Raw genomic sequence first — 72089 nt, 5'->3', positions numbered from 1 at the left:
GAGGAATCTCTATACTGCTTTCCAGAGTGGTTGCACCAATTTGCAGTCCTACCAGAAATAAATGTTTGTATCTTTTTCCCCACATCCTCACCAACATTTATTTTTACTTGTATTCTTAGTAATTGCCATTCTGACTGGAATGAGATGGAATCTCAGTGTAGTTTCAATTTGCATTTCATAGAGAATTACTTCTAAAGCAGGTATAATTTTTTTCTGTAAAGGGCCAAATATCTTGTAATTTATAGGCCACATGATTTCCGACAATACTCAACACTGCCTTTGGATCATGAAAGAAGCCATAGACAATATGTAAGTGAATGAGTTTGGTTGCATTAAAATAAAGCTTTATTTATAAAACAGGTAACAAGTAGTATACAGTCTGAAGGTCCCAGCTCTAGGTAAGATCACCCCCCTATTGAGTGGAATACGTCAACATTTTATTAATTCTGGCCATGAGAAGGTATCAATCAGTCTTCTATGCCACATCAAAAGCTTAAGTATTAATGTCTCTAAGAAAGCTAGCTCTTGTTCAAGTCATCTTACACTTAAAGGACTTTTTGATGTTTACACACACATTTTATCTGTTTTCCTAAGCTTTGAAATTATAATATCAGGAACTTAGAATGAATTGAAATATAAAGCATTGACACAAAATATAAATCTTGGGGGAAAAAAATCTAGTCTATGTGACTGATTCAAACATGAGTCATTCTACTAATGCAATAAGACATCCAAAATATATAGACAAAAACATTGTTTCTCCTTTCAATTGTACCATAAAAAAAAAAAGATGCCCAATGCAGACTCCATTTTCAACCAAATTGGTATCTTAAATGACCATATATGAGAGAGGGCTGCCACATTCAGTGGAGGTCAAAGAATGGTGTGGGAGGGTGCCAAGAGGATGCCTTTGGCCATGGATCTCAGACAAAGCTGGCAGCAACCATTTTTTTTCAAGAGGTGGCAAACTATGAGAGGGAAGACTGATGATTCCCCTTTTTTTGTAACAAGCAGAATGAAGTCGGCATGCTGATGTTTGGCACAGAAAAAGGCAAGACTCAGAAATCAAGAGACTATCTGTTAGTGAGTAGACCGGGGTGGTGATAGGACATTTGCATTGATCACTGACCTGCAGCATCAGTCTCTGCTGGCTAGGGAGATATAAGGCTAAAGTGTCTTTTACACACACACACACACACACACACACACACACACACAGTATGATCTGGAACTTCACCAAATCAAACATAAATCCACTAGACGGGACCAGGCTCTGGCCCTGAGGACCAACGGAGAATTGGTCTAAGGGAAAAAGAGCAGAAGAAAGGCAACTCACAAATCCAGAATATTCCTCCTCCCAGAAAATTTCCATGGAGATTTAAAAGTTTTACCAAACATATGACATGAATGTAAAGACCTTAATAAATCTCTTTTGTAAACAAGAACTTCAAGTAGTGACTAACTCTCAAGTAATCTCAAATAAGATTAGCAGGGACATCAGGAGATATAACAGGAGCTGGCCCTAGAAGAAAAGAAAAAGCAAAGAAATGTAGGCCACATTGGAAGCAGAAAACAGACACTGCTAAAACACAGTAAGAGACAAAGGCAGCCGGCTTGGGAAAAGTGAATAAAGGCAAGATAACATACTCATAATTGGCATCTCTAAGAAAATCCAAATAAAAAATTTAAAATTAAGAAAATTTACATTCATGATTATCATGTAAGAAATAAATTAAAAAAGGAAAAAAATTAAGAAAATTTGAGAGACAGTCAAGAAGAATTTAATCTACAGATGGAAAGACATTCAATGTTTCAGGAAAAACAGACACAGAATAATAGTCATATATGTAAACATACATGTACATGTATTTATAAATATATAAATGTAAGTATATAGATATGTGGGAGCATATAGATATACGTAAGTATATCTAGGAGCATATAGATATATGTGTGGAAGTATATATATATATATATACATATGGAAGTATATGTATATATGTGTGTATACATACACACACACACACACACATTTATATTCTGATAAACTAAACTGAATAGAAAAGGTTAGAACAAATTAACAAAAGGAGAACTTAGAACATTCAAACATCTTAAGACACCTAAAAAGGGCTGGAGGAATGTCACTATACGCCTACTTCTGAATCCACATTCAACCCCAAAAGTTAGCTGATTCAATATCTGTAGTGACGTGACAATTTTAGACTATTCAAATGTTATTAAAGTATAATATCGGAATGCTTTTTTAAGTTTTTAGCACTCTCTGAATATGGCTCCATGACTTATTTTTGAAGAAACCACTAAAAAACATTCTTTAACCAATCAAGAGCTTACTGGACTTCTACAGCAAAATAGATAGTGGTCAGCATTCATCCCATTAAACTATGAGACTAGAACGAGAAAAGATATAGGGATTGTGATCAAAAAACAGGATTTAGTGTTATCAGCCCTCAAAAGGTTTTAAAATGAAAAACAGAATTTGGGTGGACAAGTAGGAAAGAAAGTTAAATATGATTTTCTTCTTTTATAGCTATTAAAGCTGGTAACTCAAGTAGTTAAAGGTGTACATTAGTTAAGTCAGAAGGCCTGTAAAGACTGATAGTCATGGTTCTGTGCAATCCTGTATGTCAAATTTTCACAGTGCATTAGTAGATGAAATATTTTCTGCAAATATGTATGTTCTAGACTGACTTTTTTTTTTTTCCTTTTTGGTGCTGAGCGTTGAACCCAGGGCCTTGTGCATACAAGACAAGCACTCTACCAACTGAGCTATATGTCCAGCCCTAGACTGACTTCTTATGTAAATGATGTACAGAAAAGCACTTCATCTTTGCAAAGAAATTATCTAGAAAAAAAGTTCTAAAATGCAGTTTTTAAAGCAACACTAATAGAAATGGTAAAAACCAGGAATCTCAAACTGTGCTGTGATTGTATGTGTGGAAACCAGGGCTTTTCTGAGTCAATAAGACAGTGGCTTCTGAAATTATTGCCATGATTTTAGGACTTAGAATATTTCATATGTACGAACTTCTTTTAAGTATCTTCATTAGAATTTAAAGAATCTTGTTTTATAGCCTGACACAAGTTTTATTAGAATAACCATATAGTGGTTTATAAGATAAAATGGTGTTAGAACTGCCAATTTAAAGAACCCTATGATAGGTGTGAGGAAAATACTGAGTAGTAGTTGGTAAGACTCTAAATTAGCATACTATGTTAGAGAGCTATTTGGTGGCACCTTTGAAATTTGGTACTTGAAATGCCAATATTTTATTTAACCTATTTGGAAAAAAGAAAAATTAAATGAATTATAGTATATGCACCCATTGAATTCCATTACCAATCTATATATGTTGAAGTTTCATAAACGCCACATGTAAATCATACATACGCAATAACACAAAAATGCAAATATTCGCATATTAGCAAATAAAATATCTAGAAGGAAATAAAATGTGAAGTTTAGAAAGGAAACCCTTTTACATGGATTGTTTACAATTTTTTTTTACATTTAAGAATGAAATCCCAACCAGATTTAAGATATCAATATTTTCATTTTGTTTAGATTCACAAAATCAAATAACATCAGGATTGGAAGGAACCTAAAGAACACGAATCAATGTCAACTCATTTTGTGAATGAGTCTCCTTTAAATTTTTAAGGGCAGCTGTCCAACCTTTGATTCCTCTGAGGGTTCACAACCTCCAAGGGACAAGGAGGATCTCTAGAAACAACTCACATATTGCAGTCTGGACTTCGGATACAATGGTCACCTCATGAGAATAAAGGAAGAGTCTTACTACCTAACCACTGCAGAGCACCCAGGAACCAGGGCAGCTCCGTGACTGAAGACACACTCTTCCTAAGGGATGGAAAAGGCTTCAACAGAGACACTGTGTGGCAGCAAGAAGAAATGGCAACTGTGGACTGATCAACTCTCTCCCCACAGGAGGTTTGAAGGGACTGACCTAACACTTATCAATTTCAAAAGATATGGAGATAGTAATGGGCTTCAATGTGGGGAGGGATTAAACATCCCGTTTTAAGGGCAGATGGGAACTCGAGTGATTAACTTTTACCAATAAAACTTGTTCATGAGTATCTTTTTTACTCCAAAACTGAAGAGGTCTGCTATTGTTTAGATCCAAGATGCACCCCCAAGGCCTACGCGTTAAAAGCCTGGTCCCCAGTCATGGCGCCATTGATGGAATTTAGTTGGAGGAAGTTAGGTCACTGAGGATATTCCCTTGAAAGGGATATGGGGACCCAGCCCCTTATTCTCTGTTTTATCCTCCATGAGTTTTTCCGACCTCCTCTGTCCCACATTCCTGCCCTGATGTACTGTAGCACTATAGGACCAAGGCAACTTGGCCAAGCAACCACGGATTAAAAACTTGAGCCTAAATGAACCTTTTCTCCTCATCAATTTCTCATCTCAGGTATTTTTTCACAGTAATGGAAAGCAGATTAACACAAGGTATATTGATCTACAACCTTATTCTGAACAGCATAATTGAGCATTTAGATGGAAAATAGGCAGGAAGAGTCATTTTATCTCAATATATAGTGTGCCTTTAGGAGTAACTAAATTGAAGTCCATTTCAGTGACTTTGGGGACTCTATTTATAAAAGGCCTTGAGGGACTTAACTACCTGAAGCATCCACATCAGGTAGAAAATAGAACAGAAAACAATAACTTAGATTTGAAAAGTGGTCTCATGAAGGTGAGAACTTGACTTTTCTGACCTAATGGCATCTTTCCAAGAAGGCAGTACTTTATACTGACTTGTGACTACTGAACCTATTGGAAAACAGAGGAACCCAGGGTGTGGTCTACCACTCATTTCATCCTGTAAGAATTCAAGACTTCCCCTATTCCTCATTGTCATTCTTCACAGAGGAAGTAAGATGCTAATATAGGTCAAGACCAAGGACACAATTAGACCAGAAAAGAAAGAAGCAAAGAGGTTAAAAATCTATCCTTTGAATGATGAACTTTGGTTCTTTTCCTTTTATACCTCCTATTTTCCTCTCATATACTGCCTGGTTTCCTAGTGCTAATTTGATAAAACTGGTCCAAAAATGTTCCTCTTAATTCGGAAGTTACCCTTAGTTAGGGGTAAGCAATAAATTTGTCTCAAATATTCCTTCAGCACATACCACAGACACCTAACAGTTGGTGCCAGAACAAAATTTGGGCTCCTGGCCAAATGTCTTCAAGATTTAACCAATAGACACCTTTGAAATTTTGTGAAACTAGCAAAAAGTATTTTTGCTTCAAATAGTTCTGTACTCTTTTTTTTTTTAATAAGAAATGTTATCATCTTGCTCTATAATTTGAAGCTACGTGATAATATATTCATTTCTCCCAAACCCAGGTCATGCCTGGTAGTAAATTAGATATTTCAGGAAATCCACTTATACTTTTAGGTTACTAACTGACTGGAGTGCTATTTACCTCCAGAGTAATAATGCACCAAATGGCCTCCCTGTGACCTGAAATAAATGTGATGCCTCTTGAAGCACCTAAGGATGAGTCAGGCTCCAGAGCCAATGTGGCCGAATAAAAACACAGCAAAAATAGATAATCTGAGAAGTGCCTTCCGCTAACACAGTGGATCATTTTCCCAGCTCAACCCTGCATTTTTTCCCATTTCCATAAATGATACTATTACCTACCCAGCTGCTCAATCTGAGAAACCCTTAAAGTGATCCTTGATCCATGCCTTGATTCCCTCACCCACCCCACTCATAATAAGCCAGAGTCTGTTTCTAAATTATTTCTGTCCCCTTCTCTCCATCTCCATATGTCAGCATCCTTCACTGGAACAATGTAATTACTATTAACCAATTTCCCTCATTCCATTCTTCCTACCCTCCACCCGTTCTCCACACAGCAACCACAATCCTTTTATAACCTGGGAATCATTTCACTCCCTAAGATCCTAAGTGGCTTCCCACTGTACTTAAAATAGAATCTGGACCATTACCCTGACCCAGAAAGGCTTACGTGACACTCAGCTGAACCTCCTTCCCTGCCTCACTGCCATCAATCCTCCCTCTCTGACCACTGTATAAAAAGCTGTTCCTCAAACTTTCACACTCTTGATCACAGAACCTGTTAATCTCCTTCATAAAACTTCTATAACATGTAAAAATACCTATTTACCATCTCTTTTAACCAGGATACAAATCTCTCAAAGGGTCTGGGCATCGTCTGTTACATCTACCAGCTGTGTGTACCTGTGCACATACCTTCTGCCTTCTCTCTGGCTATGACAGAAAAAACCCTCCACTTGAGTATTTGTACATTTTCATCTACTCAACCTCATTTCAACAATTCTCTTTTGCATTTATTGCACCATTTTTTCCTTCCTTCTCTAGTGGATCATACACAGCAATATATATAATTTATCCAATCTTGAAAAAAAAATCTTTTTGCCTCTTATCCCTTCAACTGACATTCTATTTCTCTGCTGTTTCCCTGTCATCCTCAAAGTCATTGTCCATACTCATCCTCAGTTCTTCTCTTGAACCCACTTATTGAGCTTTAATTCCAGCCATTCCAGTGGAATGGCTACCATTTTGACAAATGTGATGGTCCTCAGTCTTCATTGTATTCTACTCAGTCCCTGTGATAGTCAGCTTATCAGGAACATTTGACCTAACTGTGCGCTCTCTTCCCTTGATAGTACTTCTTTCAACCAACTTCTGAGATACCACGTTCTCTGTGTCCCTCCCTCATTCCCTGGGTGCCCCTTCTCAACCTACATGACTATTTCCTCCAAACCTCCCTGCCCTAAAATCCAGAGCTCAGTACTCAGACCTCGTGCCTTGTCTATCTCTACTCACATGATCTCACCCAGTATCATACTTTAAATGCCAGCAATATGCCATCAACTCCCAAATTTATCTCTATACACACCTGTGCTGTAGCCAATTATTTGAGTGAATTGAATTAAATAAAGCAGGAACCCTATCTACCATCATAGGTATACTCAGCACATAAAATAGTGCTTGACACAATTACCTGTTCAAATAATAAATATTGTTAAACTAAATATCACAGAAAATTTTAAAAATAGATGTCTGTCACTAGCTCATATCAAGTCCTCATTTCTTTTGATGCAAGTCAATGGCATTTCAAGACACTGTATATTCCAGGTACACAGGGTTCCTGAAATCTGTTTTTTTCCATTCCTGAGAATTAGAGCAGTCAAAAGAAGCGATAGATTAAATATCACTCAGAAAAATCCTCTGAATATTTTTTCTTATTCTCAGACCATTGATAAGATCTGGGTAATAAAATCTCAGATATACTTTTAAGAAACAAAATGAGTGGTTGGCGATATAGCTCAGTGGTACAGCACTTGCCTAGCATGGTTGAGGCTCTGGGTTCAATCTCCAGCATATCAAAAAGACAAAAAAATAATAATAAAATGGAATTCTATGCTGCTGGCACCATCTTGAAAAATTAGGCTGTGAAAGACAGAACAAGGATCTGGTCTACATTCCTTTGAACAAGAAAACAAAACACAAAGGGTTGATCCCTAAATGTCCATACCATTTAAAAGTTTCTCAGACTATAATTCTTTAAAAATGAAAAGTACTATGAAGCAAAAGAAATCAAACATAAATGAAAATACATGGTATATTTTTGTCTTAAATGAAAGGCAAAAAAGAGCACGAGGCACACACCTATAATCTCAGCAGCTCAAGAGGCTGAGCCAGGAGGATCATGAGTTCAAAGCCAGCCTCAGCAAAAGTGAGGTGCTAAGCAACTTAGTGAGACCCTGTCTCTAAATAAATAGGGCTGGGGATGTGGTTCAGTGGGTGAGTGCCCCCGAGTTCAATCCCTGGTACCACCCTCACCAAAAAAGGGGGAGGGGAGCACCAGAGAACTTTCAAAAGTGATGGAAATGGTAAATATCTTGACTTAGGTGATGGTTACAAGGGCATATACAGTTGTCAAAAAAATTTTTTTTTAAAAATCACTGGACCACATACTTTAGAATTTAACAGAAGTAAAACAGAACAATTTAAACTAATAAAATTGACCTACAAGGAGTATTCTGGAAGAGGAAAAATAAGACAAATATAAACAGATTTCATTACTGCAGGATCTCTCACAGCCTTTAATATGCTAATGCACACTGTACATTTCCTAAAGGAGGCTATGGGATGCAGTATGTTGCAGATTTATGTGCTCAAAGAACTTTTTTTTTTCCTTCTACACAACATCTATAAGGCACTAATGTTTCAGAAACCCAATAACTTCAGCATAAAAAATTTCAGGACTACAAATACTACTGCAGCCAGTTAGAAAAATAAATCAACATCTAATTTTTAAGCAATCACTTTCTGGTGAACTCTTCAGAATAAACTAATTGTAAAATGCACCCCTATATATAAGGTCCAATTAATTACTGATGGTGTTCTGCCCAGAATAATAAATTTAGTTTTGGAGTTGTTGACCTTAAATTCCTCTGGCTGTATTTCGGAAGTAAAGTCAGTTGTCAATTGAAGAACTCCAAGTTTATGCCTCGGGAGCAGTCCCCCACATATAGACCACACTTATCTTTTTGTTCCCTGAATGACATCCATCTCATCCAGAGGTGCTAGTTTAAAAAGTCTTAGATTGAGACCCCCAGGATGTCAACTCTGAGACAGACTTGAGTGTCAGAAGGTTTGCTGGGAAGAGCTCACAGACCACCTGTAGGTGATGGGGGAGGGCTTGACAGGGTCCAAAAGCATTTTAATTGTGATTTGTTCCCAAGAAAAACCTCAGGGATCCTGTAGAGGGCTCTGGAACCAGGGAGGCCCTGGGGGTTATTCAGCCTAAAGACAAGAGGGTTAGACATTGACAACCTCAGATCAGACTAGTCCTTATACTCAGGCCGTCCTGGGGACAGGGCTTGACCATGGGCAAGAAGTTCTCTTTGGCTGAGGGTAATTTGCAGAGAACTGAGAACCATTTCCAGCAACGGGGAAAGTGAGCGCCTGAGGTGTGAAGGGAGAGCTGGACAGCACGTCAGCATATAAATCAGCAGCCAAGGTACCCCAGTCTCGCCAAACTCAAAAGGAGTCTCAGACCTGCAAAAAAAAAAAAAAAAAAATTTCTACCAAATCTGACACTCATGCTACTAATGGGCAAGCTCTGTTTAAGACTTAGTAGCCAAAGTCCTAGACTGTGTTCATATTGTTTTTTTCTATAACAAGTAATCATAAAACTGCAAATAATCTTAGATGGTTACTAACAACTCTACTTCAGAGTGTAAATCATAGAACAAGAAACTCGCTGACTACTTTTGCCGTGAGGAGAAGCTTAAAGGTTCTTCGTGAGGTATGAGACATCAGACTTCTCTAAGGAAATAAGAAATCCATAAAACAAAATTTAACTTCAAAATGATTTAGAGTGGACAGGCGTGGTGATGCATACCTATAATCGGAGCAGCTTCAGAAGCTAAAACAGGAGGATTGCAAGTTCAAAGCCAGTCTCAGCAACTTAGTGAGGCCCTAAGCAACTCAATGAGACCCTGTCTCTAAATGAAAAATAAAATGATCTGGGGATGTAGCTCAGTGGTTAAGCACCCTTATGTTTGATTTCTGCTACCAAAAAAAAAAAACACACAAAGATTTACAGTAATTGTTTAACAAATATTTTTTTTTAAATTCCTTTGCCCTCTGAGTATCACATTGGACAAAGTAATTTTTTAAAGGATTCTAGACTTCTCCCCAATTGTCCTTTTTAATATTCCTTTTTAATATTGTCAACAATTCAATCTAAGCATATCTGCTGAGTAATATCCTTTTTGAGACACCAGGCTTTATATTAAGGATATAGAGATGAACAGGAAATTCCCTATGGAAGAGAAGATAGACATGTAAACAGGTCATCATAAATCAGCCATATGTTTATTCATTCATTCAAGTATATCTAAGAACCAACCATGAACAGGATAGACAACTCTTGCCTTTATGAACTTATGTGCTACATGTGAGTACTAAAATAGTAGATAGCAGAAGATGCCACAGGCTTTTGAAGATGAGCCATAGCAAACTTGATGAGAATAGGCTTGGTAACAATAGCAACTAACCTTTATTGTATACTTAAACTGTGTCTGGCACATCTAGCAATTGATTTAGCTTTCGAATTAATCCTGAGACATGGATAGTATTAATAACATTCCCTATATACAAATGAAGAAACTAAAATATAGATTAAATAGCTTCATCAAGCTCAAAGGGTAGTTAAAAGCTTAATTAAGGCTAAAAATGTAGTAGGTGGCAGGTCTGTGATTCTCAGAGGAGATAACTTTGGTATTGAGCCTTGAAAACTGAGTAGGAATTTGCCAGATGGACACCGAGAGGGGCAGTGAGAGCATTCCAGCACATGGAACTGCAAGTTCGTAAAAATGTCCAGAAATGCACAAGTCTGCAGGTAGGCTGCCAGGAGAGGAGCAAGAGTTAGAGCCTGAAAAGTAAGGGCAATGGGGAGCTAGCAGACTAAGAAAGGAATCATACAGCCCCCAAGGAAGAGACTGAAAGAATGGAGGCAAGGGGTTGATGCGAATTTTGTAATAATAGCAATACAAATACAAATACAATGGTTAACATGCACCGAGAGCACCCTATACGCCAGACTCAGACTAAATATTTGCAAATTTTATCTCATTCTAGCTTTACTACAATCCGCTGAACAAGGTACTGCTATTATTGCCTCGTATAAAGGGAGAATGCTAAGCTTTAAAGGGAGCCACCAGATTGTTTGGGAGTCTCCTATTTTTGAGTTCGAGAGCTGGAATTCAAACCCAAACAACTGTGATTCCAAAGCTGTGTTCTCAGCTGCATGCTCTGCTGCACAAGTGTTTGATGTGGTGGGCAGGAGGATGGCCACAGGGCAGCCCAGGAGGCCCATGAAGCAGCCCTCAACCAAAGAGCATCCACCTACCTGTGGGTTGGAGACGAGATTGGGGAAACATGCATACAGAGGTAGCCCTGGACCCTTAGTGAGATCTGGCAGTGAGAAGGAAGAGTCATGTAGTATCACCAGCTAGCTGTATGACGAGGTGACTCCATGAACCAGGAGAAGGGGTGGAGATAATCCCGGAGATATAAGTGGGACAAGGGAGAATGACGGACTAGGTTGCAGATGAAAGCATCCAGAAGGCACCCTGATATTTAGGTCTGGAACTGAGGGGAAATTATTACCTTTGAAGGTACAAAATTTGGCCACAAACATTTTGAAGGACTGAGAGTGGTTGCATTGTCTAAGGGGAATGTAAAGAATAAGAAAAGGCCAGAGATGGTCAGAAACCTAGAAAGTCTCAACTATTCAGGAAGGAATCCATTTTCTCATCTGTAAAAATAAGGAGCTACATTTGCCTTCCTTAAAATCTATTTGGAAAATGTGGAAACAAATTAAAACAAACAAATAAAAACTCCTTGGGAAGCAGCTTACATATAAAGCATGTTGTCATTAGTGTTATTTCTGGGGGAAAAAAAAAAACTTATCCTCTATCACATGTGAAGTTTTAAACTACTTCTGGGTGGTACATTTCTGAAGAAAAATAATCTAGCTGAATGGTGTATATATTTAGCCATAAATAAAAATAGCACTATAAGTTTATCAGTGTTATTGCCTTTCCTGCCACCCTGAGCCCATGTTGCGGAAGTCAAGTAATTCCACTTGGCTGTAACACAGTTGGCTTTGGATGGAAGTGATGTATGCTTCCAGCTCTCAGGACATTCCATTTTCTAGTCTTATTTATGTTCTTGCTTCACCCTTCAAGCTAAAAGATTAAGCACTGTGTGGCTTACCTGCCTCATCAAGAATCTGCACAAAAGAGCATTTCTCCAGTTTCTTTTTTAAAGCAAAGAAAAACTTCCCAATGTTAACATGTAGCAAAAAAGAGGAAAAAAAAAATAAGCCTGTTTGGTCCGCCCTCCCCGGCTGTTGCTACCTTGCAGTTTATGACATACACATAGAGGGAGGTCTGATGAAGTGAAGGAGGCAGCCAGAGAGCAGCTCCATCCCCGTGGAAACCAGGAGCCCCTGGGTGCAGACAGCTCTTCCTACTTTCCCGTGCAGTTCTTTTGTGTCACTTTGAGAGGGGCTTGTGGATGATTTATCAATGTGTGCCTGCTCAGGCGAGCCCCACAGGGAGGGAGGACCCAAGCCGAACAGTGGCAGAGGAAGCCAACACGGACCTCACAGTGCGGAAACTGGCTCGACTCTTGTATGCAGTTTTTGAAGTCAGCAAAAGAAAAATCAAATTACTATCATATTATGCTGCTAGAAGCTCAGGAAGAGGGGATTTTACACCGGCTTCATTACTATGCGAGATGCAGCTAGGCACAGAATAGCCAAGTATGTCTACCGTATGGACCCCTGAAGACAAATGTAAGTTCTCATGCTGCTCTCATTTTATTGCTGTGTAATTTTCTTTTCTGGTTTGAAATCATGCTTGGCCAAAATGTAATCATTTCCATAAGAATTTCTGGTGTGGAAAGTTGTCTGCTAATCTTCAGGACTTTTTCTTTTTCCTTTTGTTAACTAAACAACATAATACAAGCTGAAATTCCTGATAGCAGTTGCGGCAATTCAGCCTAAGACAGACTGACAGAACTATAACCCAAAGTATATCCCATTACTATGGGTTTAACTCTGGATGCAATTTTAATGGACTTTCCTAATGTAGACTGTATACATCCTCACTGTTTTGGATTGCATGCTATTTGAACATTACTGTGGCTAAACTAGGTGATTAGCCTATCCAATCAAATGAGATATAACTAAAAGAGATTCTTAGTAGTTACAAAACTTTTCTTCTTTGGCCAGGATCACATTTGACTTCCTGAATTCTCAAAACTCTGCAACCTCTGTGATAAAAGTTCATTCTGCTTATTTTGCCCTTCTTTGGTGGAAAAAAAAAATACAACCCAACAGAGGACGCCACTAAAATTGTGAAGGCAAGCAATCTAAAGAGCATTGCCATTCTTAACTACTATCATAATAATGGGAGAAGGAAAAGACTGCAAAGGAGTCCCACATGTACATCAGCATCGGCACGACAGAGCTCAGGGATAGAAAGATAAACGTTGAGCAGAGGCTATAACTTGTCAGTCTTTCAACACTTCATCTGCTACAAGTTCCGACTCCGACATGGATATTCTCTGTGAAGAAAATTCTTCTTTGAGCTCAACTCCGAACTCCTTAATGCAATTAAACGATGACACAAGGCATTATAATAATGACTTTAACTCTGGAGAAGCAAATATTTCTGATGCATTTAACTGGACAATAGAGTATGAAAACCAAACCAACCTTTCCTGTGAAGGGTGCCTCCCACCAACATGTTTCTCCTTACTTCATCTCCAGGAAAAAAACTGGTCTGCTTTATTGACAGCTGTAGTGATTATTCTAACCATTGCTGGAAACATACTCGTCATCATGGCAGTGTCCCTAGAGAAAAAGCTGCAGAACGCCACCAACTATTTCCTGATGTCACTTGCCATAGCCGATATGCTGCTGGGTTTCCTTGTCATGCCCGTGTCCATGTTAACCATCCTGTATGGTGAGTGGCATTAGTTTCCCAGCTGTACCCACACTCATCACAAAGAGCATGTGCATGCTGTTAAGCAGATGAGCAGGGGCTCAGCGGGTAAACTGTAAATATGAAGGTTTATTTGTAGACCAGGGTCTATCACCATGTTATGCTAGTTACTTAAATTTTAACCCTTAAAATGATGTTTCGCTTGAAAAACAAAAATTAGACAACATTAGCTGATAATTTTGGTGTTTTCTATATACACTGTATGTACGAAGATAATGATACAAGTTTGTGCTTTAAAACATGGGTGTGTATGCAATAATGATTATAAATATCCCAATATCATCATCAAGCAATAACTTACCCAAAATTCTGAATCCATTTGATTCTTAATCCTTTACATTCCCACCCAATTATTCCAGACTTAGGACAGAACAGTTTTATCTTTGTCACACAGTTTTCAGCACTTCTTAATGGAGTGGTAAAACCTTCCCAATTACCTTGGAACATTTGCAGAGAGAACATTAGTGGTGGAGTGGGTTTAATGTTAAAACATTCAAAGTCTCCATTAGAATAAATGAATTACTCCAGTTTTAATTGTTGCCTGCCCAAAGAAGCTAATTTGGAAAAGTGCCTTTGAATTATACCCTCAACTCTTTAAAAATGCATATGCATAAAACTCCTCTAGTCTGGTTTGGAGGAGGGTGGAAAACAAATGGAAAGAGATTAATCTTGCTTTCTTCTCAATAGAGTTGACACAGTCAAACCTCTCAGCAAGTCTGCAAACACTAGGACGGCATCATTGGGGAGAATGATATTCTTTCCAAAATATGAATGGTACAGCCAGTTTCTCCTTAAACAGAGAGCCAAAGAGAGAACACTGAGGCTGCCGACACTGGCACATTGGCAATCAGCTGGACCTTAGAGATTGGCTAATGTGGTGCCTGTGAGAGGAGATTTTCTAGCCAAGTTTAAAGTCTAATTTTTCTTTTAAAATTCATCTATCCCTGAACAGTATGAAGGAGGTAAGCAAGGGAGAGCAGGCATCAGTTTGTACAGGGTCACTAATGATCACTGCAAGGCTAACCCCCGCTTCACCATGCAAATGTCACACCTAAATAATTTCATTAAATTTGCCTGTCATTTCCCAGACATTCTGGAGGACTTCTCACTTCTACAACCCCGCCCCACGCTCAAAGGCAAAATCCAGTGGGGGCGGGAGGTGAGGAGGGGGTGACTGTGCAGGAACCTCGGCAAGAGGGGGGTGACCGCTCCCAGCCCGGTGTGTCCCTCCTTCTCCCGCCCCCGCCGCCCCGCAGGATGGGCGGGAGCGCTCTAGCTAGGCTTGGAAGGCGACCACTGGCACCACGGGCTCAGGGTGCAGGGGCGCCCCCTGGCGGCAGCTGCTGGGCGCATGGCTGGTTCGGCCCAGAGTCCTGCCCCCAACCCCAGACTGGTCCCTATGCCTATGGCAACCTGCAGGGCGCCCAGCAGTCCCACCAAACTAAGGTCCGTGGCTGTGGCTGCCTCCTTCCAGGAAAAAAAAAAAAAAAACACGCTCTGAGAGCCAACATCAGTTGGGAACAGGCAGAGCCTGCTTTCCTAGCTGGGGCTCTTCCAAAGAAGACTTTCTTTTTGCTCAAGCTCTGTCCTGCACCCTTTCCTTTTCTAAATATCCCTTGTGGCATCTTGGTAGACAGTAGGTTCACATATGAGAGTTTGCTCAGCTTTTTGGTCTGTGGTAGCGTAAAGGAAAGCGATCTTTACAATTTTCCTTCTCTCATGAAGGCAGATCTAACACCATTGCTTATATTGTTAGCAAAACTAATTAACACTTTATATAACCACTTGCTCCCTCCAGAACACACAGAAACACAGACACTTTGCTTGTGTTCATAAGACGTCCTCTATCTTCCTAACACAGGAGATAGCCTGCAGTGCTGCCTGGATCGCAATCTTCCAGGGAGATCTGAAGCCCTTAGATATTTGTAGCCCACCTCCGGCCATCCTCCTGAGAGAATTATTTAATTCTACTGTTTGGCCTGGGCATCAGAGCCAGGGCCGTGTCTAATGCTCACCAGCTGACTTTAATGTGACATCCAGGAGTAAGAATGGCAGTCTGAGTTCTCCAAGTGTGGTCTTTGGACCAGCAGCATCACCTGGGAATTGGGTAGACATGCAAATTTTTCAGCCTGCTCCAGAGTTACTGGATCAGAACCTCCAGAGGTGGGTCCAGCAGTCCCTGTTCTAAGAAGCACTTAAAAGAGTCACCTGTTCCCAGAAGTTTGAGAACTACTGCCCTGAAACAAAGCTCAGAGAAAGGACACAAGTTTCCCCATGTTTGAGGTTAACACCAAAAGTATCAGTAGACAATTATTTTTCATTTTTTTACAAATAAAGTCCCCATCTGGATTTTTAACCATTTAGCCACTTATACCAATACCATTTAATGCTATTACTGTGAGACTAGATGATAGTTAGGATAATAATATGAGACTAACCTTAGGACTTAAACCCTGAAGAAAAATATAATGATAGTACAGTGTGAGAGGTACCCAAATAGAGGAACTTAAAACACATCACAACTTTGAACATAATTCATTTGAAAAAGCAGTTTTGCTAGGTGAATAGAGCAGGGGAGAATCCCTAAAGAGTAACCATCAAAGTTAACCATACCACACTGATAATTCTAGACACCAGAAATGTTCAAACCTCATGTTCATCAACCAGTCAGCAGTACTGAAGTTAAACAAAGTTGCTATTCGAGTTTGTTCAGATACTGAAATTTTCTTGTATCATCCCATGCCACCACTTGTGCCTGTCACCAAAATGGAAACTATTGCCTCAGGAGGCATGAGGCTGCTGACTGATGCTAAGCTTCTGTATTGTAGGGTACCGGTGGCCACTGCCTAGCAAGCTCTGTGCGGTCTGGATTTACCTGGATGTGCTCTTCTCCACGGCCTCCATCATGCACCTCTGTGCCATCTCCCTGGACCGCTATGTCGCCATCCAGAATCCCATCCACCACAGCCGCTTTAACTCCAGAACTAAGGCATTTCTGAAAATCATTGCTGTTTGGACCATATCTGTAGGTAAGCAGGAACATCTGCCAGTCTTGTTTGAAATGACAGTTCATGCCTTCTCGGGAGACTTGTTCTGTTTCATTGCATTGAAACCCCACATCGCGCTGAATCTGTTGTTTGGGGTGTTGCAAGATTATGTCCTAACATAATAATTATCAGATTTGCTATAGGAAAAGAAAATCTGTTTATGTCACTGGCTGACAATATTATTTGTATTGCTTTGCCCAGGTAAGAATAAAAATAACAATAGGGACAAAATCAGGAATAGCTGTGCTGTATTCCCCAATTGTCACTTTCAAGTTCACTATTCAGAATTCTGAATCTACCAGAAACCTCTGATTTTATAATAAGTGGACTTATGGTCAATACAAGTGTACAGATGCCCATACCAGAGAACATAAGGCTTCAGGAGAAAGGTACCAGGTTACAACTCAGAGGGAGGTGAGGACAGATAGAAATGGCAGGACTTGCTTAGGAACCATGCATTTCAGCCTGCTCAGTTCCTCTCGGCCCGTCTCCATTTTTATACCACAGACCACAGGACTTCAACCCATTTTAGTTAGGTGTGTGACAGATGATCAATACTGGCAAGAAGTGAATGTATGTAATCAACCTAAGTCAGGAAATCCCAGGTAATAGAAACCGAAGGGACAGTTCCCAGGCAGCAATGTCAAGTGTACCCATCACTTCAGCAAGCTTGATTTGTAACCAACGATTCCCTGAGACTTGTTACAAAGTCTCAAAGCTCCTGAGATGGAAATGCCATATATATTTAAGGTCATATGAGTGCCAGTATCTACTTCCACGAGAGGTCATGGGATTTGATGGCAAGTTGAAATTCAAGAACTTGTGTAAAGATGCAACTTTGTCACAAAATACCAATCAATAACAGCCAGCACACAATACAACCTCATATATTTGGTTCCCATTTTTTTTTTCCTGCAGTGCGAACTAATATGCAATCAGCAGAGTAGATATCTCCATTTCATAGATGAAGAAACTGGGATAGTTTCTGCATAGTCCACAGTTGGTAAGATGTGCAGTGGAATTTTCTTTAATTCTGATGAGAACAGTAACAAGTTACATTTGAGTAATTACCAAATTTTTGAAAAGTTTTATCCGTTTTCCAATTTGAACTACACATTATGGTTTATGGTAGAAAATTCTATCACGCTTACTTGATAAGTTAGGTAACCAGAAGACAGAGGTCTTGTGGGTTTCTGAGTCACACCTTCAACTTGTGCCACAGCTAGGACTCTGAGCTTCTAGCACCAAACCCTGCTCTTTCTGCTATGGGTAACCACATTCCTTAGGAAATAATTTTTGCTCCAGGAAAATGCTATGGTTTCTGGGCCTCTGCAATCTAGGATTTATTCTACTAGGAACAAGAGTGAAAGGGCAATAATTTCCAATCCAAGTTGTACATATAAGCCCCTGTGGAGAACATTCTGATTTAATTGGTCCAGAATGCAGCCAAATGATTCTTATGTACAGCCAGGGTTGAGGACCACAGAGACAGATTGTCAGAGAGGGAGATAGGATGAGCAAGGTGGGTCAGGTATAAGGCAAACGAAACAGTAATTAGTAAAGTTACTCTACTTTTACCCCATACACTATCCCATTGGTGAGACAAACTGGGAGGGTCCACCATCTCTTATCCTTAGCCATACCAACTCCCTCATCTTAGTCAAGCTTCATAGTAGTACTATTAATAAAGCTAACAGTTTTTAACATTGACTATAGACCCAGTAAACATCTGTAAATATCTTACAGAAAATCACCTATTGCTCATATTATTTATAAACAGGAGTCAATTCAGGCCAGTTTGACTCCAAAGCCTATGCTTTATCTATTACCCAAAAAGGAATTCTACTTCTGGCTCTTTCTGGCTATGACCCCAGGAGGCAGGAATGGTTATGGGGGTGCTGGCCAAGGGTCATTCATCCATTTGGTCAACAGAAAATTTATTACATATCTGCTATGTCCTTGGCACTGGGCATACTAAAGCTTTTCTTTTCTAAAGCAAATCTGAGGAATGTAATACACATTCAAAAATCTCTCACAGTGCAGTTGGAGTAGTTAAGGAAATGCATAAAACAAGTTACTCAGCCTTTATTCTAGAAGTCTGTGGCATGTATGGCTGAAGAGGGAGCAGGTAGGGAATGTGAAAATGAAAACATCAGTTCTACCGAGGGGCCCGAAGAGGCTCAGCACAAATATTTTCCTGAATTTTTTCTTCTAGTATTTCTGTTTCTATGGTTATTTTGTTTGTTGCTCAAGGCTTGTCTTTTGGTTTGTTTGCTCTGTTTTCAATTTAGATCCTTAGTCCAGTTGGAAATTTTTAATTTTCTATTACTGAGGGATAACTTACAAATTGACCAAATTTAAGTTTCACAATGTGATTGATACCATTTCACAAAATTTAAGTATATCACAATTCCATCACATTAGCCAGTTACCTTTTCTTCTGTGGTCACAACATTTAAACAAATTGCAAGAACAAGTTCCATATTATTAGCTTAGTCACCATACTTTACATTAGATCTGAAGTTACACAAGTTTATACCCTTTGACCCACATCTCCCCGCTTCTCCTTCATTTGCCCCTGGCAACTACCATTATCCTCTGTTTCTATGAATTTAACATTTTTAGGCTTTGAATTACAAGTGAGATCATGCAGTAGGCATCTTTGATTTATTTCACTTAGCATAATGATCTCAAGGGACATCTGTTATCATAAATGGTAGGATTTCCTTTATGACGCCATAAAAATATAGCATTTCTATTTGTATGTGGTCTCACTTATTTTTTATTACCAACAATTAGAGCTTCTTCATCATCTATTGATATAATCAGTTTTTACCTTCAATTTATCGATACTCAGTTTTATTGATAAATTCTTATTAAGCTAGCTTCTTTATCCAATTTTTTTGGATATATCTTATTTCATCTTATCACCTTCAAGTTGTGGCTTTTTATTTTAAATGTGTTACCTGTACAAAATAAAGCTTGTTTTTTATCCAGTCAAACTTACTTTTAATTGGATTACTTAGCTCTTTTATATTCAACCCAAGTCAGTATTAGATTTAAATCCCCTCTCCTGGTCTCAGTTGTTCTACATTCCAATCTCTCTCCATTCTTGCTTTCTTTTGAACTAATCAGGAATTGTTCATTCATAATCCCCTCCTGTAAACTTGTTAGCTATTCATTCTTTTACATTCCTTTAGTGATTATAACATATCTTTTTGATCTCAGAATCTAAAACAATTCCTTGGACACATCTTGTAAATGCAAAGCCTTTAGAACGTTTTTAACTCCATGTATCCCGTTGCTGTGCTGTTTCCTGGTTTCTGCATGTGCATTTCTAAAACCCATAAGACGGCATCACAGCCGTTCTATTGATACATATTTATTTCCCACATGTTGTCCTGTTATTGCTTTTTCATTTCCGTGATTCTGCCTGGTTTCATATTTCTTATGCCTGAAGAACTTCCTTTAGAACATCATGGTGTTTGTTTTTTTTCTTTTTCCTTCAGTTTTCGTTACTTTAGACATCTTTATTTTGACTTCATTTCAAGCACATTTTTGCTCAGCTTGGAACTCAAAGTTGGCAGTCTTTTTTCAGCACTTTCTAGGTAGTATTCCAAAATTTCTAAATTATATTCCTTTGTTAGAACCCAGGTGTTAGTCTTATTGCTGTTCCCTAACAATCACTACCCCTGGCTGCATTAGAATTTGTATTTTAGCAATTTGACGATGATGTACGTAGGTGTGGGTTAGTTTTGTTTTTAGCCTACACTGGGTTTGTGTGGATTCTTACATTTGTCTTTTGTCTCTTTGGGAAATCCCTTGACCAGTATCTTTTGTTTTTACTTCTGACCTTTCTTTTTCACCCTCACTTTTGGGACTTCAGTTTGTGTGCAACAGAAATTTTACCCAAGTTTCTTGTGACTCAGCTTTCTCCATTTCCCCCCACCTTTTGCCCCTCTCTTCTTGCCTTAGTCTAGATAATTTTGCTGACTTTTCTTCTAGGTTATTAATTCTCTCTTCTACTCTGTTGCTAGACTCATCTATTTTAATTTCAGTCATTTTCTGGGTCTCCCCCTCACTGGATTCTATCAGTGATAGGGATGGTAATTTTTTAAATTAAATATTGGGCCCTGTTGATATTTCTCCAGAGAGGCATCCTGTAGCTTTAACAGACACAGAAAATATAGGTCCCCTTAATCAAATCAGGGATTGAACTTATTTTAAACAGGATTTTTGTAAGAGCTAATCTATTTCTAGTTTATCCTCACCTCTACACTGGACTCCTTCATGATCCTAGATGACAACCCAATGTGTTCTCCATTTCATGAGCTTTGAAATGCAATTTCTATATCCCCAGCCCCATGAACTGCCACAGACTCTCTAGCCCCTGAGCCTCGCTCACCAATTAAAATATGCCTCAAGGAGAAAGAGGGCTCATACCATCATCTTCCAGTTCTGCTCTTCCCTTTCCTTCAAAATCTGACCTCTCAAATCCTGGCCTCCTTAGTAGCCTTGACAAGTCAGGTGTTTATCTCCCTAGCCCCCAACAAAGGGCCCTGAACTCTACTTTGATACTAATATCGTCCTGCCTTTGTGTTTGAATCTCTCCGGTGCATCTTTTCTCGTCACTTCATATTTAATACAGTTTAGTTCCCTTGCTTTGTATGCATTTTCCTAATTTATAGACGAACTTTACTTTTCAAACAAAATCTGACAGTCTGCCTTTTGATATTGAAATTCAGCCTGTCCGTGTGTACTGTGACAATCAACATCAGTTTTATTCCATTTTATATTTGCCGTGGAGTTTTCTTTGTAATAATTCACCTTCCCCCGCCCCAGAGGTCTACTTGCAAATGTTTTCTTCATTTCACATTTCCTTCCAGGGAATGCCCTTTACCCGTCCAAACTACTTTGAATTTCTATTAGACTTTTCTATTTGTCTTCTGATTAAAGTCTCACCCCAAAATTACAACACTAGCATTACTATTAATATATAAAAATTAATAATCACACTAAATTATTTTGTCATATACCCACAAGTCCCAGTTCATTTCACAGGGTTGTTTTTTTTTTTTTTTTTAATAATTTTTAAGTAACCTAGTGGTGGGTCAGATGTTTTCAAACAAGTTAAAAATGCAGAAATTACAAATATAGACCAATTATATGAAAGATATTTAAAATGGCTAAAATCAATATAAGCAAATTCAAAAGAAAAATATTTTTCATGTATTTGATGCAAACACCAAAGTTTGATTTTTTTCATTTTTGTATTTTGTTATCTATGACAGCAGAATGCATTACAATTCATATTATACATGTGGAGCACAATTTTTCATATCTGGTTGTATGAAGTATTCACAGCATTTATGTCTTCATACATGTACTTGGGGTAATGATATCCATCTCATTCCATCATCTTTTTTTTACCCCCATGCCCCGTCCTTTCCCCTCCACCCTATCTAGAGTTCATCTAATCCACCCATGCCCCCACCACCACCACATTATGAATCGGCCTCCTTATATCAGAGAAGACATTCAGCATTTGGTTTTGTGGGATTGGCTAACTTCACTTAGCATTATCTTCTCCAATTCCATCCATTTAGCCGCAAATGCCATGATTTTATTCTTTTAATGCTGAATAATATTCTGCAATTTCTTCATCCATTCATCTGCTGAAGGGCTCTAGGTTGGTTCCACAGTTTAGCTGTTGTAAATTGTGTTGCTATAAACATTGATGTGGCTGTGTCCCTGTAGTATGTTGTTTTGAAGTCCTTTGGGTATAGACCAAGGAGTGGGACAACAGGGTCAAATGGTGGTTTCACTCCCAGCTTGCCAAGGAATTCTCCATACTATTTTCCACATTGGCTGCACCAATTTGCAGTCTCACCAGCAATGTACAAGTGTACCTTTCCCCCCACATCCTTACCAACACTTATTGTTGTTTGTATTCTTAATAGCTGCCAATCTGACTGGAGTGAGATGAACTCTTAGAGAAATGCAAGTCAAAACTACTCTAATTACTAGACATGTTAAGATACAAACAGCACCTACATTTTGATAAGAAAAAAAAAAGATGACAATTCAATAGGTAAATCAAACAAACAGGCAATTCACAGAAATGTAATTTGAAATGGACAATTAGGCTCTTAAAAAATGCTCATCCTCTTTAACAGTCATGAAAACATAATATAAACCAACCAGGTAATAACATTTTTCACCCATCTGATCAGCAAGATAAAGTGAGTGAAAATACCCCATGCTGTTCTGGAGCTGGTACGTACTCATATCCAACTTCTGCAAATTGAATTGTTGGTTCTTGGACAATCTAACAAGTGCTCTTAAAATGTGACCTCCCAAACCCATTTGAGAGAATCTATTCCATTGAAAACCAAAAGTAAATATAGGAATCATTAATACAATTCTGAAGTGTAGAAAAGTAGAAAGGTTGGGTTGTGTTTGGATATATTAGTTTTATATGTTACAGCATAAATTTGGAGATCTTAAAAAATATTGAGTTAGGGCTATTTGATATTGAAATAGAAGGAGTATATGATGTCAATTTTTTTTTAAAAAAAAAAGGAAGTTTGGGGTGGCATGCATGATAGGAGCCGATTCTGATAAAACAGTCATCATAATGTATAGGGATATGTATGTTGTAGCACAGAGAAACTCTCAAAAGACTTCACACTTACCAAGATGAAATTTAAAAGGATGGCAGGATTGTTACTTTCTCCCTTATACATTTCCATATGGCTGTATTTAGCACAAATACTATTTCAAAGTGTTTTGCATGATCAATAATGAAATGCTTACCTCTATCAGGTCAGATTAGGCATCCTCGAGCAGGTGGCTGACCGGCAAGTTTTGCTGGGATCTAGCAAATGGTGACCTTGATAAGCACATCATAGACTACTCTCATTTTATTACACTAGGTATTCCTGATACTTGCTGCGGCTTCTCCCCTGTGTGCTACCAACAGTGTTGTCATGCTATGGCTCACCTAGGCTTCCATCCAATTCTGAGAAAAATGAGCATAATGACAAATTAATTGTGTTTTCCATTTGTGAGCTCCTCCAAGTAAAAAAAGTGATGGCAAAAGAATGAAGTATTACATTAAGAATGATGCTGGGATTCTCTGTGGATTTCGCTTTTCCTTCATCAACCAAATTCCTATAATCATAGGTAACTGGGACTTCAGTACAATCTATGGCTCTATTGGGGGGCAGGGACCTTTCCTCCCAGTGATTGCCTTGCTAATGCCTTATGGAAAAAAAATCAGATGCCAGATTATTTACCGTCTTTAGCAAAGGTATATATTAGATGGAAAAAGTGAAAATGACTATTTTCACATTGTCATTTTCTGACAGGCAAGCAAAGACACCACTTGAAATTCTTTTTCCAGAAGTATTATTTCATTTCAGAAATATATTTGTACTCATGGGGTAATTTTGAAGTGAATCTAAATAAAAATGTTTTCCTCCCTCAAGGCTAAGCATGGCCGTGTATTTTCTGCATTATTACTTTTGTAATAAAAGGCAAGCTGTGTCATCATCACAGCTGTGACACCATATGTAGAATCTTGAACTGGAAGCTTAGGTCCTCAGATGAGCCTCTTGCTTTATCAGTGTGGGTCTATAAGGAAGCTTTGAGGGATAGTAAAAATGTATCTTACTATAGTTTTTTTTTTTACTTTTATATGGAATTTCATCATCTTTGCAGGTTCATGAGCAAACAGACTTTGTTTCCTACAGTTGGATGCTCATGTTTTTACTGTAGAATTTAGTGATTATAAGCAAAAAGTCCAGAATGCCTGGATTTGAATCCTGGCTCTATCCCTTATAAGCTCTTTGACTTTGAGAAAGCTACAAAATATTTTGGAGCTCTTAAAAATATCGAGTTGGAAATATATGCAAAAACATTCAATCTCTCTAGCAAATAGAGAAATTCAAATCAAAACTAAGAGTTCATCTCACTCCAGTCAGAATGGCAGCTATTAAGAATACAAACAACAATAAGTATTGGCAAGGATATGGGGGAAAAGTCGCATTCGTACATTGCTGGTGGGACTGCAAATTGGTGCAGCCAATATGGAAAGCATATTGTGCTTTCCATTTGTGAGCTCCTCCAAGTAAAAAAGTGTCTGATACATATTTGGGTATATTGCTAGATTTTCTTTGCTAGTTGGTCAGTCTATTCCTTCATCTGTAATATAATTTTGAGGATATATAATTTTTATTATCTCAAATCTAGACTTCGTATTTATTCAGACTTCTCTTGACCACTTTCATTTCCTTATTTATGAGTTTTATAAATCAGCTTCCGTCCAGTTCTAGAAAAATTGCCCCTCCCTTTTTTCAGAATTGCATTCAACTTTCTAAATTGACTTTCTCAACCTTTTGGTTGATAGACTTCTGAAGTTTCTTTAATTCTGTTTCCTCATGTCCCTTTTTTGCAATTTTTCACCCTTGATTTTTATGTGGAATGTAGCAAATGTACGTAAACAAATATAACTATGTAAAAATCTTGGCACTTAGGTTGAAAACATGGATCCACTACTTAGGTCAGCGAGGAAAGACAGGAAAATTGTACATATTTCACTGTCATATCTTTTGGGGGAAAAATGCTTGAAAAAATAAATCAACTGAATAAAATGGGCTCAAAACCAGATGGTGTTCTATCAGCCTTGCTGCCTAAATTGAAACATCTAAGGAGCCCACTTGGGACCGTCTCCTCTGGGACCAACTGGTTTATGCCCAATTCCTTCAATGCCTGTGAATCAGCCCGAGAAGTAGATTAGAGAGACCCTTCTGGCAACCAGGACAGGAGGGCTGTGGGCCCCCTTTCTGGCTCCTCCTCCTAGGTCATATGGAAGGTGGACATCTACCAGGATTCAAAAGGAAACGTAAGTCTAACTCTTCTTTCCTGCAGTTTATCTGCTCATTTTCTCTCCTGGAATAAAGAAATGAAATTACCTCCGATTTTTCCTTTGCCTTTGTTTCTGCCCCACCACACCACATTAACATCTAGCTTTAGGCACTGCCCCAGCCTGCAGGTGAGAGGATCAGCATTCAGGAGCAGGGATGCTCACAGCCAGGTTGAGCGAGGATGCAATCCATCCCTAGAGTATTGCAGCATCAATCTTTCACTCTCCAAAACCAAGGTTCCATAGGGCCACCGCCAAGCAGGCTCCTTTTGTCCCTTGAGTACAGTGACCCTTCCCATCTTCTGTCCATGGGTACAGGAGAAGTAGGGACATCTTGCCTGGCCAGCTTTTCTCATGCTTAAGAGCACAGTTGGGTAAGAGATATCACAGAGAGCTTAAGCTCTTGGAGAACATGTCCTTGGTTGTCCTTTAGTATACTAACTTATGAGTGACAAGCAATAATGACCCAGGCAGCTCAGAGCCAGCCAGAGTGACAGCTGACTTCTCTCTGCATGGTAGACTCTAGCCACAGCCATGGAACAATGTGCTCAATAACACAGCACTTGGTAGCTTACACACCCCACAGCCACTGAAAACTAGTGAGAAAAAATAAGAAATGATCAGACAAAGGAAAAATGCTTTCTCCTTTGTCTGTTGGTTTGGCTGGCATTTGGACTATGAATTTCTTTGCTTTTTTGGAAAAAAAGGACTATTGTTGCTTCTAGCTATTTAAAGCAGAAGAATAGCACCCGTATGCCCTTGGGCTGTGGCAGGAACCCATAGGTTCTTGAGGTTTCCAGTTTCTCCAAATCTATCTGGAACCAACAGCAAAAATTTTCACCAAGCCAGGAACTATGGAAGACCATCTGATCATTTTGTTTTCACCAACACCCCTAGTGACCCAGCACCCCTCCTCAGTCCAAAACTATCCAGCTCTGGAGCATGCTGGTGACCAACCTTCATTGTTGCTGTGCTGATGTGAATTAGAGCTGCCAGAGAGTCCCACACTGTGGATCGGGAGGCTCTATCTCTGATGTTTCTAACCTTAGCCAGATCCTCATCATTGCTACAAATTCTTTATTTCAGTGCATTTTTAAAAAAAAAAAAAAATTTTAGCTATACACAGACACAATATCTTTATTTATTTTTTATGTGGTGCTGAGGATTGAACCCAGGGCCTCACGTGCACCAGGCAAGCGCTCTGCCACTGAGCCACAACCCCAGCCCTCTTTAGTGTATTTTTAATCAAGGCTTTTTCTATTGAGATTCTCTTCTCAACCTCAGATTGCCACTCTTAAGTAGATGATCTTGTCCCCTTCTCTTAAAAAAAAAAAAAAAAGCCATCATGTACAATTTCCTTTCCTATTCTATTTCCACTTTTGAATTATACCCATGTTCTTCCATACTTCCTGTTTCTACCTCCCACCCTTCACCCAAAGAATCAATTCCTCTCCATTTCTTCAATTTAGATCAATATCCCTTCAAATTCTACCTTTGCTTTTTTCCGTTGCCTCTTCTCATTCCTGTCCAAAAGTACCATCCAGCTGCAACCTCCTTCCCTTTTATTGCTTTTGTCCATATCATAAATGCTCTCCTAATTTCCAATCAAATCTGAAAGACTTTGTACTCAATTCCACTCCTGGGTATACATGCAAAGGAAATTAAATCAGTATGTCAAAGAGACATATGCACTCCCATGTACATTGCAACACTTATTCACAATACCCAAGAAACGGAAACAACCTAAGTGTCCATCAACTGATGAATGTATTTTAAAAAGTGGCACATATATATATATAAGGGGACTACTATTCAGCCTTAAAAAAGAATGAAAGCCTATCATTTGCAACATGGAGAGAAACAGAGATCATTATGTCAAATGAAATAAATCCAGGCACAGAAAGAAAAATGCCACATGATTTCATTCATATGCAAAATATTTTAAATCTGGTCACTTAAAAGTTGGTAAAAGAATATTGATTACCAGAGGCTGGAGCAATTAGGATAGGATGAAAAGGAATAGGGAAAGGTCAATTGGAGTACTAGGTTACAGTTAGATAGACGCAAGATGCTCTGGTGTGCTGTTGCACAGTAGGGTGCCTATAAGTAATAATGTGATGTATATTTTTAAAAAGCTAGAAGAAAAGAATTCTTAGCTTTCACCACTAAAATAAGGTTTAAGAAGACATGTGTAACCTGATATAAACATCCATACAATATGTACATGTATCAAAAACACTTCATCGTATTCCATAAATATGTACAGTCTTATATTTTTATGTATAAGTTAAAAAGCTAATTTTTAAAATGCTGACCCTATGTCCCCTTTATAGTCATGAATCTTCCAAAGGAGAGTTGGATTTAACTTGCCTTCAAAATGGTATTTCTCATTCTTGAGTTTCATTGGCAACTCAGTGAATTATAAATCTGATAATGAGTCACCAAACAGTTAAATCATATATTCAAGTAAATAAGAGTCCATTCTCACCATGAAGGAGCTGATAGTTCAGGACTACGACTACGGAGGAGACAAAGTGAAGTGACCCTTTGTCCCTCCCTGCCTCTGCAGGCTGACATCTGGTCGTGGTGGTAACTCCAGCTGAGTGCCCTAAGGAAGCCGCCTCCCCACCCCCACCCTCACCCCACCCCCGATTTCAGCCCTTTGAGAAAGCCCCTTGGTCCCCTTCCACTTGGATATTCGTTGACCCTTTGCAATTCAAGCAATTGTCTTAAACCCTGCTAACTTTTGCTGCAGTTTTGTCTTGTATTTGTTTCATTCCTTTAAGTTCTTTCTCCCTAAACCAGATCCCATCTGCCATCTATTTACCAGAGGCATTTGAAATACCAATCATCCTTGGTATTTTTAAAATACCAGTGAAATGACATCTTTTTCTTTTCAAAGGTTATGAATTGTTCTAATTTGTTTCATCTTTTTAATCATTAATTTTTTTTTTTAGTTAGAGAGACCCATACTCAGACACAATTGGATCCACACAAGAAAAAAGTGTATATGAATACATTTGTCATTTACTGTCTTACTTTCTTAATTTTTTTTTTTTTTTTTTTTTTTTTTTTTTTGGTAGTGGGGATTGAACTCAGGGGCACTCGACCACTGAGCCACATCCCCAGCCCTATTTTGTATTTCCTGAGTTGCTTAATACCTTACCAGTGGCTGACGCTGACTTTGAACTTAGGATCCTCCTGACTCAGCCTCCCAAGCCACTGGGATTAGAGGCGCCACAGCATCTGACTTTACTATCTCTTTTATTCATTTAATTCCGTGGGTCTTTTCAAATGTCTCCTCCCTTGGCTTCTCTCCCCTCCCTGATCATCTCTGTGGCTTTTGTAGATTCATATCTTTTTCTTTTTTCTTTCTTTTTTTTTTTTTTTTTTTAAATATTTATTTTTTTTTAGTTTTCGGCGGACACAACATCTTTGTTTGTATGTGGTGCTGAGGATCGAACCCGGGCCGCACACATGCCAGGCGAGCGCTACCGCTTGAGCCACATCCCCAGCCCTTTTTTCTTTCTTTCTTTTCCTTAAATGTTCGAGTCTTCCAGAGAACCATCCACCTTTTCACTTCCCATTCTCCTTGCTTATGCCGAGTCCTCTCCATGTCCATGGATTCAGCTGTTACAAACCTACTCAACTGTTTTAAGCCATATTCTGGCTCACAGTGCTCCTCCACGCTCACCCCAGGGCTTCAGACTCTTGCCTTCAACTACCTGAAGGACACCTCTAGCCAGAAGACCTACAGGAACCTTGGTCCTATCAGATCAAAAGCTGTACTCATGGCCTGAAGTCTCAACCTCCACATAACAAACCTACTCAGTTGATACTCACATCCCCCTTCCTCACTTCCACATGCAAGCAACTGACTAATCCTTTTGTTTTTATTTACTCACTGTTTCCTAAGTCAGTCTCCTCCTTCCATTCAGCCTCCAACATCTGAACTTCCCCCCTCCACAGATTCCCTGCTCTCCTTCTCCACCTTGCCTCGTGAACCGCAGGTTGAAGAAGTCACTCTCCTGCTGGAGGCCCTTTGAATGCTCCTGATGCCAGCAGAGTACAGACCTTTAAACGAAAGACCCACAGTCCCCACAGGTCTGGCCCCTGCCCACACCCCTATTGTCTCACCTACCACCACACTTTGTCCCACCATTGATTTTCCAGATACACTAGTTAGCATCATGTCATTTCACTCTTATGACTTTATTTAATTTTCTGCTTGAAATGCCTTCTCATCCCCTTACCTGGCTAACTTTTATTTCCTTCTCTTCTGGTACCACTTCCTCCAAGAAGCCTCCTTCCTATGTGCCCTACTCTGAATCTTCCATGGCCCTTCATGTATTATCTTTTCAAATATTTTATTGTAACAGTCCTGTTTATTTCTCCACTTTGTCAAAAGCTTCCAAAGAGTAAGAAACAAAGAGCAAAACAAAAATGCATTTCAACTTGCTCCCAAACTATATAATAGGAAATGCCTATCCAGGCATGCGGGCATTCAAATATTAATTTCTGGAGTCTGACATGGAAGGTACTCTTGAAAGAAATTTTATTAACCTTGTGCTCAGTTTCAAAAGCTGTTTTTGGATTGCTTTCCTATACTTTAAGCCGAAGACTAACAATCATAAAAGTAAACTAGTTTTATTTTTCTACTTAATATCAACTATGTTATAATCATTATAAATGCCCCATTAGTTGAAGCTATAAGAAAAAACTGTCTGAGGGTTTCATTTTGTTTTACTTTTTCTCTACCTGTTGGTGAACTTTAGTTTGAGATTTTTCAGATTTCTTAAGAAAGCCAGGTGTAGTAGTACACACCTGTAGTCCCAGTGACTTGGGAGACTGAGACAGAAGGATTGCAAGTTCCAGGTCAGCCTCAGCAACTTTACAAAACCCTCAGCAATGAGACACACCCTGATACAAAAAGGACTGGGTTTATAGCTCAATGGTAAATTACCTCTGAGGTTCAATTCCCAATACAAAAAAAAAAAAAAGTATTCAAGAATCTTTCTGAGTTTTCTCATGTCAGAATCAAGTTCCATATAAGGAAGTTTTCTCTTCTTTAAATTGATTATATACACAACAAGAAATAGTCTAAGAAGAGGTATAATATCTGCTGTCCTCCTTTGTCTCAGGACCTTACCATTCTGGCTACTTAGTAATGGAATCTCCATATTCCACAGTCCAAGCATGAACTTTGCAAGTTTAGATTATCATCTTTTTCCTTCATCAAAGAGTCATTACATTTTGGGAAGCTGACCTATATGAATCAAGTTTTAGTAAACTCACTGATTTAAAATGTAGGTATAGATTTTCCTGGGTCTATTCATCTGCACGGGACCTTCCTTTCTGGTAGGAGAATCCCCTCAGAAGACCATATTAAATAACAGTGCCATTAAGGAGGGTCCACAAAGATCCAGGAGCTTCACAAGCATGCAAAGGACACGGTGAAGATCAAATGCACATAAAACCATCTAACAGAAGGTTCAACACACGATCACGAACGTTTTTCTTTAAATATGAATCAAAATATATGTATACAGCAAACAGCTTACAATCTAATGGAGAAACCAGTTATAGCAGAAAACAGAATTTGCCATTGCACTAAAAATATAAAGAACTCTGTGAAGGGCCAGAACGAGGCAAGATTTTATGAAAAGGGACATGTTGTCGGCAAAATGGAGGAGACAGAACTTCCCAAGGAGAGAGAAGAATGTGGGAGAAAGACATTATGATGGGGCTTTAAAAGCAAGCATACAAATAGCACGAACTTGCAAAAAATATCCTTTAAGAAACATCTAACTCTAAAACTGAGGCCCTTTTCCACTCTGGGAGTATTTATAATCAGACAGGACCAGTCAGAACATCTTTGATGGTACTGGAAGAATGCTGAAGATTTCCTAGCAAAATACTGAAAATGAGTCCAACAGCTATCATCAAAATAGCATCATACCATTAATATTATATTTTCAAGATTAGCGCTAGCTCACACTAGTCACACTGAAAAGCAGTATTTGATGACTTTTAGAGAGGTATTTTGGGATCATAGCTGAACAGAGAGCTATATTTCTATTAGACACACTTTCAAAATCCTTATTCCGGAGAAGCACTTCTAGGAAGATTTCAGAACATTTTCTGAGGAAACTTTTTGGTTTTTATTTCAAAAACTGGCATTTTCTGGCTTTCATTTTCTGTCCTCGGTTATGGGTCTGTAATAGCTTTTGCTTTTACCTTAAGGATTTGAGAAACATGAATTATACTGGCACTTTAAAGAAACGTGAAGTCTTCAAAGTCTGTTAGTTATCTAGTTTTTTCTCATTTTTTAAATTAATGCTTGATTTCAGGAACTAGGACCACTGGCTGTGGTGAAGTATGAATTTGACCAGGCATATCTTGCCCAATTTAAATTGGAACACACCCATAAATTCCTTTAGGGTAACAATCACTAATGCTAAAAATCCTTTAAAATCTCTTAAAACATGAATTAATTTGTCTTCTACATTTTTCTATGACTCATTGATTCCTTTTCATATTCCTGCTCTTTTATTAAATCCCAAACAAATCACCATGAAGGTTTATGTCAGTGACCCTGTTACATACTGTGTGACCAGACTAATTCCCATGCCACTTATACATTTGAGATAGAAACTTTGGAGACTCCCCCGCCCAGTTGACATAAAAATCAAGTCTGACTACTCCAGAGTACTCTATTTCTCTAGTAGGTCAATTACTCTGTCTGTGGTAAGGGCAGTTATTTATTAAATGTGTTTCCTCTGAATATTCAATCTTATCTGAAATAGAGACATGATTCTCAATTTTTTTATTGGCTGTGCTTGAGGCACTGAGGTTTTATGTCTACTGATTTTGTCTTAAGCACAGACTTCTGATTGTCTGGAATATTCACATGATGTGCCAGACACCCCACACCTTTAGCTTCTTGTAAATTCTTTTTGTGCATCCCAGGTACACTAGCTCTCCAACACATTCCTACCCCAGTCTGCCCAGCCAAGCATCCCAATGCTTATATGTACATTATGTGTTGGATGATAGTGATTCAGACCCTAACCCTGTCCTTGTATCACTGTTTTATAACAGACATGCTTCCTAGATGTATTCAAAGATATTTTGCAGATCGGTTTTGCTCTTATAACCACGTATTAGTGTCTGACCTATATAAGAGGAAATATAAACATGTATATGTGCATTATATATGTGTATATCCATATGCATATATGTATCCATTATTCTAGCTCAATTATTTGGTTGAATAAATGAATGATTGAGGTCGGGGGAGGAAGGGAAAAAATAAAAGAAGGAACAAGGAAATAAGAGGGAGGAAATAGTTTCCCAAGATGTCCTTTTGGTTTCTTCCTGACAAAGTCATTTCTAAAGGAGAATGTCCTCCCAGGCCTGCGGTGTGCATATGGGACCTGACTTGGAAAAGGACAGCAATTGAGAGTTTTGGATGGACATCTCTGTAGTAGCTTTTCCAGTATTTTCAGAGATTTAATGTCTGTTTCCTTGGAGATGGTTTGTCAACAGAAGCCAAGAATGCAAAACATATACCATGAGAATTTCACATTCCAGCTGCCAGGCAAAAGCTGGCACTTTTAAGTTGCACTTTTTGTCTTTTCAATAACTTGGTGCTTTAAACTCAGCAGGAGAGCACCTTATTAATTCATCCAGGAAATATTTTCATTAAATTAATGAGGTTTCATTTTTGACTGTGTACATTTCCCATAAAAGTGAAAGCAATTACAGGGACAGTTTTAGTAGGGAATTTTCCTTGGGGGAATGGATAACTTCAGGTTCAGGTTTTGGCTTTCAAAATCCTCTCACCTCTAGCCTTTTTCTCAGTGAACTACTTTAGCCAGCACTTGCTCACCAGCCCATTGTGAGGTATTTTATTATGTTTGAATGAACCATTTATCGGAATGTTATTTAAAAAAAAGCCTAGAAATAACGAAAGAATGAGTTGTTAAAGTGAAATATTTCCAATCATCCATAGTAACTATTCTCAGATAAGTCTGAATGGAAAATTGAGGAACACATCACCTTTGCATGAGAGTCCACTTATGACTTTTCTGCAAGAAAGTAACGAAAAGTACATAGAATTACTGAGAAATGCATATTCTTAGAGCCAGTTCCTGGATTATCTGATTCCTTAGGCTGAGGAGCACTACCTAAAAAAAATAATCAGTTAAGGATTGGGCAGAATTTGAACATCCTATGAATCACACAGCATGAGTTCTTGGTTTTAAAATTGTAGCTTTTCTACATTCATATATGCTTACTCAGGCAAGCATTTCCACTACTGTACAGAGTGGTCAAATAATCCATGGAATGGTGCATATTAGAATTTTAAGCTCTCAAGGGAAGGGGCTGTGTCTTACTGTCTTTGAATTCATCACCACTAACACAATAGGCACTTAATAAATGCTAAAACTGGCCATTGATGAGCCAATCCTGATTCTCTCAAGCAGGTGTATTGCCCTTGATTTCTTAGAATTTTCTCTTATGGTAACTTTGATTTAAAGTCCATGTTTAGGAGTTTTCATTTCTAGTTGGTGAGAAGGTAAAAAGGGACCTTCTCACATCTCAAAGAGCTCCGTATTTTAACAATATTACTTTCCCTTAACAACACTATCAGAATGCAAGAGGAAAAATATAAGATACAATTAAAGCAATTTCCCTGGTACTGTTTTGAAACAATTCAGAAAAATCAAACAGTTGAAAAAAATCTTAAGTCTTAGGAGGGATTTGTCCAATTAAATTACATTTGATAATCTTTTTCAGTAATCAATTCCATTTTCTGCTATTAGGTCAACACCAAAAATTGTCATCAAGCCTCTGAACAAAGATGTTTTTGTTCTGTTAGCAAGGAATTCTTCTTGAAGTTTCCACATGACCTTTAGAGCCAGCTGGGAGTGCAAGGATTGAACCCCACCAATCCCTAATACCCCCACCCCCCCAAAAAAAAAACACCTAGTGATCTGATTAGTACACATGATGTCACCTGCAACCCTCGTTCCTGTCTGCCAACCTGGAAAGTCCACTAACACTTTGTAATTATTTTGAAATAGAGTTTTCTCTTGGTTGAATAAACTAGATGGTAGACTGTATTGAAATAGCAATGCTAAATAGTCTATTTTCAGGATGGTATGCTTGTTTTTGTTTTCCTTTTCCATGATAGTTGAATGCAGAAAAGAAAATTGATTATTTTGCAACCTGACCAGTGGCTCAGCAACCTGAAATAGGATAGCAATGGAATTAAACCAGGAGAGAACTGACGGGCCAGAAGGGGATCTTTTTTAAACCAGCTTCTGCTTCAAGTAGAATTAAATAAATAGCAATCAAAAAAGGAGGCAAGGTTTTAGGATTGATTTCCCTTTTGATTTAGGTCAAAATTGATCCATATAATTTATGGGCTTGGAACAGATTTTCACCAGGATAGAATAAGAAATATGATTGCATTTATATCTCCACATCAAAATTCCAGCATATGCCAAAGTTCAGTGATTGATGAATTGAGATCAATTCATAGTGTGAAATGGGATCATGGGTTTGGTTAATTTAATACAGATTAGTAGTAATGAGATAGTAGCATTTGGAAGACATGTCTTCCTGCATTAAGCTCATTAGGTGTGCATCTATAATACACAGTAATACACAGTTTGACAATGAACTAGAGATTGCACCAAGTAATGAAATGAGCAGAGCCCCAAGACTTAGGAGTCTGGGCTCCTGCCTGCTTCTGTCAGCTTGTAGTCTGTACACCTGTTTCCTCATCGGCAAAAACAACTTGAACTACTGAATTCCTAAGTTAATGTTAATGAACCTTGAAGTTTCCATAATAAATGAGACTGTTTAGTTAAATCTCAATCAAAACTCAGTATGGAGTTTCTATAACTTCTGCAAACCATTCTCTTTGGATTGAAAAATAGTGACATTCGAACAACATAGACATTAGCATTTTAAAATTGTATATAATTGATACAATTCTAGGATAAAGGGACTCTATCCTGAAACTTCAAAGTTATTTTTCAAATTACTAATTGAGATGCAAGGTATTGAGCTATTTTTCATTTTCCGTTTTTAAAAAGCTGAATAATGCAACAGCAGTAGAAATATTTTAATCCTAGCGCAGCTATTTCCATTTTTATATTTTGTCTCCCACATACAACATATCTCAAAGTTGCAACAATATCTCATGCTGGTCTACATTCTGATCCTTTTATGTAACTTTGTACTGTTGACATATTTCTGTTTTTCTGCATGGGCCTCATCATGACTAGTGCCTACAGGTTATTATTCCTTCCTACTGGTCATGATCTATTAATTATTCTTCCCATGGTTTCTAGTTTGATTAGTAAAAATTAAATCAACTATTTACACTCAAAACTAATTTGGAATTTTTTCCAACTTACTTTTTTTCTAGTCCTATAATAGTCTGTATTTGTCCTTTGAGTTTCCACTTGCTTGTAAATATCTCAGATATATTTACCTAGGCCCCAGTACTTTTCTCCATTAAAAAAAAAGAAACCTATTTGACCAATTTAGAATTCACACTTTTTAAACCAAATGAAGGTATATATCCTCTATAAAAAGTTTTGTGGTAAAATACATAGCATATTCTGCCATTGTAACCATTCTTAAGTTTGTACTTCAGTGGCATTAATTAAATTCACCATCGTGTACTACCACCACTATTTCCAGATTTTTCTCATTTCGTAAACAGAAACTCTATAACTCAATAATTCTCTATTGGTAATCTCTAATCTACTTTCTATTAGTTTGCTCATTCTAGATATTACATGTAAATGGAATTCTATAATTCCATTTGTCCTTTTTGTCTCTGACTTATTTCATGTAGCATAACTATTTACAAGATTCATATAAAATATACATCAGTCCCAGAACTTGGGAGGCTGAGGCAGGAGGATCCCAAGTTCAAAGCCAGCCTCAGAAATTTAGTGAGGCCCTAAGCAATTTAGCAAGACCCCATCTCTAAATAAAATATAAAAAGGGCCTGCATGTTGCTCAGTGGTTAAGTGCCCCTGGGTTCAATCCCTGGTACAAAAAAATAAAATATGTATTAGAACTTCATTTCCCTTTGATGGCTGAATAATTCTATTTTATGTTTATATAATATTTTATATATAATTATACACATTATATATAAAATAAAATACATTTTATATTTTTAACATTCATCTGTTGATGGACACTTGTTTCCACCTCTTTATTATGAATAAGATTACAATGAACAATGGTGTACAAATAACCGTTTCAGTCTTGTTTTCAATTTCTTGAGGTCTATACCTAGAAGTGGAATTGCTAGACCACATGGTAATTCTAGGTTTAGCTTTTTGAGGAGCAACCAAACTATTTTCCACAGTCGCAGTATCATTTTACATTCCTACCAGAAATGTATAAAGGTTCCAATTTCTTCAAATCCATGGCAATACTTGTTATTTTCCATTGTTTTATTATCATAGTGCATGTGAAGTGGTATCACATTATGGTTTTAATTTGCATTTCCCTAGTAACTAATGATGTTGAGCATCATTTCATATGCTTATCAGCTATTTGTATAACTTCTCTGAAGAAAAATCTATTTGAGTCCTTTGCTCATTTTAAACAAGTTTATCTTATCCTTTTGTTGAGTTTTAATAGTTTTTTATATATCCTAGATATATCTCTTACAAGGATTTAATGATTCACAAATATTTTCCCTCGTTCTACATGTTATCTTTTAACTTTCTTGGTACTATCCTTTAATGTAATTATAATGAAGTCCAATTTATCAATTTTTCCTCTTGCTTGTGCTTCCATGTAGTATCTACTTCAATCACTTTAATGTTCCTTTAATTTCCCTTTTTACTCTCTTCAGATTCTTTCAAGCTTCTTTATCACCTTGAGTTCACTTGTCGTTGGATTGTTTATTATTAAATGATATATCTGGGAATAAACAAGTAAAGATTTTCAAAGTTATTTTTCTATAAATTTTTTTTAAAAGTGTTTTAATAAGTATTTGATTTTTTTCCTGTATGGCAATAATAGAAGTGAGTGACTCACATGTCCCATATTTATAAATGGCAGCAGCTGGTGAATGCATATTTGTGCACTTCGAGAATGAATATCTGCCCCAGACTTTCTTGGGGAAGTGCCTGAAGATAAACATTGTAAATAGGGTAAAACAGGAACCGAGTTAAACATAGGGCATTTCCATTATACTCCCCATGAGTAGGTCCTCCAAAAGAGTTAGGAATACTAATTAAACATTTTAGGGTACAAGTTCCATAATTTTGAAAGAACAAAAATCAGCAATGTTTGGGGAAAACGTTAGGTGGCATGTTTTTCTGATTGGCGTTTGCTTTGGGTCATATGAATGACTCTTCCAAACCACGATCTTCCAAATAGTCTTATTTGTCTAATTAGTGCCTTTACCCTCAAGGACCTTGTACAAATGTTAAATCCCCATACCAAACTATCAGAGCCTTGCTTTCCATTTCATCCTCAAATTGCATTTTCATCCACACAGTGGCCTTTGATAATTCTATTCAGGTTGACTCTCTGACCAACTCTGGCAGCTTTGCACATTCAAGGATGCTGAGCTCTCAGGTTATTCAAATGCTATGTGCTTCCTAAAGTCCTTTCTAGAGAAAGGACGTCCCCCAGAATTTTAAAAAATAAAAAAGGAAGGAAAAATGTTTGTAAATGAAAATAGAACTTCCAATAATGACCCATTAAATTCACAAAATTATGTTTCCAACTGCCTAAGGAAGCTTACTACTTAAGAATCAACTCTCCCAGTAGTGCTGGGAAAATTAATAAGCCATCATTTTTATTTTCTACTTTATAATCTGTATTTTTTTAATTGGGACGAAAAGCTAATTTAGATAATGTATGTTTGTAAGCTTTATTATCACTTCTTAAATTTCTTTAAAGATTCTCCTAGGAAAATCTCCAACTCAAATACTGAAGTGCAGTTCTTAGATTCTATTCTGCTTGCAAGTGAACAAGTTAGCCTGACAGTTTCATGGATGTGGTCTGAAGATATGAGACTCTTGGGTCAGAGATTCACCCCAGCAAAATAAAGTATTATCACTTTCTCACACTGGTTGCCCAAGTTCCATTTCCCACAGGGTGATAAAAAGAAGGCCAAATGACAACCACAAACACAGTGGATTACATTATAGGAAAGGAACCTGAGCTTAGCAAAGCTAAATCTTTTATGACGAGCAGTAAGCAAGCCTATTCTTGGCTCCAGATGGAGACATTATCTGTCTTCCAAGATTTCACTATTCAAATATCCTTGAAATGATTGTGGAGGAACAGCAACTTGGAGTCCCATGGAGAACAACTCCAAATAGTTTTATACTGCATTACATACCCCTAGGCACCAGCCTATTCCATAATATTGAGATAAAACCCACACTAGGAAATGGAATCAGATTCACATTGAAAATTCTCCCATTCCTGAGACTTTGATCATTCATCAAAGTATTAGGGTGAGCCTTCAGTTTCCAGGGTGAAGAATGCCAGTTAGCATCAGCTTTCAGATACAAAGTATTTGGCACCCAGCACACAGTAGGCATTTCAAGGGTGGCTGTTTTTCTCTCCTAGTGAGGGTCACCAACCATGCTTATTTTCAAGTTCCTCTATCATTTTCAAGTTTCTGAACCAAAATGACATTGCTTAGAAGTCTCTCCCTACACAGGGAAATGAGGCATTTACCTTCAACCCTTTGCTCAAATGTCTATTTCTCAGTGAGGCCTATCCTGATTCCCCAATGAAAATTATATCAAATATTCTCTTCCATCCATTCCTATTCCTCTCCCCAGCTTGTCTTATGTGCTATGTAATATATTTATTGTGTTTTATTTTCAGTTCCCTCCACTGGAAATGCAAGTTTGATGAGACTAGAGATTTTCAGTTTAGTTCACTGACAAATTTCTAGTTCCTAATACCTAGTCCAAAATGTTATTCAGTAAAGTATTTGTTAAATGAATAAAAGAACTAGGACTCTAATACATTAAGCATCCAGTTATGGTTTCATAACCCAGAGGGCAGAGCTAGGACTCAAAGGAGGTCTTCTGACTTCAAGTCCAATGCCGTTTCCACTGTGCAATTCTTATTTCACGACTTTCAGCCAACCTACCTGCAGTTTCCAGCTAATGGCACGTCCCTCCACAAAGATCTAGATTAGCTCTGTCCACAAGCTGACACACCAGGAAAGGATGAACACGCATAGAGAAGGAAAGAACTGTGAGACCAGGCTGAGGATACAGGAGGGTTATCAGCATGGGTAAGATCACTGGGAAGCAGAACCCCTGATCCGACTATCTGTGCGATTCTGCCTCCTGGGTTAATAATGCAGATTCATTGCTCCATACCCTATAAAGGGGGAACTGTCAGAAGTCTAATCTCTCTAAGTCAGGACTGCTGGTAGTAATAGACACTTTATATAGAATTTTAATCTACAAAGCAATTTATAAAACTCTCTAGAATCCTCTTAGGATTCCCAGGATGGGGCAAGATAAAGATAGCAGAACTTGAAAATAATGAAATGTGTGAAAGGAGGACTGTAAAAAGGTCTCTCTCATGAGCTGGCTGGAGAGAACCCAGAAAAGCTTATTTCATACCGAGCATCCAAATGGTCTCATTGCTGTTAACTTTTAGGAGCACTTCAACTCCTGTCTACACATCCTCCAACCAGTGATTAATGCCGATCAGCATCCCACACAAGATTCCCACCGTCACTACTCCCTGCCGAGTAGTACAGGCATTATAACATTTTTTTTTCATAAGTCAATGACCCAAAAACCTTTTCCCCTTGAATCATAGTTCTGTACTGTCCAATGGAGTAGACACTATTTTCAAACCAATTTAAAAATAAGAGTAAATATTAAATTACACTGCCCACACTTGATCAACAGAACATCTGGCTGACAGCTAGTGCATTGGACAGTACAGATATGGGACACTTCTATCATTGTAGAAAGTTCATTGAACAATGATGCTGTGTGTGTGGTCCATATGATAAAGAACTGGTTTTGGTCTGATCTCAACCTGGTAGAGCAAGAACTGTTTTGTAACAGTCTGTTGCCAGAAATTCAGCATATTTCTTCCCCACTTCTTGAACCTGGAGCCATTGCCTCATCTTATCCTGCTTTTTGAGGTCATGGTATGTTTTATTTTCTGCCATTCATTCACTGATCTTGAATTCCTGACAGCAGAGGCTCTCTTCTCTTCCCACCTCTTGCAGTCCTCTTGTCCTCAGTTAACTGACAGTTCCTGGCCACATGAAGCTTAGGACAGTCCATCTTGCTGCTGTTTCATTCTTCAAGCTATCATAAAATTAATCCTCTAGGTCCAAATTAAAGTTACAGAACATCATTGTAAACAATGTCCACGGAGGATGGGAAAGAATAGCAGAATGTGTTCAAGCATAACTCAATGCTATTTGGAGGTGGGAGAATTAAGTTTGATGTCGAATGGTTAACCCATAGATAATGAAACTAAATATTAACATCTGGCAAGGGAGTATTTTTATGAGCAAGTGAAATCCATCCATATAATCAATATGAGGTCATGCTGGGGATATAAAATTATCTCCTAACCTAGAAAATCTCTCCACAAAGACAGTAGAGAAAGAAAATAGCTTTATTATTGAATACACACTGAACCAGAATGTGATGCACCTCACCGGCAATACAGAGATTGCAAAGACCCAAACCCCACATTTTTATAGAGCTGCACACATGCAACCTATGATATACACATCCACAAGATAAAGAATAACTCCTCAGTCAAGAGGCCTTGCTGGCACCATTTGTCACACAGTCCCTCCTAAATTTACCTAGTAATTGAAGTGACTATGTGTGTTAGCTAATTGGCTTCATACAAAGGAAAAACAAATCTCTTGCATTTTAATGACAAGAGGTAATTTTGCAACTTGGAGAGAGATCTTCCTTGAAGTTAGGCTTCTACCCTTCTAACCTAAACTGGAAGACTGGGATACCATCTCCTTTGGATATGCATCTCCTTTGATGATTACATTTCATGTAATACTCCTTGGATCTTGGAAAAGACTCTGGGATTGAAAGCCCTGCAATGGGTTTTTAAAAGATTTACATCTGAAGGCAGAGAATTTACAAGTTTGCAAAATAAAATGCTCTAAGAAAAGGAAAGAATTGCCTTACTTTTAAGAGAAGCCTCTTATTTTTTTTTTAATTTGTATGTGCTCTTATACAGGAGTTTATTCATTAAAAGTTTTGTACAACATTCCCTTATTTGATAATTTGAAATCTAAGTCTCAAAATTAAATTACAGATTATTTAAGAGAAATTTTTTTCAAGTGCACACAGTAACCTGGGTCATACACCACAAAGGGCATCTGTAGGTGGAGGTCCTTGGACATCTCCTGTGAGGGTTAAACTGTAACATTTTTAAAACACAGAACAGACTGGTATCTGAAAATAGTATAAACCTTAATACTTTCCCTAATAACTTATTTCCTACTACATGTAGAAAATACCATTTTATTTGTACTAATATATTTTACATGTTCTAAAATATTGACATTCAAATAATATTGCCTAGCTACATAGATTTTTGCCTTGCCTATTGTTATTGAAAGTGTTGCATGTAACAATATGCTCTTGCTGACTTCTATTATAATTTACAAAAATTCCATATCATTTGATTTTAAATCAAATTTTAAATTTAAAAGCTAATTTCAACACTTGATAAAATTCTGATTTAAGAAAATTAAGAATCATACCATCACTCACTTCTAGGACTATTTAGTTGGCTGAAGTCCACATATCCAATGTACATTTCGTTCTCCTACAAAATACCTTAAAATACTAATTGAGTGATCAGAACGGCTCCAAGACTTTAAATACTAATTAAAAATGTACAAGTAATTACTTGTACATTGTAATTGTAATACAATTAATAATTACTTGTAATTCATTTGTAGTTGAACAACTGAATGAATAAATAGTGGTTGATTGTTATAGGTATTTAGTATACTTTAGAGATGAGTGTTATCAGTAAAGATCTTTTAATAATGTTTTAATAGTTCCCATTGTCTTTTGGATGGTTTAGAAAGTCAGGCACCTTTATCTCCTTCCTTGCTTCACCCCACTTGATATCTATCCTCATCCTTTAAAGGTTCACGTAGAATTTTCCCCAGTTACCAGGCTCTACTGTTTCAAGGTTGAAATTTCATTTTCTACCCCCACCTATTCTTCATTTCTGACTCTTGCTTTGGGTCTGGGCTTCCAGTTGGGTATTGGTGATGCATATTACCATTGAAGCTATTTATTACTAACCAGAAGACACTTCTAAAGTTAACAGACCAAACAAATTATAAGTTGCCTCCTAAACTGTTCATTTAATGGAATCTACTAATAATCATCCCCTAAGTGAGGTTCACCAGTCAATTTTCATTTTCCTATTCTGGATGTTTCCTCATTGGGGGTTCTATGTTTGCTAAAGCTAATTATCATCTTTCCCTGAATAGCTTATACAATATTTTTTCCACCAGCTATTTTTTTGTTTTGTTAAATTTGATCTTAAAATATAGCATAAATTCCCTAATAATACATTCATTTGCTTAGAATAGATTCATATTAGACCCAGTGGTTACCCTTGTACTTTTGGATTGTGATACTTACCAAAGGAAACCTTTCATAATTAAAATGATAGGTAGAAAAGATTTTTAAAAGGAACCACTTGCTTTGAGTCTGTTTCCCCCAAGATGTGATACGTTTCAACTGATTGGTTCAAGATTGCACATTCATAAGCAATTCATCACTGACACAAAATGCCTGGAAAAAAAAAAAGTTAAAGGAAACAAAATTTATTTGGGGTTATGAATTTAGAGGTTTCAGCCTGTGATCACCTGGCTCTATTTTTTCTGGGCTGTAGTGAGGCCAAACACCATGGCAGAAAAGTATAGCAGAGCAAAGATGGTTACCTCATGGCATCCAAGGATGAGAGAGAGAAAAAGAGAATCGGACAGAGAGGCAAGAAAGGACAAGGACAAGATATAGTCCCCAAGGACCCACTCCCTTTGAGGTGTCACTTCCTATTTGCCACCTCCCAATAGTCTGTTCAACTATGAATCCATCAATGAGTTAATCCATTGATGAGGTTAGACCCCCATCTTGATCCAATCACTATCCAAAAGCCACACCTCTGCTGCATTGGGGACCAGGCCTTTAATACATGAGCCTTTGGAGGACATTCCAGATCCAAACCATAACACTGCATGTGCATTTTCTATATGTTGTGAACTGATTGTTGAGGTGAAATACACTTAGGAAAATACTGCAGCTCATTTCATTATAATGGTTCAGATTGATCTGGCAAGGAGTTCAGATCTGGTCCTGTATTTTAAGCGTTTAGACAGAGGTCATTTTGAGGTCCACACCTAATTTTTTTTTAATGTAGGAAATTAGCATGTTCCTGGACCACTGACCCAGAAACTAAAGAAAACAGCAAGACAGAATCTGTTTCTTTTACAGAGATAATAAAGGTGGCTATCCCTGTGTACAATTCAATATTTCTCCTTATCCTGGGCTCTTTTATAGTACAGAGGCCTAAAAACACCTACCCTGACTTTAGTTGGTGCATTAGTAACCCATAAAATTTTGTTTTAGTAATCAGTTGAGCCAGAGACAGGCCCTCTTCTTCAGAATTGGAACACAGGCAAAAACAAATGGGCTTTTCCAACTCGTTTGAGTACAATCTTCCCTCTTCCAGGTGCTAATTTCTCCAAAGCAAGACATTCCACATGATTCAGTCCCTATAGGACTTCCATCTAGGCTGATTCTAGTTGATAAGAGATAATGGGTTGTAAGTGATTACCTTTTCCAGAAATGTTTGCCTTTTAAACAGGGAGCCAGAAAAGTTAAAATGCCAGATAGATCCAGAGAAATGAGTCTGTGATGAGAAGATTTCAAGAAGGTGGGGAAATAATCTGAGCTGGCAGAGGCCTTTCCAGTATCTCTCAAACTTTATAGCAAAGGCAAGTTTACTTCTTTGCCCACAGCTGGCTCTGCCCAGGAAAATAATAAGTACTGGGTTGGTGCTTGTTATATCATGAACTTGAAGGTGATAGAAATATAATGATGACTTGGAAAATAATGAAAGAATTTTTTTTAACAATCTAAAAGTATGTCAGCGAGAAGGAAGTGACTGACCAATGAATCCTTAAGGAAAAAATAAATAAATCCCTTCCTTCATAATCAGTCCAGGCTTCCAAGTTTCATAAATGCTAACACAGTAGGATTTTACCTTATTGGTTCACCTTAATGGTTCTTCTTTCAGCTTATCTCTTCCATTCCTTTTTAAACCTGATTGCTTATAATTTATCATTCCAGCTTCCTACCAGTCATTATGAAATTAACTAGGGTCTTTTAAAAGGATAAATTCTTATTTTCCCACTTAGCTTCCCATCTCTGCCTACAACAAAAACATCTGGCGAGTTTAATGTTAAGTAATCAACCTTTTCAGTGTGGTGATTAAAAGATACAGATCTGAATTTGCATTCCATTTGTAGAAACTCTGCCTGAGAGCCACTTGTTTTTCATCAGCCTCCCTGTGTTTTTCATTACTTTCCTCCTCACCTTCTCCCTGTGGTCAACCTGCCCAAGTAAGAAGCTCCATTTCACTCCAGCCTCACGATCAGCAATGCAAGACCATTAGCAAATGTTAATAATAGTAACCCATCTGACTTCATTTCTTCAGTAATGGAAGCTGTCAAGGATAGCCACTGTTGGCTATTAATGACCTCTTTGTTGATAAATAGTCGTGGCAATAATATTCATCTTAAGCAAATAAAATATATTCTGATTATCCATTCTGCCCAGTTGGAATCCAATTAAGTTCAGCTTTGGAAAAAGGCTCATTCAGGATCTTTCCTCTTAATATATTGCAAAATTAACACAGTGGAAGTTTGACTTCTATTCCATAAGGCTTATCTTTCATTGGATAAAATAAAACATTGCCTTTCATCCAAAAGAAAGTGATGGTGGTCGTTCTAAAATTCTCCTTTGCCCCAGACCTAAATCAAACCCATACACAGACCCAACCACATACTTACCATATCTAATGCCATGGTTTTACTTTAATGTGAATATAACTTGTTCATCGGTCACATTAGGAATCTTTTCTTATATTAATCTAATTATTATGGAAGTTTCAATGAAATATAAAACAAGAAAAGTAGATTCTGGCTTGGAAGTCTAACCAAGGATGACAGTCAAAATATTTTTTAAAGATAAGATTTATTGTGTAAATACTATTGGTGCACATAAATTATTCAGAATAATAGGTTCCATTGAGGATAGTCAAAATATTTATAAACATGTATAACACAGACACCAAGTTGAACAATTCAGTTCTTGGCCCCAGAGCAAGGGCCTGCTGATCCAGGTATCAAGCCTTAAATTGTGGATTATGGAAAATTCCAAGGACTCCCAGAAGAAGGTAGATATAAGGATGGGTAAGGTTCTGGGGACTTCTAGAGCTCTAATCAGTGGCTATTGATTAAGAGAATAGAAGAAGTTCAAAATTTAACTAGTATGGCTACAGGGTGATGCTAGCTGAAAAGAGCCCCAACTACAGGGATCTTGACTTTATTCTAATTGTTAACCGGTATTTGCAGAATGGTGATCATGTACCAGACTCAATGTGGCCATGTAATGCCTAAGTAAAGCAGGCAGAGTTTTCACCCTCAAGGGCCTAGTCATGTACTGGAAGAGAAAGACAATAAATAGGTAGACAAACAAAACATAATTTTAAGGTGATGAAGTGGTATGGATGAAAATGACATAGTGCCACAATGGTACCTATTTATAGAAGGTACTCAGGAAAGTCTTTTCTGACCATTTTTATCTCAGGCAAAGCTTCAGAAATGACAAGAAATCAGCCCATACGATAGCATCTTGAGGACTTGAACAAATTTAAAAATCTATTGCAGAGAAGTAGCTGTATCTGATTATTTGGGAAAGAAAGATGTCCTTCAAAAACTAAGTCATCATAGTATTTTGTCAATTTTAAACATTTGAATATTGCCATTTCTTTTAAAAGACAAAGTAGTTTTGCAAAGAGTGAATTCATTCCTGAACCTTAATATTGATGAAAAGGGGTTACGTGATGCCACAAGATTTTTTTTTACTGCAGATGAAAATGATTATTATTGCTGGTTTCCTTAAGGAACACAAATTCTAATGTTTTAGTGACTCATGACTTTCATAAAATGTGAAAAAAGCAGTGTTTATGGCTAATCTGTCCTGATTTTCTCACACCTACCCCGTGCCATCCCCTAGTTGGATGCCTGTCTTACCCAGTGGTCCACCATTAGCCAAGCCAGAATCCAGAGAACAATCCTTGCCATCTTCCTCGCCTCCCATATTTAATCCTGTACATATTATTCCTGCAACCTCAATATCCCTTGAATTCATTCCTCTTCCTTTCTTCTTCTTCAACCTCGATTTTAAATTTGCTCTCTTTAAAGAAATAGTGCTATATTCTCTTAACTGGTCTGACTCATTGCCACTTCCTGTTCACATTCATGCTAGTGCCAATCCAATTTCCTAAAACACATAATCAGGTCTCCTGCCTAAAGTCTTTTGTTGGCTCCTTCCTGGTTCTGCATACATAAAACAGGACCTGCAAGGCTCAGCAGGAATTATTCCATCTTCCTTCTCTACCCACTATTCCTGATGGCATTATGGTCTCTTTTGCCATCATGCTTCTGCTTTCTCAGGTGTCTCCCCCTCTTCATGACCTGACTGCTAACACTCATCCTTCAACATTCAGCTCAGCACTCACTTCTGCCTGAAGCTCTCCTTCCCCAGGATTCCTGAAGGAATCACTAGTATCTTCCTCTTCCAGACTCAGGTAAGTATTTACCAAGCAGCTCTTCTCTGATGTACAAATATTTCAAATCACCACGTCCAGAGCTGAATTGCCTTCCTTCCAAAACTTGCTTCCCTACTGAGTTCTTAAGCTCCATTAGAGGGTACCACTCTACAAAGCTTTAAAAAAAACACCACATCGTCTTCATTTTCTCCCTTGTATCTCTAAACTCAAAGTTCTGCCAATTCTCTGTCTTAGGAAACTCCCACCCCCACTTCCCTGTCCCTCTGCCACTGCTGCCTGTCACTGCCCACCTCCTTCACTGAAGCATCCTCTTACTGGTCTGCTTCCCTCCTAATCCCTCCTTCACAGGGTCGGGCCATTCATCTCATTTCCGCTGTCTGCCTAAAACCATTTAGTAACTGCCCATTGCCCTTAGGATAAAGTTACAATTTCTCTAAATGGCTTGCAAGGGCCTTCAAGATGTGGCTTTTGTGTACCATTCTGGGTTCATCTCTCTCTCGGGCACCCTTACCTCATATTGAATTACTTTCATTTCTTATTATATGCTGTGCTTTCTTGCCTCTGGGACATTTATCCAATTTGTCTGAATAAACTCTTCATATTCGAGCGCTCGACTATCACTTTCTTAGAGAGCTTTCTAGATCAGTTCCTAAATCCAAGTTAAGTGCCCCTCCCCGGCCGATGCGGTCTGAATGTCTCTCCAAATTTGTGTGCTGCAACTTAATCATCCATGTGATATATTAAGAGGTAGTGCTTCTGAGAAGTGATCAGATCATGAAGGCAGAGCACTCATGATCTAGTAGCCTTGTAAAAGGCCCCAGAGGGCTGCCTTGAACTTTCTACCATGTAAAGATACAGTAAAAATGCACCATCTATGGTATCAGGAAACTGGCTCTTATCACATACCAAATCTACTGGTGCCTCCATCTTGGATCTTTCCAACCCTCAGAACTTGAATAAATTTCCACTGTGTATAAGCTACCCAGTCTGTGATAATGTTAGAGCCACATGGTCAGGCTGAGATCCTAGCACTCCTCATAGCACCTTGTACTGTCCTCGTCCTAGGACTTACCACACTGAATCATAAATTCCCCTACCCAACTGTGAGCTCCACAAGACAGGGCTTGTAGGTGTTTGGGTCAAAGTTGTATCCTCAGTGCTTAGCATCATGCCTAACAGAAGATATTCAATAAATTAAATGCTAGTTGTATTTGTTATGGAATCAGATAATGTAACCTAAGTTACAAGTCTTTTAATAAGACTCTGATACCAGCATGAAGGTATATAAGAATCACCATCCCTGATTATACTAATGGCCTTTTGATCTAATATTGTAACTGAGTTGAAGAAACCTGGAGAAGGACTTGCTGATCTTCACTTTCACAAACTTGAAGGTATAGCCAAGACTCATATCCAATCAAATGAACCATATTCCATAAAGTATATGGACATCAAACCTCACATCCATTTCAAAAGCATTTTCCCCCTATTCAAAATCCTGCCATGTTTTCTGCCTCTTGAATTTCATTAGCTTTTAATGTATGGAATGAACATTTTCTTCATTTTCCCCTACTTGCCTTTGTTAGGAAAAACAAAGGTTAAGTAATTAGACTTATTAAGTTTCATTGGAAAGATAGAACACTGTACCTAAGTATTTGGATTTACTTCAAGTTCTTTTTAAATTGTGTATCAATTTGATTATAAATCTGAGCAATTAATGTTTTGCTCTTTAATGAGTTTTTATAGAGAAAGATTATTTAAGCTAGGTATTCTCCAAAAGGGGATGAGATAGTATTGGCAGATAGTATTCAGTAATGCCTGAATCTTGTTCTCAGCCCAGAGTCTAGAACACTCGATCTTCGCATGGTAGGTGTATAACCAGAGACAAAGCAAAAGATTGCTTTATTCTTTTATTTTTCTTTACTCTTTAGTTTGTCCTAAGCCCAGGCCAACTCTGATTTCCTCATTTTGTTTGGTAAGGAACATAACAGTTAGGAACAAGGTGTAAATACAAGACCATGGTAGCCAGAGGAATGTCCATTTTCTCCAATGATCAAGGCTGTTTCATTCCATCGAGCACTTCTACTTTTGGCATGCCTACCCACATCATGCCTTATACATTAATGTGTCACATTACATATGACTTACACATACAGAACTATCCAGAAACCCCAGGGCAAATTTTAGCCTAGAAAAAGTTGAAGTCAGACAGGGACAGACCTGGGATGATGATGTTTTATTCCAAGAAAGGATCCAAAGTCCTATCTATGACAACAAGTTCCAGAAGCTTCAACTTTTAGGTGGTCCAGCATAACATCAACTAAGTTGGACAAGTCCTATAATATGCCTCCCTTGCCACATAACAGAAGTCTACGTGCTAACAAAGCTTAATGAACAATCCTAACTGGGGAACAAGCACCTGCAGGTGGTTCAAGGACACTGAGGAACACCCAAGACTGGTATTTGCAATGTTGCCTATTGGATGTTTTTAATTCTTCCATCATCAGTTCTCCTGTCAACACCAGTTAATGTTTCTGTCCTGTTCAACCCAAAAGGGTTCAAATTTAGCTAACATCTGTGAGCATCTCCTAAAATCCTATCTCTCCTGGGTACTTTTCCACTTTACTTCTTCTAATCCTCCTACTCTGTGGGGAATAAAACTTGTTAGCTAAAAATAAATAAATAAATCACATCTCAGACTTTGCACTCTAAGTTCCCTATCCTCTCGTTTCCTATTTGGTAATGGTTCAAAGCAGAACATACATGGTCCTGATGACCAGGAATCCCCACCCCTACCCCCCGGCCTAGTCAGGCTGGTTTTCCCTTTAGTCTTTCAGTATTATAAGATAAAGGGAGCTCCTAGGTCTTGTTCTGAAGGCATGCACACTGGGACTATAAACTGCCTCCATAGTAAAAACCAAAAGTAAAAAAGAAATGAGAGTTGGCATAGAAACTATGAAGGAGCTCTCAGCAACCATAAGGTCATTAGGTTCACCAGTGGGAGATATGTACAATCCAAAGAGGACGAGGGCTAAGAGCCACAGAATAGTGTCCACACTGCCCTGGGCAGGGCCTGCCTGATGACCCTAGCAAAAGCAGAGAGGCTACCGTAGTGTTGGCCCAGCGTCTTCTCCAGCCAGTGAATGCCTTTAGGAAGTGACTAGAAATCTAGATTTCAATCTCGGGAGCATATCAAAATCACCTGGGGAGCTTGAAAACATCCCAAGACCCTCAGCCTAGCCCTCATAAAATCAGAATCCTTAAGGCATCAACACAGGTGCCAGTATTTTCTTTTAAATGGTACCAATAGATTTATTTAGAAAAACAAGGACACCTTGGAAGAGAGAATATGGGCCATTTAGAGAATGAGAAGCAGCTCAAGTGTATTTTTAAAGATCCCAGATGGTTCCAATGTGCTGCCCAGAACCACTGGGAGCACAGAGAGGGAGGAGAGCCACCAGCTGTCCTAAGCCTTTTCTTCTCCTGCTGCATATGGCCAATTCAAGGGGACTGTGAACTAGAGTGACCTAAGGAGATGTCCACAGAGGCATCCAGGCAAGATATAGGCAAATGGGAGAATGTGAAGCCCGCACTTTAATGCTAGAGATCCCTGCAGTAGGGCCCATCCTTCTCCTTAACCAAGAGTGGTCACAGTCTAGGCCAGAGCTATAGCCCCTTGTCCTGGGGTGCAGTATCACCCATGGCAGTTTATACTCCTTGGGGAACAAAGTCACAGGAAAACATTCACTAAGCATATGAGAGTCCCAATCTCTGAAAAAAGACAAGCAGGCCAACTTTGACCCAACAATTCAGAAGTAATACACTATTCAGAGGAGCAAAAACTCAGATAGGCACAGACTGCAACATTGGATACAAGGTAACATAAGAATCATCAATACCTTTATAAGAAAAAAAAAAAAACCATTGAAGAGATAAGACCTGTGTATTTTTTAATGTTCAAAATGAGATACTTTAACATTGTGAATTACAAAACCTTTAGTTTTCCCAAAAATTCATTGGCAGTTTCAACAGTTTAATCCAAATGTTAAAAGGATTTTTTTTTAGAAATGTGACAAAGTTGTTCTAGAACATATATGGAGCATGGAAGTGCATCACATTCCTAGTCTGCATGGAGAAGGGCCAAGGAAAGAAACCAGAGCTTCCATCTCCACGTCTCCTGCTTATTTCACCCCCACTTAGCCACAACGGTGACTAGCATTTTAACAGCACAAAGAAATATATGGCATGCAACGCTTTTTCTATTATAGGACAATTATCTTGCTTATGGAAAGGTTTAAAAGGTACTACATCCATCTGAATGGCATCGAAACTCATCAAGTTTGTCCCTTGGTTAAAGAGTTTTTGTTAGGAATACTTCTGCAACAGCACGTGTACTAACATGAGACCATGAAATTAAGGGAATTCTCACATGAAAGAATGCAATGGCCCAGCCTGGAGAGCCCCCCTGGCCCTAACCATCTCAGGAGCTGCACCCCCACAGCAATGTCAAGTATCAGAGCCCCAGTGGGTCTGCCAAGGAGCACTAATTTCCTGGTACCAAAACGGTGACCACAAACTTAATACTTGGCTAAAAACAACACAAATTTACTACTCACAGTTCTGAGTCCAAAAGTCCAAATCAGGTCTCACTGGGCCACAACCAAGGTGTTAACAGGGCTGTGCTCTTCCTTGGAGGCTCTAGGGAAGATGTGTCAGATGGCCCCTCCACCTTCAAAAGGCCACATGTACTCACTCCTTGGTTCCTGGTGCCTGTCCTTCATCTGCCAAGGGCAGCTTGAGTTCTCTTACTGAATTGCTCTGAAGAAATGTTCCTGTTCCTCTTTTCCTCTTTTAAAGAAACGTGATTGCATTGGGTATACACCTGGTAATCCAGGGTTCTGGGCCTATTTTAAGTTCAGCTGATTTGGATCTTTAATTCCCTTCTGCAACTTAAGTCCCCATTACTGTGTAGAACAGCATATTTACAGGATCCAGGAGTTCTACATGGACATCTTTAGTGTACATTGTTCTACCTACTATATAATACGTCAGGTTTGAATATTCAGCAGGTCAGCATTGAGTAAACAGCTCCCTTTTTACTATTACAGGGTCTAAAAAAATGGTGCATATATTATCAAGAAGTTTGCCCCTCGTTTAGCTGCATCCACAATGGTCCCAACGGGCCCAGAATATTGCTACAAACAGCATTGCTCTCCAGTCACTCTAAACCCGTCATGTCCTTGTACAGCAAAATGGAGATCTGAAGTGATTTTTCAGAAACCTCTATTCCCATTTTCCATGTTCAAGTGTTTTTCTGCCTGACCTATTCCAATCGGCACTTTAATGTTAACACATGTGTATGTAACCCAGCCAACTGACTTCTCCCTAGGATGTTAAAGTGAATGTGTTCTGTGGTGTGTGCTTCAGTGCACATGTGTGTTTTAACCAGAATACACAATTCATCAAGGAGCTCATCCTTTTTTCCCTGCATTTCCTTATAAACTATCTCTGGCTCATTACACTTTGACTGTAACTTTTGGTTCTTCATATTGCAATTTTTTTAATTATAAATTGCTTTCCTCTTTTCAGAAAAAGTACTCTCCAGAAGAAGTGGAACTATAAAGCTATAAAGCTATGATTTTACTAGGAAACACAGACACATACACTAGACATAGCCTTTGTATATCAGGTCCAATGGACCAGAATCCTCCCTGTGTTACAAAGAATTGGGAGAATGATGCCTCTCCTGGAAGATGTGTAATAGTCACATGAACTAAAACATTTGCATTCATTTTAAAAGGTTGCCTACCCCACCCCCATTCCACCCCTGACATCCTCTGAAGGTCAAGTTGAACAAAAATATTCAGTATCAACATAGATATGGTGTTCCAATTAGCTGGACTCATGAAAGAAAACAAATATTGTAAAAAAAAAAAAATAGTGGAGGAAATGGTAATCTAAAAAAAAAAAAAGTTAATTTGGGAGTTGTGCCTTAAAAACTTACAGTAAAAAATAATTGCTCCTTAAGATCAAGCTCCTGAGAGCTAGGTTCCATATCTTATTCACTTTTGTATCTCTCCTGTGGGAAACCATAACTAGCCTTCACGTGGATAATATCTACATGGCTGTAATTGTGAAATTTTGTGGCACAACCACAGACAAAGGAGGCCACTTCTCATAAAGGTATTGCATAGGGTCAGCAGGAATTCTGAGCTCCAAAGCCGGTTGATTCAAGATCCAAGAAGTAGACCAAAGCGCTGTGACTTATTAAGCAGCATCTCTTCTGAAATGAGGGAATTTGACCCCTGAGCCCTGATGGCTAAACTGCTGAGACTGCAGATCAGAGAAGAGCACAGACTACAGAGCCAGGCTGACATGGCTCAAAATTCTAGTTCTACTTCTTACCTTGTGACCTCTCTGTGCCTCTGTTTTCTCATCAGCTACTGGAAATAATCATAATGCTATTTCATAGAATTGCTGTGAGGAGTAACTGGGCTAGTTTGTGCAAAGCACTTAGGACAGTTTCTGGAACACAGTAAACTTCATATAAGTATTTGCTGCTAATATAATTTTTATGAGTATTATTACTACCACCACTACGTATACCTCCCTGGGGCAGTGCTAAGTTGTAAAATTTTTTTTTAAATTGTTATTAACTAGGATTTTAGAGCAAGAATAGTGTTGGTGGAGAGCTCTCAAATTAAATATCTTTACCTTCGTTTTCTATAAAGGCCATATTTGTCAGAATTTGTTGATCCCCCAAATGACCTATATTTGGGCAATCTCTTGCCCTTGTCCCTATAACTAAGTCTACTGTTCAGGCTTAATTGTTTTCTTTCCTTCTTTTTATGTTGCATGTGTTCCCAAAGTCCTCTTTATTTGCTTGTTTATGTATTTCACTATCTTTTTTTAATTCTAATTAGTGATACATGACAGTTGAATGTATTCTGCCACCTCATACATAAATGGAGTATAACTGATTGTACATGATGTAGGATCACATGGGTCATATCATATATGCACATAGGGTATTAATGTCCAATTCATTCTTCTATCCTTCCTACCCCTCCCCTCTCTTTACTCTCCTCTGCCTAATACAAAATACCTCTATTCTTCTCAAACCTCCCTCTTCCTTATTGTGAACTAACATCTGAATATCAGAGAAAACATTTGCCTTTGGTTTGGGGGGACTGTCTTATTTCACTTAGCATGATGTTCTTTAGTTCCATACATTTACCGGCAAATGCCATAATTTCATTCTTCTTTAAGGCTGAGTAATATTCCAAAGTGTATATATACCACATTTTTTTTATCCATTCATCTGTTGAAGGGCACCTAGATTGGTTCTATAACTTGGCTATTGTGAATTGAGCTGCTATGAACATTGATGTGGCTGTGTCACTGCAGTATGCTGATTTTAAGTCCTTTGGGCATAAGCTGAGGAGTGGGATAACTGGGGTAAAATGGTAGTTCCATTCCAAGTTTTCTAAGGAATCTCCATACTGCTTTCCAGAGTGATTCGACCAATTTGCAGTACCACCCACAATGTATGAGTGTACTTTTTCCCCTGCATCCTCACCAACATTTATTGTTACTTGTTCAATCTTTAAACAGTGGGTGTCGGAAGGACACGATCTTAGAAAAGATCCCTCCTTTGATGCAGTTCACATTCAGGGAGATGAAGAGCTAACAAGCAATAAACAGATCAGCAAAATCATGTCACAGAGAGGCAAATGGCTCAACATAGGTCGAGTGTCAGGAAGAGATCCAGAGGAGAGGCACTCCCGGGGATGTTGGATAATAAAAAAGAGGCAGCCATGAGAAGATCCATGGAGAGAAGATTTGTGGCAGTGCAAATAGCAAGGCCCATGTGCCCAGAGAGGTGATCGCTTACAGGGCTGAAGAACAGGAAAGTCGCATGGTAAGGGAGGGAGGGAGGGAGGGAGGGAAGGAGTCAGGAAGGAGAGAGAGGTCAGGCCCAGTCACTGAGGACTGTAACCAGGGTGAGAAGCTTGGACCTTATTCTATGTACAGTGGTGGTCCCTGATGGTTTTAAGCCAGGGGTACATGGGCAAGAGTAGAAGCCGTAGGAGCAGTGGGCATGGTCAGACACGCATTTTAAGGGCTTAGATTAAAGAGACGGCAGTGAAAATAGAGAAAGATTTGAACATAAAATATATTTCATAAGTAGGACTACTGTAGATTCTTAGGGAGACTTATTAGGATGTTGGGGAGTTTTTGCTCAGAGAGGATAATAGAAAAGATAACTCCTAAGTTTTTGAGCTGTGTCTAGATGTACCATCTACTGGGATAAGGAAGTTGGAGAGAGAGATGCCCGTTAGAGACTGACAAGAGAGGCTAAGTAGGTAACTAGATATGTAAGCTGCACATTACTTAATATGACAACGTGCTGCACTTGGGGGATTTTATTTGTTTTCTCTTCCTGTCTCCCATTTCTATCCCTATGGACCATGTTTAAGTATATGAGAGCTCACAGAATTTCCAGAGGTGTCTCAAAACTCTTTATAAATAAACATTCTTAATCCCTAAAAATCTAAAAGTATTAGATTTCAAATGAAAACAAACAGAAAACTAAGTAATCAATCTCATGTTTCAAAAGATCTATGAAAACGCCTTATAATAGGCATGGAAAGGCAATAGGGTTATTAAAAAAAAAAAAAAAAACACTCAACTACAGTTTATGATGTCAAGGTCCTAAAAACGTGAGGTACCAAAGAAAAAATATCAGACCTAGGTTTCAATCCTAACTCATTCAATTATGAACTACAAGACCTAGAGCAAGTAATAGAATATCTTGAAACCTCCTTTTATTTCATCTTGAAAAATGAGAATAATAATTCCTGCCTCATCAGTTCCTTTAGCAATGAAATTTGCCAACATGTGTAGAGACCTGCAAAGTGTCTGACACCTTGCAGACAGTCATAATAAAGATGGGTTTTTCCCACTTTTTACCTATCAGCAGAAACTCGAACAAGGATTTAAATATCTCTATCTGGTTTCAATAACTGTCAAAGAAAACGGCTTCACTCAGAGAACACTGAGCTCTTTCTATTGTAGCTCATCAAAAATATCGATAAATTATCCTTTTGATGGCAACCAGATAAATTTCTCCATCAAAGCAGTTTTTTAGCCTGAAGTCAATGCATCTTTCTGAAAACTTAAGGGCCTACTTATACCGGGGAAGACAGAGAATTTACAAGCAGAAATCAAACCACAAAAAATATTTCTCCAATGCTGCAAAAAAAAATTTTTTTCTGCCTCCAAATCCCTGAACTGATGTTTTTGAAGTATATAGAAGTTTGTAGAAGACGGAGTAAATGAAATTTCATTCAGTAGGGGCTTTAGTACTGCTTGCTGCAAATACAATTTGAGAGAAATAAAAACCTAAAGCTTGGGCTAGGGATATACCTCAGTTGGTAGAGTGCTTGCCTCGAATGCACAAAGCCCTGGGTTCAATCCCCACCAAAAAAAAATAAAAAAATAAAACTAAAGCTCTTTATCCAGGTTTCCCTCAGCTGGAAGCTGGAAGTTTTGAGCCAACCTTGAGTGATGGATGGAGGAACTGTAAAGAAGCTTCTAGAATCCTAGAAGCTCAAAGAGAGAATAGATAGGACAAGAGGAAGATAAGTTTAGCTCAGGTTAGAAAAAGGAATTGTTAGTTAGGGATGTTCTATGTCCCTAAGTAGTGTCCAGGGACACTGTCTGATTAAGAATTTAGCTTTCTGTGACAACAGTTATTTATGTTCCTTTTTTTTTTTGGGGGGGGGAGATTTGTTTGTTTATTTTTCTGAATTCAAGGGGTACACATCTGACACCAAGCCCAGAAGGACCCTGAAAGAAAAGACCTCAGGACTTAGGAACCAAACCAAAAAGCTACTTGAGCCTTATGGTTTAAATAGTGTCCATTCATCAGGATAAAGACATGACCCCAAGAGCAAGGACAAGGTGAGAGGCCCGTAGAGATGTGAAATAAAGAGAATCCAAAAGAGTCTCTTTATATCTCTAAAATCTGCCAGCTAATTACATAATGAAAAATGAATCTATCCCTCAGATACATTTTGTTTTGTTCACACAATGTGTTGTGATTTTTTTTTTATTGAACCTGATTGTACTCAGACATTATCCAGCTTACCATGCACCAATCTTCCAACCACCTTACACCCTACCTCAGTTACATTGCTGATCCCATAAATATTTGATTTCATAGTTCTTGGTAGGTAGTTTGTATTTCCAGATTGACTCATTTTGAAGTATTAAATACTTGAACATCTGTTGACCAAAGAATTCATAGAAAAAAATATAGGGAGATCCCAATAGGAGGGAATAGCAAAGACCAGAAATTCTAGTGGGCACCATCTTTGGAAGAAGCACCTTCTGCCCCATTCAATTAGAGCAGCTACAAATCAGGCCAAATGAAGTGGACGCCAGCCACCGCACTTGAAGAGCTATGGCTCTTTTAACTAACCTTTCAATATTTGGGGAAACTCTCAAGAGTCAGAACCCAAATTCCCACCCTCCTTATAGGTAGGACATTGGTTTCTAGCCAGGTCCCAGCCAACAGCAGCACTCTGGTAGTATAGCAATTGGAAAAAAAGAGAAATGAGAAACAGGATGAGCAAGCTGCCCCATGGTGTGCCAGTATGGCAGAGGCAGCGGATTTACAGGGATTTCATCACTGAGCCCCTAGCACAAAGGTGACTCTGGTGGCATGGCATGGCAGCAGGCACTTCTTTTGTGGTTATCCCTAGTGCTCAGTGGGCAAGGAACAGAGCAAAATATCCTCACCTGTCACTGTATCTATCATGCAGTCATACTCCCAGAATGTTAGTCCATATAGCCCAGTCCTCTCCAGAATTCTTGGAGTACTCAATACCAAGCTCATTTTCTGCCAAATCAAACAGCATCAGTTTCCGTTACTTAAAACAAAAGTACCTTGTGGGCATCATGGCGCCTGCTATAATACTAGCTAATTGGAAGGCTGAGACAGGAGGATCACAAATTCAAGGCCAGCCTGGTCAACATAGTGAGACACTGTCTCAAAATAAAATTAATAAATAAGAAAAGCTGAGGGTATAGCTCCGCAGCAGAGTGTTTGTCCAGCATGCGTAAGAACCTGGGTTCCACCCTCAGTAGCACAAAAAACCAAAGAGACTGATAAAGCAAGCAATAGCAGACCCATCTTGGAGAATCTTTCATGGAACGTTATAGAGAATCACTCACACAAATTCCCATGAACCCTAATGCCCATGAAAGAAGCCCAGCTTTTATAACACCATGCTGGTGTGCACAGAGAAAGTACCCAGGAGAAATCTCTTTTGTGCTTCTTTTCTGATCCTTATGTGTACTTCTAAAGCAATGTGACACTACACCCTCATGACCCAGTGCTCTTAGCAATTGACTATTGATACCATATACAGAGAGGTAATTCCAATGTCACCATGTCCATTGTTAGTCATCTGGGGAGATGCTCTTGTTCTGCAAGGTCCTTATCCAGGGTGATGAACTGGTTTCATATTAATACAGGTCTATGTGCAAAGAAGGCAAGCCAGGTAGCCATTTTTAAACTAAGCTCTAAGGATGACAGCAAGCTGGGGTTTTATTTTTCTTAAGAGTCAGAGAGGTTGGAGATTTTCTCTCCAACTGGCATTTTTAGACAGAAAGAAGAACTTTTATTTGGCATTAAGGAAGGCTGAAACAGTCTTCTCTTTGTCAGCTATTAGGTAATACTACATTTACCGCAACTGTCATTTATATTCCTCTTAGTAATCATTGAAGGAAAAACTTTAAATAATCTCAATTTTGCAGGGAAAAACTGAGAGAGATTAAGTGGCTTGCATAAAGTCAAAAGGGATTCAAATTTGTCTTTTCTGACTTTTTATTTTATTTATTATTTTTGGTGCTGGGAATGGAACCCAGGGTCTAATGCATGCTCATCAAGCACTCTACCTCTGAGCTACACCCCAGCCATGGCTTTTCTCTCCTTATCAGTGACATTTCAAAGTGTGTTCTGCAGGTGCCTGAGATCCCTGATCCAGGTGGTCAAGACTATTTTCAAAATAATAAGAAGTTATTTGCCTTTCTCCCTCATTCTTTTACTAGAGTGAAGTGAAGATTTTCAGATACGTTGGTGTATGATAACACAATTAACTGAAGCAGCAGCAGCTATACAGATCTGCTGTCCTTTTTTTTTTTTGTATGAAGCCAGACATTAAAGAGATTTTCAACTACAAAACAGCGCCACTTTGTATTAATTTTAGAAAATACATTAAAACATTTTTATAAAAATATGCTACCATGGAATGGGCTTATCACTATTATTTTAGATGAACTGATAAACAACTATTTTTAAATGTTCTGTTTAAATTTCTAATTCAATAGATACTGATAAAACCCACAGAAATGAAAACTCTTTGAAATCCTCAATAATTTTTAAAGGAGTCCTGAGACCAAATGTTTCAGAACTGCTGTCCTACATTATAGTACACGTGCCAACAAAATCCAGGGTAAAGGCAGATTTACTTGAATGCATCCTTTTTTTTTTTATGAATTTGATGCCAGTGTTAAACCTAGTTTTCCTGCTTTCTTCTCTGTACCCTTTCTCTCCTTAGTCTCTTTTTGGATCAAAGAATTAATCAGTAGCAGTGAAAGGTCTTGGATTATAAAGCAACTGGTTGTAGATTCAAGAACCTTCTTCTTCTCAATATCCTTAAGCACCTTGCACAAAGGAGGCTCTTAAAGTTTTTGATTAATGGACAAGTGACCAAAACTGATTGCTGTCACAGATAGAGGACCTGCTCCATGCCTCTGATAAGCAGCAAGCAACATATACTGCATAGCAAAGAGCTGACTACCTCAGCCCCAGGGATGCCAGGTGCACCACAGCCAGAATACACAGATCTCTGCTGGCTCCTTGCCTTGGTCCTGACTCCCATCCAGATTCTATTCACCCACAAGGCCAGCTCAGCTCAGTCTCCTACATGACTTTCCCAGGGATATACTAATATAAGATGGGAGCATTTATCCATGTCATCTCTTTTGCTTCGTGGTATGAGTCCTCCGTGCACTGCTGCCTTAATAAATCACATGTGTATATTTCATATTCTCTATAAAATCTCAGGCTTTCCAAAGCTCCTCAAAGTTCTTTTGGATTACCTACAGAATCCTACATAGCTTTAAGTAAATTACAATCTGTCATCTAAATAAATCTTAGGAGTTCACAAACTAATTCAAGCCCATTATGTCACTCTTCTCTCACCAAAGATCTGCATGTAAATTCAGGGGCTTCCCTTTTTATTATCTTTTTATTATCTCCACCTTATATGTAGGGACTTTAAAAATCAAGCAGCCTGGGGTCACCTGACTAATCATTAATAGGAAGAGACAAACTTAGATCTTATGATTATAAATTTTGTGCTTTTACCACGATATGATGATCTAGTTTTCTAATACTTGTTTAATTTACCTGAAAAAGAGCTGGGAGGAGCATAACACACCTGGCTCCAGGTTGTAAATCAGAATCTACAGGAATAAACTCAGGTTTCCTGCTCTGCACTGTTTTAAGCCATCTTCTCCTTTGCGATTTTAACTGTCGACTAATCAGCTCCCACGCTGGCTAATCCTATGGGTAACTCTCTCAGAAGAGTATGCAGATTCTGCATCATATAAATATCCATTTTCTTTTTTTCTTTTTTTTTTTTTTTTACATCATGAGACTACTCAACTTCCTCATTTACTGTGTTTTCCTAGCCAAAAAAAAAAAAAAAAAAAAATGACGGAAGCTTTATAAAGTTTATTTGGTAATTTCAAGCTGTGTCTATAAAATGTATGATAATGTCCAACCCTCTCTTTCCTCTCCTTTGTTTACTCCTCAGTCCCACAAATATTTACTAAGTCCCTGGTATGAGTAGAACCCCATTAGATACTGAGGTAGCTTGTAATAAGTAAAAGAAAAGATATCCCTGCCACTGATAAGATTATTGTCTCATGAGTCTAGTGACATTTCTAGAGAAAAAATGCTAAGATATTGGAAGTATAAACCAATACAGCATAAATGATTAAGGAGGTGACAAAGGAATATAGAGTCAGAAAATGAGTTCTTATTATAGAAAGAAATTATTTGGGGAAGTCTTCACACAGGGGATGTACCTTGAGGTATGTTTTGAAAGAAATGTGAGATACAGTTTGAAAATATAACAATCATACACCCAAAGTAAAGGGGAAAATGTGCTTTCTATGCAAATGTAGTCACAAGACAGTTTGTCCTGCTCCCCAATGCCCAACCAACTGCCACCCCCAAGCCCCTACTACATAGAAATTCTGGAACCCCTACTAGTTTGTAAGGCATTTGAGAGAAGAAATTGAGAAGTCTCTGTAACACCTGGTTACCATTTACAGTGCCCCTTTCCCTATGATGCTCCATGCTTTTAGGAACAACGTAGCATGTCACAGCACCCACCTCCCCCTACACCAAAAGCTGCTCTCTCTGTCCTCTTTCCTATGACAGCTTTCTTTCCAAGGCCCAACAACCTCAGAACTCTTCTCTGCTATGCATTTCTGTGCCACTGCTACAGAACTCCAGTTAATTGTCAACCCTCAAGGTATTGTAGGTACACAAAATGGGACTGTTCACTCTAGTAGTGGGACATTGCAGTGTACCAAGCACACCAATGGGAGAAGACACACAGGAGAAGAGACAGGTCTTGGGAGTTTCTCAAATCACACTATACTATGAACTCAGAAATTAAGCCATGCCTCTCTCTCTCTCTCTCTCTCTCTCTCTCTCTCTCTCTCTCTCTTTAAAAAAAAGAAAAGAAATTAAGCCATGCATCATATTCTTCTGCATAGTGTAAGACAGAGAGAGAACACCATGTGATCATATCAAAAATTGAGAAAATTAAGACCAAACTACAAAGACCTCCCAGGGTGAGCTGAAGAGTTAGTAATTGCTTGAGCACTGGGGACACCATAGATTCTCTGTACTGTAATATGGTAAATGTGGTGCTTTAGGATGCCGTGTGCAAGAGAAGCATCTAGAAGAATGGACTGCCTGAGAATCTGGATTATGGAGAGTCCTGCTACACCCTAACTTTCCAGATAATTGACTGTTTCTCCACATGCTTTTGTGAACCAGAATCTCTACATTGAGATACATCAAATGCAAAACTCATTTTCCACACTTTCAGAAAGAAACACTCCAAAATCTGCCTCTTAATTCAAACGGGAGAAACAATTTTAATATTTTCAAGGAAAGTTTCAATAACGTGGGGTAGGGATAATTTTTTTTTCTAAGTAAAGTTTTTCTCATGAGCACATTACTAAACATGCAGTCAAGGAATGAATGCTGGTTGCTGGTAGATAGTATAATACATACTTATTTTTTAAAAGATGCAATGAATGATAAGTTGATGAAGAATTTTATTTTTGTTATATTATTTTGATTGGCAAATCATAACTGTATAAATTTGTAGGGTTGATGTGAGGTTGTTTTGATATATGTATATAATGTGGGATGATCCAATCAAGCTAATTAGCATATCCACCGAAGTTACTTTATTACTTGTAATTCCACCAGCAAAGCAAGGCTACAGTGATAATTTGTTCCAGTTACATCATATGATTCAAATTCTGTTTGGTTTTTATAACATCTTGTCAGCAGAGTAATGGTGAATGGAAGTAAATCTGCCCTGGGACAAAAGAGATGCCCATGGGCTTCTAAGTGCTTCAGTGACAGCTGGCAAACCACACCTGCAAATTGGAATTTATTCTCTTTACCTTTCCATTAAAGAACATAGAACAGGAAAGGAATAAGAATCAGAAGAGCCAGAGGCCACCTTACCAGCAACCTATTATAGGGACTATGATGGGGGCAGTTAGGCCACCAGCTTCTGCATGCATGGTAGCTTAGACTTCAGGGATCACTGAGTGGCTTTTGCTTTAATGTCTAAAGAGGGCCTTGGCATTTATATTCTTTAAAATATTAACATCAGAACCTCTCCGAATGAGGCCCAGGCAATAGAGTTTTTAAAATCTTCCAAGGTGATTTCAAAATGCAAACAATTTGGGAATAACGGCTGTTTTATGAAAGAATCTAAGTGTCGATTGGAAGGATTTCATTTTTAAACTATCTGCCTGGCCTCAAAGAATAATTCTTCCCTGGAGGAAATTTTCACTTTGAGATTAAAGAACGAAGAAAAAAAGAATTAAGGTTCAGAGAATCACTGAAGTGTAGGTAATGTTTTTACAATTTTATTTTTTAAAATGTGGAGTTAGTGAATATACATGAAAGTACCTTGAAATGTTGTGGTTTAATATTAGAGCTATTCGGAATTAATCAAAGAGGAAACATACAATTTCTTGGGTAACTGACATACCTATCTAGCCCTTGGTTTCATGTGCATCTCTCTTGTCAAAGGACCATAGATTTGAAGGAATTTAGCAAGAGCATTATTACACCTTTGGAAAGACAGTGAGTCCCAGTCCCGGTTACCCTATCTATTCATTTCCTCTTTCCTGTCAGTATGAGGATTATCCTGCAGTGTTCACTTGTGATGCTGTCTGTCAAACTGCTAGTAAATCCCTTTGGATATCTTTTAAAATTTCAGCATGTGTTAAAATGCAAAGAAAAGGTATCAGTTTCAAGGGAATTAAAACCTCTGGACCAAAATTTGAGCTTTTTTTTTTTCTTTTCCCTCCATTACCTACTCCACCCAAGGCCCATAGGGTTCTCCTTGTCCTGTTCTCTGTGGGAACTTGCTACCAGCTAAAGCACCCTGTTTGTTCCCTAAGGAAAGAACCTTGTCACATAAGTACCATCTTTCCTATGATATTAAAGCGTAAAAGCCCAGGATTAAGCATAAAGCCCAAGGGGTTGTGGCTCAGTGGTAGAGCACTTGCCTAGCATGTGTGAGACACTGGGTTCGATCCTCAGTACCACATAAAAATAAATAAATAAATAAATAAAAGTATTATGTCCATCTATAACTAAAAAGCCCCCCCCCCCTTTTTTTAAGAATAAAGCCAATCTTTCACAGCCAGTGTTCAGTTCAGATCCTTTTATCCAGCCTGTGCTAAGATGTTAGTTAGAGGTACAAAGAGTCAGCAGGGCTTTGGTTAAAAACAAAAACAAAAAAAAGGGCACCCATCAAAGCCTTTGCTCTCTGAAGTGTCAGTTGTTTCCCATTCATTTCATTGTCTGAGTTTTAATGGAAAAAAATAAAAATGTGCATGGAAAATCCAGTACTAATAGTGAATTTTGATTGCTGTTTCCACTCCTCAGGAAAAAAATGCATCCGGCAAAATGCAGAGTCACGTAGTTCAAGCTACTGTCTGTCTGTTCATAAAAGAAAATGCTTCATATGCAGAAATTTCAAGTGAGAGGACACGTCAGGTCTCCAAACGCAGTTATTATCAAACAAAGCAGCCAGAAAATTAATGCCCTAGAGATGACTGTGACCATAATCCTGGATATCAGCCAGTGTCTTCATCTCTCTTGGTAGGACTGTGTTTTTGATCTGCTGATTAGACCCACCAAGCCCATCTAAGTTCTTTGACATAAAATTTCTTCCCCTCTTTATAGAGGATTGTTTTAAGTTTCTGGCTACTGTTTTTATCAAACCTTGACATTTACTTACTGTGAATGAGGACTTGAAAAACAATGATATATGAGAGTGTTTCGGATATTTCTGTTAGGTGGGAGGAGGAATGGGCCATTTAAAGACCCATGGGTTTGATTTTCCCCTCTACAGCAAGGTATCCCTTTCAGACATAGAACAACCCCAACCTCTCACCACAGCCTTTCAGAGTGGTTCTTTATGTTGGGCATCTAAGAGAGGGAATCTCTCCATCAGTGCAAATGGCTCCTTTACCCCTTTCTCAATCTGGATGCAGAAACTGAGCCATTCTGAAAAGGTGTGTGTGTGTGTGTGTGTGTGTGTGTGTGTCTGTGTGTTTTCTCAAACAAAGGACTGATTCAGTTCTAAACTCCAAATGATTAAAGAATTTGGCATTTTACATAATCCTACATTCTGGTTAATTGAAAACTGACATTTATAAATTATCAGATTATAAACAAATAGAACAAAGGCTCTCAAAATAGTAACTTCCTTTGTATTAATTAAGAAAATGAACAACCAAGAACTTAATAACAAAAATCATACACCTTTTTTGACAGTTGGTGTTTTGTTTATGTATATCATGACTGATAGTAATGGCTGTGATTCATCATTTTAGAAAAGTAATCAACAGTTCTAGTTGTACCAAATTAAAATTGATTGAGACCCAATATCACCCTGGCAGAAGCTAATAATCACATCATTATTAACTACATAGCTAGTCACCATAACTCCTTTTTTGGCTTAAGAAGATCTATACTAGGGGCTGGGGATGTGGCTCAAGCAGTAGCGCACTTGCCTGTCATGCGTGCGGCCCGGGTTCAATCCTCAGCACCACATACAAACAAAGATGTGTCTGCCGAGAACTAAATAAATAAATAAATATTAAAAATTAAAAAAAAGAAGATCTATACTCTAAAGTCTATTGTATATAAACTAATTAAAATCAATTAGAAAAAAATAATATCCACGTACTTTTATAAATATGATCATTCTGCAGAGAAAACTACTCCCATGTTTGTGTACCATTGGTAGAACATCCCCTTTGGATGAGGCACCACCCTGGGTGCTCTGCATACTTGATACATCTTATCCTTGTCATATCTGTGAAAGCATGCTGGTACCAACTTCATATCATAGATGAGGAACTGAGCAGAGATGAAATGCCAGTCCAGGAACCCAGAGCCACAGCCAGGACTCAAATCCAGGGCTGTTTCAAATGGATGTCCAACACATCTGGTCTACTGAGTAGGCAACCAAACTAAGAAGTCTGTGGATGATACAGGAAACATCTTTCACAGATGTATGTTCAAACATTGGAAGAAAATACACTCTTCATAGAAATCATATTTTAGCTTTTATGATGAAGAGGTTTAAGAAAGACTAGTGGGTCTCCGAAAATGTTCCCCTTAGAGCCACAACTCTTGGCCCACAGAATGTTCCTGATAGCAGTTCAGACACAGAGAAAAGTAAAGGACAGGATGAGTCATTAGCCACAATAAGTGTTCTTAAGGACAGTTCTGATCATTTATCACCACCTTCCAAGAATTATGGAATGGCCTTGTGGAGACAAGTGGCAGATATTATCATTGAAGTCTGTGACAATAACGGTAAATGGCACCAAGAAAGATTTGTGTTAGACATTGCACAAGCTCATGCTAATGTTCCCTCCTGCCAGAACAGCCAGGGTGGGGCTATATGAGGTTGGGATGGTCACACCTGTGGTTGGATGGAGCTGAACCTTTCTGAATAAGCAGAAGTCCTATTACATGTCCTCAAATGGACTTTTTCCCCATGGGTGGCAAGAGTCAAGTAGTGGCCACTGACTCTGGAATGAACCAGCATTCTTGACTAGCCTGAGATCACATCTTAGGCTACAGAGGGGTCAGAATGATAGCAGGACTCTCTCTGTTTTACAGCTTTAGGGAGCTTACAATATGGGCAGGAATGAGAAGGAGACCTTTTCTTATCCTTCCTCCCAAGTAGTCCCTGTACTGTCTGCCCTTTTGCAAAAGAAGCAACCTTGAACTAAGTTATATGGTTAACCGTTGTTTCAAAAATAACCAGCTTTTCACATATTTGTCCTAAGACCCTACTACTGTTAACAACCAGAAACCTAAGTTTATTACTCAACCTTGATACCATTACATCGATATTCTGTTTGCTGCCCAAAGGTGCGCATGCATGGTGCAGTCATTTCACAGCGAGTTACCAGATACCTGTGCGGTACGGTTTTAAAGAAGCAAATTCTAGAATGTTTTTGGTAATGTGAAATTATCCTTTTGATAGCTTACCTATCAAATACTAATACAGAAGAACAAATACTAAACAAGACCACACTGGAAATTCAGAGTACAGTACAAGAAGTAGAAGAGAAAGCAGCAATTGGTATTCAGTAATACTTAAAATCTTTTCACTTCTGAGAAGAATGAACTTGGAATGCAGCAAATACCAGCAATCTTGTGACTACTTCACAATGGCATCTATGAGAAAGCAGGAATGAAAAAATGTTGTCAAGTATTTCATTTAATTATCTTAGCAGTACAGACTTCACAACACTGTCGTTAGTGTCTTTTTGTTTTCCTTTCAAAATGTATGTCATGGTAAATTTTATATTTTTTCTTTATTGAAGAGGCCATTATAGTCAACAAAACTTCCACTATTTATAGCTATTTTTATTTACAGCAGTAGGTAAACCAACTGAATCCCATTAGTGGCAAGGTTTCCTCTCCTCTCCCATATCCCTGCATCTTCCTTTATGGGAGAAAGAATAAGCCATCTCATGGTTGCCTTGGCCGGTCCCAGGCCAGCTCCATAAGCAGAGACAGACCTCAGCAGAGACAACCTCCCTGGCATCTCCCAAGTTTCAGAAAGAGGACAGGATGTACAACATGGTCAGTCAAATCTCCCTTCATGGAGAGGGTCCTGTCATCATGGAGAGAAATTAGCAAGGATCAGAGTTCCTCATTTCTGCTCCCCCCCCCAAACCTGAGCCCTGGGCCTAGGGGAGCTCTATAGATCCCCCACATTTGAGTGACAGAGCATGACTATAAGCTCATGCTCCTAGGTATTGTCACATTCTGTACCTAACTCTGAAATAGTCAATAAATAAAAATCTGGTGCTGCCTTTGCTATTGTAATCTACCCTTATGAATGCTCTATCACCAAAATATATGATGACTTTAGTGGCAAATTTGAACACTAACTGCAAATTTAATGATATTAAGGAAGTATTACCTTTCTATTTAGAGGTGAGAATGGTATTGTGATAATGTTAGGTTTTTTCTAAAAGCACTTAGATTTTAGATCTAACATAATAAATATCTGCATATTAAATGATATGATGTCAGACTTACTTCAAAGATAGGATTAGTTTAAATCAATATTAGTTGTATTTTCCAAAGATACTTAAAATATGTGCAACTTTATGATTTAATTTTCAATGGAATAAGACCCAAAATTGTAATACAGTAGTGCATATATACATACATTTTATATATATATATATATATATATATATATATATATATATATATATATATACACATACACACACACACACACACACACACACATATGTATATGTGAATGGAAGAAGAAATGTAAATTATGGTTATCCCTGGCCAGTGAGAATGCATATTTGTTTTATTATTCTTTGTTACTTTTTCGAATTTTTCAAATTTGCTGGAAGGACAATTTTCTATGTTTTTAATTTTAAAAAACTATTTTTATATATAAGTGATGCTCATGACATTGTTATATGGAAAAAGTTACAGAATATGACCTACAATCCTAATCATTGTTAAATGTGCGCACATGGATGTGTGTCTATATATTTTTAAATAAGCAGCATCGAATTATGAATCATGATTATCTAAGGATGATGGTGTTGTTGGTCATTTTTGTGTTTTCTTTGCTTATGTGTGTACTTCTACAATTAGTAAGTTAAATTATAATCAGAAAAATATGACATTAAAAATTAATGCTAGATTTATTATATTCTTTGTAAGTAAAAGACTATACAAGGCATGACAACATACACGGAACTGTATAATATGTATGTATTCATAAAACAGGTAAGTCCAAAGGCAATCTAAATTCTCATTTGTATGTTAAGGTTCCAACAAGGTTGGTATAAAGTCCCTTGAAGAGCCACTTTATGTGGCATTGTTCTTGCCTTTGTGCACTGGGTTCCTTAGTGATCCCGTTTCATTTTCTGTCCTGCTCCAGGTATATCCATGCCAATACCAGTCTTTGGGCTGCAGGATGACTCCAAGGTCTTTAAGCAGGGGAGCTGCTTACTCGCTGACGACAACTTTGTCCTGATCGGCTCTTTTGTGTCCTTTTTCATTCCCTTAACCATCATGGTGATCACCTACTTTCTAACTATCAAGTCACTCCAGAAAGAAGCTACTTTGTGCGTGAGCGAGCCAGGTACACGGTCCAAACTCTCTTCTTTCAGCTTCCTCCCCCAGAGCTCCCTGTCTTCGGAAAAGCTCTTCCAGCGATCCATCCACCGGGAGCCAGGGTCCTTCGCCGGCAGGAGGACGATGCAGTCCATCAGCAACGAGCAGAAAGCGTGCAAGGTGCTGGGCATCGTGTTCTTCCTGTTCGTGGTGATGTGGTGCCCTTTCTTCATCACGAACATCATGGCTGTCATCTGCAAGGAGTCGTGCAACGAGGATGTCATCGGAGCCCTGCTCAACGTGTTCGTCTGGATCGGTTACCTCTCCTCGGCCGTCAACCCGCTGGTCTACACGCTCTTCAATAAGACCTACAGGTCCGCGTTTTCGCGCTACATTCAGTGTCAGTACAAGGAAAACAAAAAACCGTTGCAGTTGATTTTAGTGAACACTATTCCGGCCTTGGCTTACAAGTCTAGTCAACTCCAAATGGGACAAAAGAAGGATCCCAAGAAAGATGCCAAGGCGACAGAGAATGACTGCTCCATGGTTGCTCTAGGACAAGGACCCCCTCCGGAAGATGCTTGCACAGACAGTGTGGACACGGTGAACGAAAAGGTTAGCTGCGTGTGATAGGCTGGTTGCCATGGCAACCGTGGAGGGCACAGCAAACAAGTTTTCACCTCTCTGGAGAAACAAAAAGTAAGGGAGGCTGGAAAAAAAAAAAAAAATAGGTCGCTCTAGTGGAACCCATAGTAACTATAGGGCCCTTAGTTGTATTCTGTCAATGAAAAGCAGGGTTCCTTGCCGCAAGATGTGCACTTGAAACATGTTCTGACAGCATTTCAGCTGTGAGCTTGATGATCCTTTTAATGTTATAAATGATGTCTTTAAATAAGCTTTTATTGTACAATTATAATGAGGTCCTAAATAAATCAAGATTAACTTCTATTACTGAATGGAAACCTTGCCACTAATGGGATTCAGTTGGTTTACCTACTGCTGTAAATAAAAATAGCTATAAATAGTGGAAGTTTTGTTGACTATAATGGCCTCTTCAATAAAGAAAAAATATAAAATTTACCATGACATACATTTTGAAAGGAAAACAAAAAGACACTAACGACAGTGTTGTGAAGTCTGTACTGCTAAGATAATTAAATGAAATACTTGACAACATTTTTTCATTCCTGCTTTCTCATAGATGCCATTGTGAAGTAGTCACAAGATTGCTGGTATTTGCTGCATTCCAAGTTCATTCTTCTCAGAAGTGAAAAGATTTTAAGTGTTACTGAATACCAATTGCTGCTTTCTCTTCTACTTCTTGTACTGTACTCTGAATTTCCAGTGTGGTCTTGTTTAGTATTTGTTCTTCTGTATTAGTATTTGATAGGTAAGCTATCAAAAGGATAATTTCACATTACCAAAAACATTCTAGAATTTGCTTCTTTAAAACCGTACCGCACAGGTGTCTGGTAACTCGCTGTGAAATGACTGCACCATGCATGCGCACCTTTGGGCAGCAAACAGAATATCGATGTAATGGTGTCAAGGTTGAGTAATAAACTTAGGTTTCTGGTTGTTAACAGTAGTAGGGTCTTAGGACAAATATGTGAAAAGCTGGTGATTTTCCTGTTGGCACTTATCAGGTAAATTGATGCTTTCAGATGAATCAATTTACACTATTTATTAAAACTGCTCAGCTTGGTTCTACAACCATCTATTGAGTGTATTCTCATGGGTGGGGGCAATTTTCTAGATACTAGGGACATAAAAATCATTAAAACAAAATCCTTCCCTTAAGACAAATGACTAAACTGAAATGGTCCTTGTTAAAAAAATATCAAACTCATTCTGAGAATTAGTTCAATTTATTTCCTCTTTATCTGGTTCAGGAACAGGTGTGTTACAACTGTGAGGGCAGTTTTCTCAGTTAGTTTTTCTGATTGGTTACCAATAAATGTCAAGCAAACAAAGAAGGGGGCGTATATCAGCTGAGATCAAACACTGTAATTAATATAGAAAGGTACACCTCAATCTGGACTTAATTTATGACTACCAAAGTATTGAACAGAATTTTTGTCCTGTCTCTCTAAAATCACAATTATCTTACTATTACTGACACTAGAGTCTCTAGTAAAAATCAGACAAATATAATATTTGGTAGAAATGATTTAAAGAGAGAAAAAAGATTAATTATAGTTAATCCAGCTTCATACTGTAATGCTTTAACTTAAACTGCACATGATTATTGGAATAAATGTTGGATTTATGATTACACTGATGAAGCATTTCTATTGAATATTAAGTAGCTTTTGCCCTAAGTCTTTGGAAAAAAATTACAGATTTGAAAATTAATGTAGAAAATATTGTTATATAATTTGGAAATGCACTAGAGCTGTCCTTCCAGATATGTTGAAAGATAGTTCACTATTTTAATGCTAGCATTTATAATATGCCACTAGTACCAAGGTTGCATTTGAACCAGACTCCTTCTTAATGATCATATGATACCAACTGATGAAAATATAGTCTGT

The 72089-nt window shown here is 38.3% G+C and overlaps 1 protein-coding gene across 1 annotated transcript; it reads left to right on the top strand.

The window, feature by feature from the left end:
* The first annotated feature begins 13183 nt into the window (after positions 1 to 13183).
* On the top strand, positions 13184 to 70185 carry Htr2a (5-hydroxytryptamine receptor 2A). Its single transcript, XM_027928951.2, has 3 exons — positions 13184 to 13595; positions 16463 to 16663; positions 69380 to 70185. The coding sequence occupies exons 1-3, from the start codon at positions 13184 to 13186 to the stop codon at positions 70183 to 70185; spliced, it is 1419 nt and encodes a 472-aa protein (XP_027784752.1).
* The last annotated feature ends 1904 nt before the right edge of the window (positions 70186 to 72089 follow it).

The sequence above is a fragment of the Marmota flaviventris genome, chromosome 4, assembly GCF_047511675.1.
Source record: "Marmota flaviventris isolate mMarFla1 chromosome 4, mMarFla1.hap1, whole genome shotgun sequence".
Taxonomy (NCBI): Eukaryota; Metazoa; Chordata; class Mammalia; order Rodentia; family Sciuridae; genus Marmota; species Marmota flaviventris.
This window is presented reverse-complemented; position numbering and strand designations above follow the sequence as displayed.

Excerpts from the sequence above, each read along its gene's own strand:
- Htr2a (XM_027928951.2), top strand. The coding sequence starts at position 13,184 with ATGGATATTCTCTGTGAAGAAAATTCTTCTTTGAGCTCAACTCCGAAC. Across the intron at positions 13,596-16,462 it reads CATGTTAACCATCCTGTATG|GGTACCGGTGGCCACTGCCT; the intron begins GTGAGTGGCATT and ends TCTGTATTGTAG. Across the intron at positions 16,664-69,379 it reads TGTTTGGACCATATCTGTAG|GTATATCCATGCCAATACCA; the intron begins GTAAGCAGGAAC and ends GTCCTGCTCCAG.